The sequence below is a fragment of the Notolabrus celidotus genome, unplaced genomic scaffold (assembly GCF_009762535.1).
Source record: "Notolabrus celidotus isolate fNotCel1 unplaced genomic scaffold, fNotCel1.pri scaffold_252_arrow_ctg1, whole genome shotgun sequence".
Taxonomy (NCBI): Eukaryota; Metazoa; Chordata; class Actinopteri; order Labriformes; family Labridae; genus Notolabrus; species Notolabrus celidotus.
The window spans coordinates 2,456-63,874 of NW_023260096.1; the positions used below are offsets into that span (position 1 = coordinate 2,456).

The 61,419-nt window shown below is 39.3% G+C and overlaps 2 protein-coding genes and 1 long non-coding RNA gene across 10 annotated transcripts; 1 reads left to right on the forward strand and 2 right to left on the reverse strand.

The window, feature by feature from the left end:
* Positions 1-3,046: 3,046 nt before the first annotated feature.
* LOC117809316 lies at positions 3,047-8,396 on the reverse strand. Of its 8 annotated transcripts, none has more exons than XM_034678897.1 (5): positions 7,653-8,396; positions 5,743-5,874; positions 4,691-5,569; positions 3,348-3,480; positions 3,047-3,247 (listed from the first exon to the last, which is right to left on the reverse strand). In XM_034678897.1, the coding sequence occupies exons 1-3, from the start codon at positions 7,702-7,704 to the stop codon at positions 4,803-4,805; spliced, it is 951 nt and encodes a 316-aa protein (XP_034534788.1). In that variant the 5' UTR covers positions 7,705-8,396; the 3' UTR covers positions 3,047-3,247; positions 3,348-3,480; positions 4,691-4,802. The 8 variants fall into 8 exon arrangements, with proteins under 8 accessions (XP_034534788.1, XP_034534787.1, XP_034534786.1 ...); XM_034678896.1 differs by having other exon boundaries at positions 4,108-5,569; XM_034678895.1 differs by having other exon boundaries at positions 4,048-5,569.
* An 11,484-nt stretch (positions 8,397-19,880) lies between these two features.
* Positions 19,881-40,511, reverse strand: vstm4b (V-set and transmembrane domain containing 4b). Its single transcript, XM_034678888.1, has 8 exons — positions 40,428-40,511; positions 37,012-37,419; positions 25,673-25,726; positions 25,337-25,444; positions 25,080-25,113; positions 24,849-24,973; positions 23,571-23,635; positions 19,881-22,885 (listed from the first exon to the last, which is right to left on the reverse strand). Exons 1-8 carry the CDS (start codon positions 40,477-40,479, stop codon positions 22,760-22,762), a joined length of 972 nt encoding a protein of 323 aa, XP_034534779.1. The 5' UTR covers positions 40,480-40,511; the 3' UTR covers positions 19,881-22,759.
* Positions 21,477-39,979, forward strand: LOC117809315. Its single transcript, XR_004630448.1, has 3 exons — positions 21,477-21,566; positions 22,766-22,915; positions 39,721-39,979. It is a non-coding gene; the product is annotated as an uncharacterized LOC117809315 (long non-coding RNA).
* Positions 40,512-61,419: the final 20,908 nt, after the last annotated feature.

Below are 61,419 nucleotides of genomic sequence, written 5' to 3' on the forward strand. Positions count from 1 at the left end.
AGTTTTTGCAAAATTAAGGTAAAACATACGGCTACAAAAGATCCTAAATTAAGAGCCGTTCGGGAGTCGAAAGAGCCGGCTCTTCTTTGGGGACCGAGTCAAAAGAGCCGGCTCTCTGAAAAGAGCCCAACTTCCCATCACTAAAGCACATGCTTACTACCATTTGCACTCTTAGTTTCCCTTGGAACTATTTGTATTGTAAAACGTATCAATGTAAATACTTCAGACCTGTACCATAGTGATAAACAGATAACACTTCAATTTGAATTAAGTAAATACCACTTGTATACTTTAAAACAGAGGGTCATTTCATTCCTTGTGGACTCAACATGACAGCATTTATACTTGTCAAGTAATTGATCTTAAACACTTTCAGAAAATTAACAGTAGTAAGACTCACATATCCCTTCGAGCCACCAAAGGGTATCATAACAACGGTGTATGCTGTTTTGTAATGACACAGCACAATTTTATGATTTACTAAATGTATTCAAATTATTTCACGGACCCCCATGCTATGGTTCGCAGACCCCCAACTGAGCTAGAGTACGGTAATTGAGCCATGATCATGACAGTATTTGCTGATAGAGAGGGATTTTATTGCTCTTTGTGGTGACAGACAAATAATACTCTGATTTGGCTTACTTGACAAGAGAGGAACACTTGTTTCTTAGTTGTCTAAAAGTTGTCCAGTCATTTGCAGAACCTGTTGTCCTGGCCTTGGCCCAGGCCCGGTTTTGTGCACAAATAGTTTCTGCTAATTCAAGGGGGGACCAAGGATTATCACGTCCCTTGATTCTGTATCTTTTAAAAGGTGCATGTCTATTTCAAATCTGCATAAAACTATCATTAAGAAAAGTCCAAGCTCAGGGATATGCTCTATTCTGACAAGTCATGATAAAATGCCTGTTCATTAAAATGTTTAAGGTCCCTCCTAATAATTACCCGTGGTTTTAATTTAGGGATTTTAGTGTTCCTGTTTACAGCAATAGCACAATGGTCACTTATGTCATTGCATAAAACACCAACTGCCGGAAATTTATGAGGCACATTTGTCGGGATCAAATCAATTAGGGTGGATTTCTCAGGGTGTGTTTGATTTGGACGAGTTGGTGAATGTATTAACTGAGTGAAATTGACAGAGTCACAAAAAGACTTAAAATCACCAGATACTGACTTTAGCCAAACCCAGTTAAGATCATCAGCTAGTACAATTTCACTGTAATTCTGTTTGGATAGAAGTTCTATCAAATACTGCAGTGCTTCTTTCAAGGCAGATGGAGGCCTATAACACTCAACTAAAGTTATACAGAAGTCCTTAGACACTTCTAAGTTTAGTACCAGAAATTCCAGCTGTTTGGAGATTGATTGGAATTATCTTAACTTGAAACTTTAATTTTACAAAAATGGCAACACCACCACCTATTTTTAAAGTCTGTCTGCACGGTGAGCATTATACCCATCAGTGTTGATGACATTATATGTAACAGATTTTGTCAGCCGTGTTTCAGATAAGACAAAAAATACAGCATCTGTTGATTTAACCCATATTCTAAGCACATCCATCCATTTTTATATTCATTAAACCAACATGTTCATATTTAACCAAAGAGCGACCCCTTGTTTGATACTTTGCACAACATTATATTAAGCTTTTTAAATGGTGAATCAAGTAGTTTTAACTCAAACCAACATATTTATATCATATTTTATGTATTTATTTCATGTCCTCTTGATGCTTTTCCAGTAAATAAAATGTTCCTCCTAAGACGCCCCTCCAGTGAATACAATGTTTTTTTGAAAATCCCTCTCAGCTCGCCTTTCAATTGATAAAATGTGATGAAGAGCATTATTTGAACTTTGACTTGATTTTATGTGTTTGGTTATTATGCAAGGTAATTGATGTACTTAAAAGTGGGAGTTCTCCTTTAACAAAATTACATTTTCACCTCAAATTGATCCACAAATGTTCAATGAAATGTAGAGAATGAAGCTTTAGCAGCTCAAACTTTCCTGGAGTACAAACCACAGACCTGTCTCTTATTATTTGTGCCTCAGTATGTTAAAAAGAACCCTAAACTGTGGTTATCAGAGCTTTGAAAAACTGTTCTAGTTCTGTAATCTCCAGGCTACCTTACTGCCCAGGTTTTCCATCTACAGATTTTACTAGCTCACCCTTTAGCAGTCTAGTGGCTATTTTACTTTACAAAAACAAAACTCAAATCAAATCCGTCCACGCGGCACGGGGAGGGTGGATCGTACATGGGGTCCAAAGATTGCCAATGTCCAGCCAAGTATGCTGTTTCTTTGGTGGTTTATTGAACAACAAAAAAGGGCTTCTTTCAAACAACAGGTAGCGTCTTTGTGCTCTCACATATCCCGGTAAAAAAACATTCACATCCTATCTTACCTGCCCATCTATATACATGTCACCCTGTGCAAAACTATCAACTTACAAAAGTGAGTAACAAAATATATTTACCCCAAGAGCCACTGCTTCTATTGTACTACTAATACTAATAGGTGATGCTGCCACAGGGTCAAATCCATATCTCAGACAGTTTGTAATTGTCCTGATAGTTTCAGTATTTCAAGTTTAAATTGATTTCCTGAAATTTGAAAAACTGAGCAGAGCGGACGAGTCAAAGTTGGATTAAATTGCCTAAAAGCTGTCTGGCTGCTTGTTTAATCCATAAAGGAGATTTACCATTTAATCTCAGTGATAACATACATAACCCTTCTTCTGGAGCCACTCTCAGGCTAAGCTCCACGTTTTTTCTACTCTCCTGTCTGACCTGTATCTGTGTGCTGGTTAAAATTCTGCTGTTTTTACACCTTTTAATGATAATAAACTTCAGTTTGTTCTCTTCTGAAGAGCTTATTATCTGCTCCATGTGACACCTGCCTGTTCAAACAGGCCCTGTGACTCTGCTGTTCATGAACCTGTTCAGATGCATTAGATTTAGTGAACCTGATGATTTATTACTTCAGAAGCTTCATGTTAACCCAACATCAGTGAGGCTGAAGGATCTCACAGAACACCAGATAATTTCTCATGTTTGACTTTTGTTTTATTTTATTGAACTGAACATCACAATGAAGTGAAGTGGAGAAAGTCTGGAGCTGAAGCAGGTGCAGAGTGTTTAGTGGACTGCTTCATCATCAAACTGGTTGTGTGATGTCGCCTTTGTGTAGTTTGACTGACATCATCTCTGAGTAGAACCAGAGACCCAGGAAGAGTCCTTCACTTTGAAATCAAAAACACGTCATGAGCACGTCAGTGTCTCCAGACCTCATGGTGTCACAGAAAAGCACAAACATTTTACTTCAAAGAAGAATAAATATACATTTTAAATTCTGCTCACTGGAAGCCTCTGCTCTCCATCTCGTGGTCGGTCATCTCTCTCATCTCATCAGGAGGAAACTTTTCTTCTTCTCTCGTCAAGGAAACATCTGGATCAACATCAGGAGCAAAAGTCTCTGAAATTAAAAAAATACACATAAAACATATTTGGATGAAAAACATGATCATATTCATCAATGAAAATGCAGCATTGTTAGTCTAACTTTCCTTTTTCACATCATGTGAACGGCAGCAGCTCTGGTGGTGGAGGAAGAGTGAATGAACAGTTAACACTAACAGTTGTGTTTCTTTGTCCGATTATAGTCATCACTAGAGTTAGTCAGAAGATAGAAATTTAAAGTGCTTTCAAAGTGCCAACGGATAAGATGACTACATCAGCTGCCTAACTCCCTGAATGCTCAGCCTTTAAATGTGGGAATGCTCCTTTAAATCTTATTATTATTCCTCTGTACTTAAACAACCTTCAACATAATGCATAAATAACCACAGCCATAAATAATTAAAGGTCTTAACAGCACTAATAATTATAGACTTCTCTTAAAATATCAAATGGCACCCAGAGTTACATCTGCTCAGATTAATGGGCTGACTTTTGAATAAGTTCATTCTTACCTTTTCTCAGTCTCATCTTGTCAGATATACTTACCTTTCTCATCCATATAAAAGGATTGTTTGTAGTTTACCTCTGCAAGTTGTTGATCTGATCTGCAGGTTCTTCTGTTCCATATAAAAATGACTCTCACCTCCAGTCTGCTGATGTAAAGCAGACCAGGTGGTTCTGGTTCCTGTGTTCTGAGGAGAGGATGTTTGGTTTCTTCTCGTTTCTGCAGATTTTCTTTTCTTCTACTCTCTCCCTGTGTGGTCCAGTCACGGCTCCGTCAGTAAGAGTCTCATACACTGTGACCAAGGAGATTGAGTCCATCCGAAGACATAACCAGGGCCACTTCTGTCCTCTCCAGCCCCGCCAGACGCAAAGGCTACATGCACGGTGGAGGTCGACAACCCTGCCAGACGCAAAGGCTACCTGAGATCTAAGAGGCCCTGCCAGACACAGAGACCTGCCCCCAGGATCAAAGAAAGAAAAGTCCATCCAGCCGCCATGCAAAAGAAAGTGGAGATGGAATAAATGGGCCCCCGGTGCAAGACGCTACCTCGGGGTCTTCAGCCCTGCCAGACGCAAGGGCTGTCCCTGGAATCACTGGTCCTGCCAGACGCAGAGGCCAGGCGTCAGTGGACTAAGAAAGGGTCACTGCAGCATCTTTCAGAGAGAAACCTACAAGTGGTGAGGAGGAGAGACAGCATGATTCGCAGTCACTGTCATCTGACCTCCTAGCAGCAGGCCCCTCGTCCTCCTCATCTTCTTGGAGGAGCTGAGACAAGAAGTGGAGGGAGATGCAGGGTCTTCTTCCACAGGGCCATCACTGCAGAAGAGCTCTGCTCACTCTTCATGAGCCCAGGGCCAGAGGGTCTCTGGCTCCACCTGAGGGATCTGAAACTCAGAGGCTTCGTCAGCTTCGTAAGAAGGAAGAAGAGGGTAAGCAAAAAAAAGAAGATTGAGGAAACCAAAAGTAAGAATATAGTCAGCAATGTAGAGGTTAGCATAATGAGCAGCATAGAGGTTAGCGTAACGAGCAGCAGAGTGGTCAGCAGAAGCAGCAGTGTAGAGGTTAGCATAAGCAGCAGTGTAGAGGTTAGCATATTGAGCGGCGTACAGGTTAGCATAATAATCAGCATAGAGGTTAGCATAATCAGCGGCATAGAGGTTAGCATAATGAGCAGCGTAGTGGTTAGAATATTGAGCATCGTAGAGGTTATCATAAACAGTAGCATAGTGGTTAGCATAGGCAGCGGCATAGAGGTTAGCATAAACAGCAGCATAGTGATTAGCATAAGCAGCAGCATAGAGGTTAGCATAAACAGCAGCGTTAGGGTTAGCATAAGCAGCAGTATAGGGGTTAGCATGAGCAGCAGCATAGGGGTTAGCAGGAACAGGAACAGGATAAGCAAGAGGAGCAGCAGAAGCAGGACCCTCAGGCAGCAGAGGAGGAGAGTGAGGTCTGGCATCCTCCTCTCTCTCCTCCTCTCCTCGGCTGTCAGGTCGCTCAAACCTGTCAGGAGCGTCGGCACCTCCATCGTCTCCGCGAGGCCCGGCCACCTGCAGCTCCTCCTCATCGTCCAGACCGACAACGTCAATCTCCTCTTCATCTGTGAGAAACAAAGCAGGACGTGTTCAGAGACAAATACAGTGACTCCACCTTGAATCAGGAGATCGCATGACACAAAGAAACACTCTGTGTGCAGAACAAACACAACATCGTGTGATTCAGTCTTTGTCTGCTCCTCTCCAGTAAACCTGGGAGCACCATCATCCTATTCACCTCCTCCATCAGGTCTGTGAGGCTCCTCCTCATCGTCCAGACCCACGACGTCGATCTCCTCCTCCTCCTCTTCCTCAGCAGGGGGCGGTGGAGGATCCTCGGAGAAGTTGCTCCTGGGCCAGTAGAGTCCCTCTGAGGGTGAAAGGTTCACATATTGCACACTTAGACTCATGCATTTATTTATATATTATAGATTAATATGGTGTAAGGCTGTAATGTATTGTTGTTGCTGTTACACAGCAAAGCAGTCGAGACTTTTTAGAGTTCATTTCTTAACAACACCCCATCTCACTTTAAAATGAGAAACCTTTTTGTTGCTCCATTAAAAACAACTCCACCAATGCTTCAGTGAGGTTGAACCAGTGGTGGACAGTAACAAAGTAAATGTACTAACTTGTGTACATGTTTTGAGTATCTGTACTTTACTTGAGTATTATTTTTTGGGGGCAAACTTATTTCTTTCACTACATTTAAAGACAAATATCATACTTTTACTCCACAGTATTTCTTTCAATGCTCTAGTTACTCACTACTTTTGCTTTGAAATCAGCTGATGAGTTTTATTTTCTGAAATCAGATCCCAAAGACCGTAAACTGTTCCTGTACTTGTGTTTGGTTTGTCTCAGTGGTGTAGCCGTACCTCGGTTGAGCGTAGATCAGATCTAACGTTATTCAGATCAGTCCGTTCATTTAGTCGTTTTAACGATGGCTATGACTGAGAAGGATGATGATTCTCTACCTGAGCACTAGGCTATATTTTAAACCCTCGTTTGAGGAATTTAAATAAATAATGATTGTTTGTATTGTTGTAAATCTCTGATCTGTTTACCACACAAACTTCATCACAGCCTACAAAACATCAGCATCTAACCTGAGAAAGCATGTGGAGGTCTGTAGCTAACACACATGTTTAATTCCAGATGAACATTTGAAACTTTTCTGTGCTTGGAGTAACTTAGTTTATATTTCATGGTTTACTTTTTAGATATGAAATCATGTTTCTAGATAAACAGAACATAGCAGAATGTACACCCATGCATTCTTGACTGCACTCATGCTTTGTGCAAATAATAATAATAATAATAATAATAATAATAATAATAATAATAAAATTTGACTGAACAACTTTCACTTGTATTGGAGTAATGTTTGACCAGGAGGATCTATACTTTGACTCAAATAATGAACCTGTGTACTTTGTCAACCACAGGGTTGAACACACATGTAGGAACTATTAAACTGTGAAACACCTTTCAGTATGAACACAACATGTCTGGTAGATGTCTGAACCCATCAGATCTGGTTTTAAATACAGTAACAGTTTATTTCACTTCATCTCCTTCACTCAGACCACACTGAGCTGATGCTGTTTTGACTCTTTAATTCTGCTTCATTTATCTTCTAATATTTGTACTGACAGACTGAGAAAGCTCTCATTAAATCAAACTCAGACACAGGAGTGAGTTTGATAACATCTGCACATTCTGACTTCACCTCCCTGAAGGTTCTATCATCTCCATGGTGACACAGAAACACTGATTTTAAGCATTATTTAAAAAACACCTCAGTCGCCATCTTTGATTTACTGAAATTAAACGATAAACGTTGAATATTTATTGTATTAAAGGACAATAACAACAATTCAAAGCACCACAGCAGTGTTCACGTGTATCCATTTCCCGGGAAAACCGTAGAGTCCTAAAATATTAGTATGAAGCTATTTTACACCAACAAAGATCGTCTGTGTGGACCTCTGTCAAATCACTTATTTCCTAAACACTTCGATTAAATGTCACATTTTTAGCATCAAACAGACTTAAACTCAGCATTTATTTTATAACAGAGCATGTTCTAACTATCTAATACATCATTTTCACGAATAAAACCTGAAATATTTGAAGATATCTTACCAGCGAAGTAGTGAAACCACCATGTGTCTCTGGCCCGCAGATACCCCTCCATGAAGAGTCCGTAGAACAACTGAAGGTTATTAAAAGTTTTCTCCTCGAGGTTTCCTCCGGTCAAGATCTCCAAAAAAAGCTTTTCAGTAGATCACTTTTCCAAAAGGTTCAGTTTCCAGCAGACAGATTTTGCACGGGGTTACCTCCGGTCAAGTCCAGGTGCAAAAGAGGATTCTCTAAAGGCCCGACGCTCTGAGGTCACCTCGGGTCACGTCACCGTTTGGTTCCCATGGCAGCCACTGACAGAATATGGGTGGCATTAATTATTGCTCCTCTGTGTTATTAGTAATGATGTGAGTGATCTCACATTGTCTCTTTAGAGTGAGGGACACACTGCAGAACCTGAATTTGAACACTTATTACATTAAACTGCAGAGACAAACTCGCTCTCCTTATTCTCCACTTTACTTTTATTAATAGTAGTACAATAACTACCTCCACTCTCTGTGCAATATTCGTTATTCGTTTTTTATTATTTATTAATTTCAACCCTGCACTGATATCTTGTCTTACCCTTTTTGTCTTATCTTTGTTTTCTTGTTTTCTTTGTGCAACATCTACCTCTTGTGTTGTTATATATTGCGTGTGCACTTTAAAGGAGCTGCTCTCCCAAATCTCATTCGTACTATATGTACAATGACAAAGGCTTTCAATTCAATTCAATTCAATTCAATTCAATTCAATTCAATTAAATATGGCTTTTGTAACCGAGCCACACACTTAAGACAGAAAAATTAAGTGTTTTGTAAACAGTAAAAATTGTAAATCAGTGCTTGAAAACCGGAAACTTCATAATGCGCGTTATTATCTTATTATTTTGGCTGAGGCGCGCGCCTCAGACCTCTCCATATTCACAAAAGAAACTCCACAATATACTCTATTAAGCCATTAGCTGCAGGGGCTTGCTCCAATAATTTTATTTATTTTTTAATGCTAAGCGCGCAATTTTACGCACGGCCTGCACAATATTTGAACCGCTCCATCATAATCTAAATCAAAAGGATGTAGAGTTCTTAATATGACTGAAATGTCAAATACTTCAATGTTATCCAAGAGGAATTTAGATCTGCAGCAGCCATCCGGGCTCAAAAAAAGAACATTAAGTCCATCAGAAACAGAAACATAAATTCCACAGCTGAAGTGAAAACAAAGATCCTCCTGCAAAGCAACACAGCAAAGACTGAAAGCAACACAGCAAAGGCAGTTGAAAGCGCTGTGCTGTGGCAGCGGGTAAAATAAAGTGATTACTATCAGTTATCATTTATCAAGGTGTGGTGAGATGTCTCTCCCTCCCTGCCACTGCACGGCACTGTGCCAGCTCACAGTCGCGTTGATGACTGGACGCACTGATGTACAGGCGTGTGGCCGGGCCTCACTCTCGCTCACCTTCCAGGTGGCTACAGCCTGACGTGGCAAAGCAATCGTTTGGCGTGTTTGCTGTTGTGGCTCACGCTACCTTCATACAGGTAATGCGCGCTCCTCTTTCACTGTGAAGCGCGTAATGTGCCGTTGGTGACGCGCTCATTCATTGGTGCTCAGCTGGAGCCGTAAGGAGCAGTTCGCTCGGCTGGAGGCTTGTTTGGGTTCGGTCACGTGTTCGCTGGGTTAGTCTGCGTTTTCTACCTTTTTATCAAGTTTATATCTCGCTCCACTTCTAGCTGGTTAATTGGGTTTTAACGCTGCATTGCTTGAGCCTCTGCGGCCCTCCTCCCTCTGGTGGTCCGAGGCTGTGCTGCACGTTGACGGTGGTATCCGAAGTCTTTTTAGATTGTCACACATCCTCAGTATTTAATGTTTATTAAATAATCTGTTATACATTGTCCCTTAGAGGCCCTGGTTATGTCGTGGCCTGCTATTACTCCCTGACTACTGTTGTGTCTCTTTAGAAGAATAAATAAGTCACCATCTGATACAGCAGCAGCCATAGTGAAGCAGTTATAAGTTGTTCATGTCAAAGATACTGCATTCAAACATGTCCCCTAAAGTTTATTGTCTTCATCCCCATCCAGACAGACGTTTCTATGGAGAGCCAGTAGACCTTTAGAGTTTGCAGAGAACAGACACCTCCCACCGAGCAGCTTTTCTCCCTTGTCCAATGCGATCCTGGAAAACGTGTGGTAAACACATCCACTGTGCAGTGAAGCAACACCAGAGAACAAGTCACTGTAGTCATGCCACTCTGCATGCAGGCTGATATGATGAACATTCAGGTCCAAGTCTTGAGTCCTAGTCCAGGTAAACAGACTTGAACCTGCACCCCTGTGGTCCTCTTTGTTTGGAGTCATGGAGGATGACACAGCGTTGCATTAAGCACTAAGCTTTCCTCAAGTATGTAGATATTATTTTGTTTATTATGTGTAAAGCATTCCTCTCAGATCATCAGATGACTTTGTTAATTCTATATTTGTTGTTCTATAATGATGAAAGATGTTGCTATACTTCATGACATAATATGAGCTGCATCAGTTGTTTGACAGCATTAAAGATCAAACATCATTCAGAGTCAACTATCAACAGAGGATTTCTCTTCCTGAAGTGAACAGCTGTTCATCAGACTACCTCACCATAAACAGCTGCTACACACACAAGATGTTGATACATGTGATTGGGGATCAATACATTCATTTCTTCACTCTTCTATTTATTGTAACATGAAACAAGTCTGAGTGAAGAGGCCTCTGGCCTCTGAACTCTGCGGAACAAATGTAATATCATGTAGTGTATATGATATAATGACACACAGTGTTGATGTGATATATTCTCCGTAGTGGATTCTGGTAGAAACACTGCTGGATCCTCCTACAAACACCTTCACAGAGAAAACCCTAACCACAGTTAGAAATGTTTCACACACAACAACAGGAAGTTCACTTTGAGAGTCTTACCTTTCATCAGCACTCATCTCTCCAGCTTTAAACTCAATGAATCAACCCAGAGACACGTCACTCTTTAAGGACACACAGCTGGGTCCAGGTCCAGGAGAGTCTGGTCTCTCATGTTGGACTCTGACAGAATCACAAACACTGATGAACAAACATGAACTCTGAGAAACTTCCAGGTTTCAGTGCTGCTGAAATTTACTACAAACTTTTATAATGTTTGATTCTGATAAAAACGCTGTGACCGATTACTTTTGATGATCAGACTGACGTCCATCTTTGAATTCAATAGAAAGACCCTTAGACCAATCACTCTTTAAGGACACACAGCTGGGTCCAGGTCCAGGTGCAGGAGAGTCTGGTACATGCTGCTGCTCTGGTCTTCAACAGACACACATAGACACACACACACACACACACACACACACACACACACACACACACACACACACACACACACACACACACACACACACACACACGAGCGCATGCACACACAAATTGCATGCATATATTCAGACTTCTGTCATCGGTATAATGTATCGTTACTGTAGTTACACCTCACACCTTAGTTGGCTGTGGTTACATGTGGTTCACTTTCTCTTGATGTGAAGACCTTGCAGTACCTCATGCCTGCCAGTGGGTGGTGCTCTCTCTGTACAAACCACAGTGCCATGACTTTCTTGAAATCAATACAGATCATAAACAGAGTTAAATAGATAAGCTATGATGTTTACTATGTTAAACTGTGCCAGAAGCAACCAGACACTTGTGATGGACTAACAAGGTCATAAGTTATTCTGCTCTTCTGATCACTGTGTGATAAAACTGACACCTTTGAGTTTTTCCATGGTTAACAGCACCAGTTGGCAGGTCTATGTATTTAAGGTAAACAGACTCAGACACTGTAAATAGAACCCTTTTTTTTTTACTGTGATAGTAGGTGCAGGTACGCTCACATAGTATGTACTTTGCATACTATACACAATTTTTGAACATGCTATTTTTTGACTTCTGGCTCACTTCGCTTCATAGTTCTAAAATCTAAATAACGTTTAACAATTGTTTTTGTTTTTGTTTTTGCCCAACACTATTCGCCTCCTACATGCTGGTGGTTACTGTGATGTTCGTTCAATGAGTGGCATTTTAGAGAACTGCGGTAAGAAGAACAATGGAGGAAGTGCAAAAACAGTTGACTTCAATATTTTAAAATACAACCAGTCGGAAAATGTAATATTTTAAAATACTTCTTTTGACACAGAAAACAGGTCATATTTTATATTTATTGGCATATACTTAAGAGTGTGGGATTATGAGTTTTGGTCCAACACTGGTTATTATATGTAATTCTGCATACTTCAACCTAAACTAAGGTCACTTATAATACCACATGAAAGAGGTACTATTTTGTGCATGTTGACTAAGAACCAAAACCAGGGCGATAAATAAAACTCCCACAGAAAGAGTGAATTCTGCTTGGGTAAGAGGTTAGATTCCACTGTATTCAGAACAGAAGCAGATATAGTATTAGACTGTGTAGAATACCTTGTTTATTTTCAATCATTTAAAAAAATTATAGACAAAAACCAAGACCGTGCACTTCCTCCTCTCTGACCAGACCTGCCAATTTAATGCTGATGGATTTCATCCTTTACTCATGTTTAATTCTTCTGAAACGACAGGGGACAGGATAATATAGTCCATAAGCCTGAGTCATTTCCCCCAGCAGAGTGAAATACAGGTCAGGAGATACACTAGCTCACACTGGAGGAAATGGTGCTGACCTAATTGAGTGAGGTAGTGCTTGCAGCAGGTCAGATTACTTGGAACGATTACAAATGTGTGTATGGCGTGCTTGTGTGTGTACAATAGAAAGTTTCATACTGAAAAATTAGGAACAAGGTCTACATGTTCTTAAACTGTTGACTGTTTGCCTTTTCCATCCTTTTTTAAAAAATTGTCTATATATTTAAATATTCTATATTTGATTAAGCAAATGCTTTCAACCACATTAATTAGGATTAAGGTTAGCAAACCACTTGAAGCAATGTTAGCTATGGCAAACTTATTTAGCTACAACAAGGTCGAGGAGACTGATACAAAGTTAGCTTTGAGCCATTTTTACAAGGAAAACTTGGTCTTGCTACAGCTAATGAATCTAAACAACAAGAGCTAAGGTGGATGGGGTTAGCCTAAGTGGCTAAGAAGCTATGAATTTGAGCTGTCACTTTTTAATTTTCATCACCCAGCTGTCTTACTAATTACCCAGCTGTGTTAAATATTTGATTCTGATAGGATAAAACCCCATAACAACGGTATTTAATTTTCAATAACAAAAGCAACACGATGGGAAATCCTAATCCCTCACCTCACATCAAATCCGGGAATGAGTTCGGCACATTTCACCTCTGCCTGTTGACACTGTGGAAAATACCTTTGTTTTACATTTTCATTAGCATTCTATTTTGGTAAAAATGTTAGTTTAGAGTTACTTGGCAACAATGCAAGAGAAGTCTGGGTAAATACTGACAGGGAAAAGTGGCACAGAACCCTGTCCTGCAAATGTAGATGGACTGTTTATTTAAGGATTTTTCTCGTCTTCTGACCACTAAGTGCTTTTACATAACATATTCACCCATTCACACAGCATTCATACATTTGGCTGCTTTATAGAGCAGTATTCACAATGCTAAAAGAAAAAAGAGAGCTGAACGAGGACAGAAATATCAACATAAATATTCCTACAGAGGTCCCGTCCACCTTGCCTAATGTTACCTTCAATGGGAAAGCTCACTTTAGTGTGAATTATAATACATTAGCAGGCTGTTTTAACTTGAAAAGTTAAGTTAATTTGTCCTGGAAAGGGGACGATAAGAATCTGATGAGAAACATCATTGTCTATGGAAACAGTGACTATATGTTTAGCTCAAATAATACATAATACTAAAATCAACAAAGTTATCTTTGAACAAATATTTTGTGTTAATTTGTTTATATCTAAAGTTGGTAGCCGGGTTAAGTGGGACAATGTATAGTGAATTGGTGGTTGTGCAAATTGGAATCCAGGATTGTGATATAAAGCCAGTCCACTATACATTATATTTTACACAGCAGCATGTTTACAGACACACAACTTCAGAACTTGGCATACAGGGAGCATTTGTTGAAGAAACCCTTATTCTGTTATTGGAAAGATTTTGACAGATTTTTTTGAGGCAGCTTTTTCACCACTAAGGTTTGATTTGTTTGAAAGAGTAAACTGGACTTTTATTTGTTAGAGAGGCTTAAAAACTATGAGATAGTACACATAGTCTTGATACAATCTGTTATTTCTGGTCTGGCTATAATATAATCATAACTTGTTTCTCTTAAAGACATTAAGTGAAAAATATGTTTAATATAGTATCGGTTATATGATTAACATCTGTTACTGATTTAATACTGACAGGTCAAATAGTAAATACTGATTGATTTGTGCTTTAACTGATGTAGTCTGAGGGGGACAGGTCCTACAGTCAGGTCTTAAGTAGGTAAAAACAGAAGCCAATATTCAAAGAAAAACACAGATAAAGATAAAGACCCAGCACTGACGTCATACATGTCATCATTCTTGTGTTTTATTTACAAACTCCCTGCAAGGATTTCCTTTCTTTCTCTCCCTCATATCCTTCTTTCCTGTCTTCTCTCACAGCTGCCTGACAGCATTCAGAGGCACCTTCCTGCTGGTCCCCTCTGTCGATTTGTCCAACAACACTGCTTCTAATTTGTCACATTTATAATGAATGATTCCAAAGTTACCTTCACAGAAGCTTAATCTGTTGACTTCACTTTGTGGAATGAGTAAGTTAAAAACACTTTGTTAAACCCAAAGTGTAGGTTTAACCTTCTGCATATTTATGTTCACTTCCCTTTTTGGATGAAATATATATTCCCTGCTCTGACCTGACACAACTTTTAATCTGTCACAGAGACTTTATGACTTTATTTCTCCCAGCTGAATACTCCTATATATTCTGTCATCTTTACAAGCTATTGTTTAGGTGTTATGATTCAAAACAAGAGTAAAGCTGCTTTTGAGCAGAGATGAGTGATGGCTTGTTGGACATGTTTGGGAAAGCTGGCACCACAGGGACAGACTCAATAACGTGTTTATCTAAGCTCTGAATGGATGTGGCTTTCCTTCCCTCTTACTATGTGAATTTGCTGCCTTTGCTTCAGGACCATGACTTCAAAGAGCTCCTTTCCTCTTCGTAATGTTTGTACACATTTCATTCAGGAGAGGTTTACACGGACTTGACATAATACTCACTGTAGGCATTTGGGAAAGTGTTTTAGGGTGGGAAAGTCAATTAATCATGTAGTAGCTGTTTATACATGATGGATATAATGACTGGGCTTGGATTAGTTTGTTGGCACCGTATACAGTAATGTCTGCGTCAAAATTATAGGACTTAAAGACATCAATCACCCTGCTCCTAATTCATTTTCACCAACTTGCCTGAGGTGTGAGCATTGAGCTGCAAACATATCTTTGTAAATGTCAAAATGAACAAACATTTGAATAAACTTTACTCCTTTTTTATAGTATTGTTTGCAGACTTCTGTTTATGTACTATTTTTCTTCAGTTTTCTGTCGTTTTTATTACCAGTTTTCACAGCATCATAAATCTCTTAGTATTGTAAAACAGCATTATCAATTTAATCCCAGGCTCACAGGAAGAGCTCCTCTGCCCAATCAAAGATCTTCTATTTTGCTGTAATTAACTCATGTGAAGTTCTTTGAGTGATTGTCAGTGCTCTCTGGTACAGCTAAAACAGCATGATGTGGCTTTATGGTTTACAATCTACATGATGGGAAAGCGGTAGTTTAGTAAATCAAAAGGTTGCTGGCCCATTGAATAACAGCTTTTGTGTGTCGATTGCCTTTAATCCTGTGTTAGATGGATCTCATGATATCTTTGTTTCATGCCTTGCATTGTCAATTTGGGGGTGTGTGACCTGATTCGGGACTAGTCGCAGTGCGTGTTGTCAATATGACTATTTTGCTGCTCCCATCCACATTGGAGCCTCTCGATCTTGAATCGTAAATATCAAACATGTTTAATTTTTCAACTGCAGGTTGGACTGCCTCCGACGGAATACCTGCAGTAACCAATGAGAGGAGCAGATAGGGAAGCGTCACCAACCGGATGTTATGTTTTTTTACAGCTCACAAGTACGGGGGAAATGTAAACACAAATGTTTCCAGAGCCAATTGAAATATTGAAATCAAAGACCAGATTGTAGCATTATTTTCACATATTCTTTTCCTCATTTTTTTGTTGCTGCATAGAACACATGACATGACAGCTGCCCTCCATGTTTGTTTTTCTTCTGAAGTCACGTTTGATCACGCAAGCTTCTTTGAGATCACATTACTATGGAATCAATGCCACAAGCGTTAAGTGTGTGGTCTAGTGGTCTTGAAGAATCATCTAGTGTGTGTGTTCAGAGGAATGTGATGCTTAAAATTGGATAGAACTGTTCCTATGTGTGTGGTCTCCTGTGATTTTTAAATTAATGTTAAGATTGTTAAGACAGAATGTTATCTAAAAGTTGTGTGGCTAGCCTAATGCTAATGAAACGTTTTTCCTTTTATGGTTATAAGCAACATTGTCAACATTGTGCTTATTAATTTGAGCCATTCATATAAAAGTCAGGCTGTTATTGTTACTGCGATAACTGGGATGCAATTAAGGTCCAAAATGTTTGCGCTTAATTTTTTCAATAACATTTTACTTTGTCCCTTTTAGCATACCCAAGTTAAGCTCCTGCAGTGTCTTTCCTATGCTGCTGTGATTCTGAATGGCAGATCTCTCTTAAACAACTCCCAATTTGTAATATACACTTTAGTTTTCAAATGGAATTAGAAGATCCCAAAGTACTTTGAGTTTAAGCTACCTCCTTTGAGTTAAGCATACAGGTGCAGCTAATCAGGCTGATGTTAGCGGGCAGCTGAATCACTAAGGGCTGGCAGAGCACTGGTTTAGGTTGTGTGAATAATCACAGACCACATTGTAGCACTTTGAAGCTGTCTCCAACCTGTAATGGTCTCGGACCACACTGGTGTAGCACTGCATCATCTATTTGGGTATTTTATATTGCATCGCATTCCCTTGATTCCAAAACCAAGGCACTGGTAATAATTGCTTTACATTATTAATACTGACTTAAAGACTGTTTTGAAGTGCAAATAATGCTTCAAAATCAAAAATGTGATCAATCACAATTATCTATTGAAATTCAGGGATCAATCAGGATTTAAATAAATCTACTGCCTCATTATCAAAATATTTATACTTACACCTCTATGAAAATTGTATGACACAATCTGACTTCCTGACCAAGAAAAATATTGGAGCAAACAGGTAATAGTTTTGAAACACAAAAACAAGTGATTAATTTCAGTTCTGTTGCTATACTCGTAAAACGTATGTCTGACTTCTTCGGCGTCACCATTTACAAATTTCCTTGCTGTTAAGAATCTTGAAAGCCATGCTTAGAATGATGTCATCATTTTGGTAACCTAAAGCCTGAGGAAAGCTGTTTCTCATTAGCTCTGCTTGGCCTGCTGGTCTTTACAACAGCAGAGTGTCTCTCAGTGTTGAGAGATGACAGTCGCCTGTGCTGCAGACTAATAAATCTGGTAGAGAAATATGTTACCATGTCTGTCAAATAGATTCAAGTATGACACAAACAAGACGCTCATAGGTACAAAACAAAAAGCAGATTTAGTCATCCAACTCTATTTTGATGAAGATGACATTTCATATCAGAGAACACTTCTTCTTCATAAATCAGAAAAGTGCATCTTTGTCTACAGGTGGTGCCAACATCCATAGAAACGGAAAGTTTGATGACAGGAGCTTTAATAATGGGCAATACCTTTTTCTTCTGTTATTCAGCATACATCCAGCAGCAGAGTAAGATGTCTTGTGTTTAAGCCTACTTGCCAAGGCAACTTGAACACTTCCTTGTCTTCCAGCTGGAGCACTTCACTCTGCCTGTTTTCCATTGTGTTTTTACAAAGACTAAAGAGTGTGCTTGGCTGAAGACCTGTACTATATGTTTGTGTGGACATGACTGTAGTGCAGTGCTGTGCACTTACAGACAGGATCAAGTCGGAAGTGGTCAGTCCGCCAACGTACACTGACCATTCAACTCTGCGGATTGGATCCCAGTTTCTTGCAGGACATCAAGTTCAGAGCCATCATGTGATTTCCACTCTCTGAAGTCTTTCATTATACTCTTTTTTTTTGCCTTAAGGTCAATGTAGCTATGCATTACTGCAACCACACAGGATGCACTTGTTGTAGGTTGTGTTTACTATGCATTGTATCTGGACAGAGATGGTTGCATGTATGGGACAGAACAAGCACAGACGCACACCAGGAATTCAGTTCTAACAATAGTTTTTGTTCTGGTGGTTTACGGGTGACATCAGTTCTTTCTTTTTAAGGGAGCGTCTGTAAAGCCTGCTGTTTTGAGCATAGACAGGAAATGAGCACCAGTTTCTATACCTACAAGTCAGTCTGCCCTCTTCTTTGAGTTCTTTCTCTCTCCTTCTTGACTCCCCATTTAACCTCTTACAATTTATTTTAAGTAATGGCCCCTTTTAAATAAATTGAACTTTATTTACCTTACTGCTCATATTTTATTACTAATGAACCACTTCCCCACAAACCAAGTCATCTACAGACCTGTGCCTTTATGTTGAAGTTTTCTTTGTGGGTAAGACATTTTCATAAGACCTCTGGAGCTTCTTTTGTGTCATGCACACAGTGAGCTCCTACTCTCTTTTCCTTTCAAAAATAATTTGGAGGTTGGAAGTAACCTAAACATAACATCTGGATCTCCCCTCTCTCATTACAGCGCCTCCACCACCTCAGGAGTAGCTGACAGCCAAACAGACCTATAACAGCTGCACCCTTTTTATGTCTCCACTGTAAGTCAAAATGGAGGTGAAGAATAATCCATGCTGGGGGATCTGAGCTTAGATGAAAGTAAAGATATTATCTCATGTGATTATTAAAAGTGAGTGTTCATTGACAGCATGTGAAAGCTTGGAGAAAAGTATTGTTCTGACTTTTTCTTAGAGTTCAGAGCTGCGAGAGCAAATGTTCTTTAATCCAATCCATCAGAAGAATCAAAATATTTTTCTAAAGGTTGAACTGGGACCACATGTCTGTCATGAAGTTAATGGGGCCATGATGCATACTGTGGCCAAGCCATAAGACTTTAAAAAACAAGCATAGTATATAAGCTTTCTTTGACAGTGAGAGCGAGGCTACCACTGAAAACTCATTCTAAATCAGTTGAATCAGCTTTATGACAAATCCTATTTTTGAAGAACTATGAAACAGATTATGTGTATTTAGCAAACAATATCACACATTTAAATTTTGAAATCTCAACATTAAATAATGATTTTTCGTATTGTTAAATATTCCGCATCTAACATGCCCATTTTAAAACCTTGTTGGAAAATAGTGGCAATTAAGTTTAATCAGCATGAAACATTGCAATATGAGAATGCTATTATTAGCAGATATTATATTCACCACAATCAGTCATAAATGACTATTAGTTTTGGCATGATACATTTGACAAATGATTGTGCAAAAAAATATATATATAACAGAAAAAAGTAAAGAAAAACACTTAAAGCTCCTGTAAGGATCTTTCAGCTCGTGTTGATTTTGGCGCCCCCTGTGGAAAAAAACAGTCTTTGCTGACTTTGTCTTGCATGAATGTACGAAGAAACCTCATCCTCCTGTGTTTCAATGGTCGAATGTCTCACTAATCAACAATCTTAGTCTTGGAACATGTGAAGAAAGGCTGAATAAGCACTATCTCTTGATCTGACGTCTAACCCCTACAAGTGGTTTGTTTGCTTTCCTAGTAGAGAGATCAATATTGGATTCAGTCTGTTTCGTAAACAGTTAAAAACTCCTCACAGGAGATTTAAGTTTCCAGAATCAATCTGAACCATTAACAGGGTAAAAAAAAGAAGACAAACAAACATAAAATGAAGACGCCATCCCGCTGCTACTCGGTTATTCCACAGAATGTGACAATTCAACTGATTACCTAGAAGGGGTTCATCCTATGAGGGCCATGACTTCCTTCATAAATGTTATGCAGGCCTATCCTTCTGTTGTGGTGATGTTTCATTTCTGATCAAACCTTTGGACTGAGAGATCAGCATCGTGGTCTGACCAGCAACATCTTAGTGCAGCATGAAATAAAACGACTCACATCCAGTTTTATATTTATTTCAATTACTGATACACACTGTACAAAACAACCAAATGAACAACAAATGCTGGAATGTTGCTGAATGCAGAGGTCAGAGGTGGGCAGAGAGAGAGAGAGAGAGAGAGAGAGAGAGAGAGAGAGAGAGAGAGAGAGAGAGAGAGTGAGAGAGTGAGAGAGTGAGAGAGTGAGAGAGTGAGAGAGTGAGAGAGAGAGAGAGAGAGAGAGAGAGAGAGAGAGAGAGAGAGAGAGAGAGAGAGAGAGAGAGAGAGAGAGAGAGAGAGAGGGAGAGGGAAAAGAGGGTTGCAGAGAGCGGCCAGGCACAATTCAAACACATGGTTCTAGTTAGCAGACTCCCATTAAGGACAATGCGGTCTGGAAAAAACTTTACATTTCACAGTTTGAGGGCATTTTAAATACACTTCTGCCTGCCACTGAAAGGTCACTGTCAGGCTTTTCATACATACATAATACACACTGTGCAACTGAAACATGCAGAGAACAACAATGGAACATTGGAACGCTGACAAACAGAGGTCAATAAAACCGAAATGTAAAATAGAGCCACGGGTGCAGAGAGTGTGAAAGGAGTGATGGAGTTTGACAATTTTAAAGAGACATGAGTTATAAAATCAGTATCTAAATGGAAGATACATTTTTCATTACAATCAACTTACTAATCCAGTACATTTCATTAGTTGCTAGCAAGCTAACTGTAGTTGCTATATAGTTTTTCTTTAAAGTCCTTACATAACTCCAAAGCAAATATGGCTACCAATTATTAGTTAATTGTTAAATGGTTTTCAAAGGAATGACATTGTTTTACTCAATTTAGTCCACACTTTCTCCAGTTAGCGGGTTGGAAGCTATTTTCGCTAACATTTGAGGCAACACTTCATCCGGTGAGCCTTGGAAAACGATACTTACATTTTGAATGGCAGACATGTGGGATGCTAAAAAAAAAAAACTAGGTATACTGTTCATCTTTAATTTAGTTTTTTTTTTTTCTTCAATACAACTTTTTAACATTTGAAAAAGGTCAGGAGTAAGGTTACAGATAAAGATGACTTGGACGCCTACGGGTTGTTTGCAGGTAATACTATTTAATTAGTTGTTGATAATTGTCCAATAAAAGAAGCAGTGGTTTCTGAATAAGGGCTTTAATTTCCTTTTTACTTAACCCAGTAATCAGCTGAGGACGAGAGGGAGACTGACTTTATACCACATCACATCAAAACAGAGAATGACGTGCTTTTCATGAACTGATGCATACGTAAAAGAAATAAAAATACTACAATTGATATAGAAAAATAAATGCTCACAGGATTGATTTTCTTGCAGAATAAGGATTTTCAACACCACTCAGTTTACGCTGAAATTGCCGAATTATGAGTTTACTTACACTGTTGTTTAGGTTTAGTGTTGTATAGGTATTTAAGTAAAATGTCTGGATACTTCTTCCAGGGCTGCTCCAACCTCATGGATAAGTCCACATGAGATATTGGAAGTGTGGGGAGGGGAGGGGGAATCCGGTGCCTTTTTGTCTGGGTTTCAAGTTCACTGTTTAAAAAACCCTCCTTTGCTTTTCCATGCCTGAATCCAGGGAATCATTGAATGGAAAAATGAAGCCTAAGCACTTTCACACTCAGATTCATGGAAAATGAAAAAAGGAAGGAGATCTTTTTCAAAGGTATGTGGAATTATAGCTGAGCTTATCTTATCTGACAAGACAAAAACACATAAAAATTGAAACTATGGTTTTAGTGGAGTCAAAAAGTAGCACAGATCTTAGTTTGTCCCCATTTGTAGATCAGCTGTGACAACAGTTTGCAGTCTTTTGGATTTTTAGAATGCGCCTTTACATGTTTGACTTTAGGAGGTTGTTTAGCTTAGATGTAACTCCACCCTTGAGTGTATGTTTATGTGCATGTGTGTGTGGTGCTAACAGCCTGTTAAGTTGATGTTGGCACCAGATGAAAGGTCTCACATACTTGCCTTTGGGGGAAGGTTGAGGGGCTAATCGCTACTTTAATATCAACTCTGTGGAGTTGTGGTCATTATGAAGAGTCACATAACAACAGAATGGGCACAGATGTTGTCAGGCAGAACAACCCAGATCTCAATCGACGTTGAAAAATGCAATAATTCACACCCATATACGGAAGTCCTTAATCTAGTTTGCCTGGCCTTCGTAGATTTACTCTGAAAGGGATTTTCCACAGTTCACTTGTCTCAAAGATCTCAAAGCAACTAAATATCACATTATATGTATTTTGTTCTAAAAAATAAAGCCTTCTTATCTTCACTTTATCAAAACGTTATTATCTGGAATCACATGTTTTTATAAATTGAAAGCAAAGTTTGATATTTTTGGGGAAAGAGAAAATCAATACCACTATCATAAATGTTCTTTATACTCTCTACTTGCCTTTTGTACAACTATTAAGCACCACAGAACTTTCACCTGTCGATATAGGTTTAAAAATAAGAAATAAAACCGGTTTGGGATCAGAGAGGAAGTCAAAGAATAATCTGAGATTATGAATCCCAAATCTCAATTGCCATCAGGGACAAATTTAGTGAAAATCAACACCATGGCCCTCCATTGTGTTCTAAGTGTGAACTACACAGGATTCCAACATGATTTCAAAAGAAAATACTCCAGTATACAAAACATCTCATTTGCACCTTGGTCTCATTAAAATAAGTAATATAAAAACATATAAAATCATATGTACAATTGTGTCATACGTGTAATATAATACACGTTTTGCTCTTCACAAATGTTTGAGTACAAAATAATACAGAATATAAATAGACATTGCTTTTTACACAAGGCACAGTAAGTAGTGGTGTGAATGTGTCTGTGTGTGTGTTTCTGCTTCACAGCTGCTGCTCCTCGAAGAGTATCTGAGCATACACAGTGCCGCTACATGATGCCTTGGCTTCTGGGATGGGCCTCACCAGATCGAGCTCTGCATATGTCAGATTCTCCTCCACTATCTTCGGCTGAGGACGGGAAGATGGAGGAAGACAAAGGTAGAGGAAAAATAATGATGGGGGGAGGAAGAAGAAGGGAAGTGGTACCAGTGGTTAAAAAGGATTTCTGCCGCATAAGCCTAACCTATTTTTTTTTAACAGTGAGTACAATTAAAACATATTTTCGACTGAGTTAAAAACTGAATCCTTTACATTTTGAAGTGTCTGCTAAGTACAGAAAAATATACTTTTCAAAAGAGTATGATTTTCCTTATTTCCTTCGTCCCAGTTTCCCTCTGCTTTAAAGCATTGGTTTGGTAGAGTTCACCTTAAAGGAGTCTTTGGCAGGACTGTGTGCCGTTACTATACCAAGGTGCGTCAAAGCCACTTAATTCCAGTGACAATTACAAAATAAAATCTGGGTTATGTGGCACATTTTATGAGTTTTCTGGTACTTTTACTCACAGCCATTCCTCACGATATAAAAAAAGTGGTCTGGCTGCATAAGTGCCTTGGTGGTAGGTTAGGTTTATGGCAAGTTGGAGCAATGCATATGTGCCATTGAAAGGGTTCTCTCTGTGTGATGTTGGTACATGCAGACGAATGTACATTTGGGTAAGAACTGTCGGAAATTATGAAAAAATAGATTCCTTCTTACTTGGCAACAATAATGATTTCATGAAAGAGCTTGCAAAAAGGCATGCCTGGTACTCACCAACACTACTTTCCTCGGCTGTGGTTTTAAAAGTTTAGGTTTCCGTGTTTTGTCTCCAATGGGAGCTGCAGGAACAGAAGAAGAAATGTTAATGATTATGCAGTGATCATTAACTACAATCCTTCATGTATGCTCCCTATTTCAAAGTACTGGCCAGTGAAGAGGGGATTTGAATAATATAGAAGAACAATTAACCTCTGTGGCATGTGGTGTAGACCTACTGAACGTAGCATGGCACAGTTAAAAAAATCTCTCCCATTCATTGTATATTGCACCCTTCTGCTTTCCTGAACAAAGCCCTCTCGGATACTTAGTGACAAAATCCAAGCTGGTGGCCCCACTTTTCTACATTTCTCCCTCACCACATGAAAATTATCCATACAAAGAAAACAATGATATACTGTTTAAAATAAATAAATCACATGGGGAACCAGTATTATAAAAAACCTCAGAAATCCATCACAAGTAAGGCAGCGGAGGTAGGCAGCGTGTCTTTTAGCAAATTGGTCTCTTGTCAATAATGTCCACTATTTAAAGCTTCAGCAGTCCGTAACTCTTTATTAATAACAATGGATTAAAGAAAAATGTATAATGTAAAAGGTGTTACATCATGCAAAGCTATCACCTAACCCAGTAGTCCACTCCTTTTCAAGCAATGGCAATGTTTCATAGTCAACTGATTCTGCAGTTCCTGGTGACCCTGATGAAGGCCACAGGCCAAAACATGTTGGTCTAAGAAGAACGTTGTTATCTATACTACAAGTGTTGGTGGAGTTTTGACCCTTTTAGACTTCCTTTCCCTCTCCATGCACCTTGGAAGTAGATAAAGTTGTGCCAGAACCTGCCACTCTGCTTCTGCAGCTTCTGGTGTCTCGTTTAGCTGCCTTGTAATTGTCAGATTATTCAAGAACATAACCTTCTGAAATAACTGCTATTATCACTGATTAAAACATGCTAATGGTGCTATTTGTATTGTATAAATACTCTATAATGGTTGAACAAAGCAGCCATACACAATGAAAACAATGAGATGGCAATACAGCCAGTCCCCCTCTAACAATAAGTTGGGAATAAATGTGTGCAACAAGGTTACATGATAAAGTGCTGGATCTTGACCTACAATACTAGTGTATGTTTTAAAGCCAAGCAGAAACCCAATAAGGAAAACCAGTAACTGATGAGTTGTGTGCCTCTTTAAGTACTCAGTTAACACAAATCAAAATCCTAAATATGTAAAGTAAAGTTTTAACAGAGCTAAAGGTGAGAATTCTTGTTTACCTTTTGCTGGTATCTCTGGTGGTATCTCCTCTTGGTAGTCTCTGCTCCGCTTCTTCCTGTACCTCCTTTCCTTCTTTGGCAGGGCAGGAGATACATTGACTAAACTGGTAACTGTCTCTCCTGAGCTGGATTCAAACCAAATTATCAGAAGTTCAGTGCACTGAAAATAACGTTTATGTGTGCTGGCTTTTTTTTTTTTTTTAATGAGACTGTGCCATACTGAAATCTTACCTGTTCTGAGGGCTTTTGACCAAGTTGTAATTATCTACACAGACAAAGAGAAACAAAACAGCAATATTACAATAAAAAAAGTTATATTTTAGTTAAGTGCAAACTGTGTCTAGTTTTACAGAGGATGGGAAGCTGTGTCTAGTTTTACAGAGGATGGATTCAATTACAGATGAAGATGACAGCAAAAATGCGGACAAAAGTATCAGATTAGTAAAGGTCAAAGGTCAGTGGAAAGTCATCTTGACATTGCTGCTAACCTTTTAACCTCTGCTTCCTCTGTATGTACTGGCAGGTTACTGTCACAGTGAACATGCACATACACAGCAGACCCACTGAGCAGATCAGCACTGCACACAGGTACACATCTGAAACACAAACATATGTACACACACTTTGATCAAACAGTACATCAACCTCGTGCCTGAGGCTTCACTGAATACAAATTTAAAGGAAAAAAGAAGAACATGTTTTACTATTCCAGGCACTGTGCTTTATCCTTTGGGTTAGGCTATTTTTGCCCTCCGAGGAGGATTCATTCACAATCTACCACAAAAACTAACACACTCTAGCATTCTAAAAATAGACAGACTTACCTTCAAACAAGCTCCACAAGCTTTCTTTGGCTTTGGTGGATGGTAGGACATGCACTACATGAAGAAAGAGAAAAAAACAGAAAGAGAGAGGGAAGATAAGTTTGTAAAGTTCGGAGTCATCATTGTGGCTTTCTTGCCGCGTGATTACATGCTAGCTAAAGTTTAAATAAAGCTAATTGTAGGAAGACAACTAGCTGAGGTTAGCCTCCTCCCTGCCTGATCCTGTTTCTGAATCCCTGCTCAGAGGGCTCAACCTTAACCTTTACCAAAACACTAATGCAGCTGTTGGGTTAGAGTTATGCATCATCTTGAACTTTCAACACATATCCAGCTGTGACCTGTACATTAACCTTTCTTTATACCATAACACAACTTCTGATGTAAAACGAGACAACCGAAGCTCAGTCTGACAGTTTTCTTTCTGTGTCTGTGAGTTATAGTGACAGAAACTCAGATACATTACAAGTAAGCTACATGCTTTCAAATTCAAAAGTACTTTCCCTGACAGCAAGGAAAATGAATTCAACAGAGCTCCTTTGTCAAGAGTCATCATGAGGAATGAGATTCTAGAAACAGTTGTGGCAGTAAGACAGGACGCCTCACTTTTGTAGCTCAGTTGGTTGCTGATACAGCAGTTCAGCTGTTCACTGGATTGCACTGTACATAGTAGTCTAGGAACATCCATGCATATTTTTCATGTGATCTGGTAGCCTATACTTTTCAAACAGGCTTCCAGTCAGCCAGTCATAACTTTTCTATATATCATAGGGCTACATTGACTGGATGACTTTACCAATGAAAGCCATTCGGACAGTTTTGTTAACAAGATAGTTACTGATGCATTACATTCAGAATTTTCTACAACATCAATAAAGGTTGGCATAAAAATCATATCCAAACAACCATTTTGATGTATGATGTTGTAAAAGAATCCATACAAATTGGACACTTAAAGTACATGTCAAACACAGTAGCTTGATATGTTTGGTACTTTGTCACACATATTGTTTGCAACAGCAGGTTGAAGCATTCATTTTAGTTAGTGCATTTATACAATGTAGTACAGCGACATGTTTTTCATTATATAAACTTAAACTGAACTGAGAGCGTCCACACTAACTAACTCTTCTTATTTATTTTTTACATTCAAAGGAGGGAATTCAGCAAGAATGGATTGCAGACATAGCACAACGTATTGCACATCAATTGCTCCCACTATTTGCTCAGTCCCAAGGTCCCAATCACAAAGCTTATGACACTGACAATTCAAATGACATTCATGCACAACAAGGCTTTTTTCAAATTTGCTCCTGTTTTGCATCTGATTGTGGAGATGAGCTGTCAGCATCAACACTTTCTGTCATGCAGAGCTGTGCTGTGAGCTCTCATACTCAGTACTCAACATACTCTGTTTGCAGATGATGATGAGCTGAATAGACTTTATTTTGAAGTCATATCATGACAGATGACACAAATTTCTTGTCCAGGGTTACTACCTGAGTGAGCTAGCGGCTAGAGGAGCAGCTTGTTTAGATTAACTCTGCTTATGACAAATATTAACAGACTGATGTTGTCCCGATCATTGCAAATGTTTAGCTTGACATTGTTATGAATATTGTGGTGGAGTTACTATCAACTCTCAGCAGACAGTAAAAAATTGAACCTAAGTGCGTGTGGCAGTTAGCTCCAGTGTTAGTGGAGTATTGTTCTTATGCAATGATGTCTATTTGCATGGAAAGAGGCCTAATGTATCCTGAATTATGCATAATGGATAATTTAAATAAATGCAAATAACAACAATGGTGCACAGAGATGTATTTGCTCTGCAGTGCAGTTTGTAGTGCATTTAACCCTGTGTGCATGCTTCGGGAATCAGAAAGCATTGCTCATGCACAGGTTTAGGGGGCACAAAAGCTGCACAATATTTTTTCTGAATAACTCATCAATGTTAGCTCTACAATTTGACTGGAAAGTTATTCTCTAGTGGATTGAAATTGTCATAGCTGGCTTGGATAAGGTTATAAACCTACAATAAGTCTTTAATATGCTCTTCCCGGTTATACAAATAATATTTGATAACCCAGTTGTCATGGTACAGAACATATGCGAGCCAGAGTTGCAGCAAACAAAGTAAGAATACCTGTGAATCCAGCATACACATGAAAATGAGCAAATAGACTTGCTCTTGTATTTGTAACTCATCTTAAAATGTACAATCAGAGCACAAACATGGAGTCAAAATCTAGTCCATGCAGACTTAATCTGGATGATGAGAATCCCAGCTCTGTGCTGCTCGTGTCCTAAATGGCTGAGAAAATAAGTTTCCCGTACTTAACCTGAAATCTCGTCCCACACACTCAATCATTTCTCCACCCCATCTGACCACAGTAGTCTTAACACTGCTGTTCTCTTGCTGAGCTGGTGGTAGGAAGCTTGTGAAGTGACACCCACCAAGGCGTCTTGAAATACCCCAAACCACTAGCAGCTGACGACAGGCAGGCTGGCCATGCCGGCTTGAGACTTTCCCAGAGGCAGACTGTCTGTCCATCTCGCTGACTGACTGTGTGACAAACTTTCTCTTAAAATGTTTTCTGATTATTTCAAAACATATCTGCACAATTAGAGTTATTATGTCGACTCTTCTGCAATAACATGGATCTTCACTGCATGCATAAATACTTTAGACAATGCTCTGTGCACTGAGCACAGTAAAAACTAAGAAGTCTACACAAACTATATCTACAATATCAGCCAATTTGAAATCACAAACTTCTTCTTATCACTGGTCAAGGCATTACAATATAAAATCAGCTCCTTTACAGATTCTTGTGGCAACATTTAAACAAGAGAGCACTAAAACTTGCAAGACACACACCTTCCACAGGTGACTGCATTTTAAGCTGGTAAGGGGGTAATTAACAAAAATATAATTGGATGCACACTGAAAAAAAAACACTCCCAAAGCACAACTGTCAACAAAGAAAAACAAATCAAGTCGATTTACAGCCAGTGCCATAAACCTGTATGGAACAGATTAAGCATGAATTAAATGGTATGTTTTCTGCAAAGCCTGCAGTTCATTCTCGGGGGGTTTGTAGACATGCCAGGGATATATTTCAGGTATAGAACCATTAAAAAGTCGATTTTGCATGATATGTCAACTTTAATGTTAAAATAGCAACAGCACACGTGTCATCAATCCACAGAGGCTGCTCTTACCTATCAGGTTTAGAAAATGAAATGTGCCAGGCAATGATGTTAGCCCTTTGCCCAAACCTGCTGTTAATTCTGTAGTTAAAGTGAGTTTAACCTTAGCTTGTAAATCTCTAGGAGAAAGGCTTTTCATCTAGAGAGTCCTCAGACTGTGCTCTGCTGCGAACACACCTTTGGATTCGGCCCCCATCTGTGAAACCACTAACCCTTCCCCGACCATATGTGACCTACATTCTGCTGGCCTTAATCACTTTGCAGGAAAGATAGATGGAAAGGTATTTGGCAGTGGATTACACATATTTTAATGTCCGATATTTATCTTGTAAATATGAGCAGGTTAAATGGTTTGGGACTGTGTTAAATCAAAGCATGGTGCTTAATCTAAGTTGAAGACTTGAGTAAACTTGATGCTGTTGCTTTTATGACTCCCAATACATTCCACCGATCAAAGTAACACCGAGAGGATATGATGAGGTTTTAATGAGCACAAAAGACACAAAGGCTAGCAGGGCTAATTCTGTAAAATAGCTCTACCTTCTACTTTGTCATATAGCCTAGCTCTGTCTGCTGTTCAAGTAGTTGGCATCAAATGTAAGTTAGTAATTGGGGAAAAAAATGTAAGAAAACTCAATAAAGTCTGAGCAACAGCATAAAACTTTTAGGCTTGTTGACTTTGTTGCTATCAAACTAAGCTAGCAAGACTGAACGTTAGCATGATGAAGTTTCTTTTGAGTTTAAATACAAACCAACCTGAAAAGCTCCTTAGTGTAGGGAAAGTTTTTTCTTAACAAATCAGATACTTGAAGATATTAAAAGGGAAACTGAATGAGTTAACTCTTGGAGTAAAGTTTCTATAACATACTTGGATAATGGCACAAGACTCCGGCACAGTGTCCACAGTGTTGGTACTTTATTTCACATAATCACCAAGTCACTATACATTTTCCTGTTTATTACCTGACTACCAATTAAAGATACAAACATCAAACAAGACACTAAGTAGTGATTTAACAATGATTTTATTCATTAAGTAATGTTTATTTATTAAGCTAAATTAAATAGTCCCTCAGAATAGACTGTATCGATGGCATTGGTATTGTTATCAGTCTTCTGAGGGGTAATTAACATTAAACTAATCATTTAATTCACGTTAATATAATTTATAAGAGACTCTCTCACTTGTTTAAAATGGCAGATGATTTAATTTAGAGACCCGCCCTTCCTTCACATTAATTTATTCACAGTGTAAATCTTGATAACATATCTGACATTTATGTGGTGTGTTTGCCTGAAGTTCTGTGTAGCTCTGTCAGTGCAGCAGCTGTGCATGTTGGAATGATCAGAAACTGGATAAATCTGGTGTTCTGTGTGCCATAAAACTAGCTTTTATCCTCCTCTAAAAAATGTCTTCTTTTGACAGCAGGGCCTGAATGACTGAAGAATAGTCTCACTGCAGCGGAAACATTCAAACAAACTACTTTTTGTTCATCTGAGCCACAGAGTTGCATTCATTTGCTGACTGTATTTCAGATTTGTGGCACTTTTTTGTGCTCCAACAAACCCAACGCTGTAAACATCAATACAAAGACAGAGAATAGGGTGTATAATGACCTTCTGTATCTTCACCGTCATCTGAACTAGTCACTGTATTAATTAACTGTATCATAAAAGACTGCAGACAAATGTAAGTACAGAGCATCATTGAACGCCTTGACAAAGTTTTGAATCATCCTTTCACTTCCTGTTGTCATTTGCAGCAGTAATTAGCATGTCTCTGTACACTGGCATCCTGTGTCCCTATTATAGCCTCAAACATGGCCTGGATTTACACTTTCTTATCCTTATTTCAGTCTTTGTTCAAAAGCAACCCAGAGAAGTGTGTGACCCCAGAATAGTGATTTTTCTTATTTTCACAATTCCATATGAAGCTGCCAGAAAAATACCCAGCGATCTGTTCTCTTTCTATTCTTAAACCCATACCACATCCGTGTCACATGTTTCTCTCTGAAACACCCTTGTTAACTCGCAGTTGCCCACATTATAGAAATACCTTAAAGCTCAGTTTGTTTATGCCAAGCTGGTGCTCTGTCCACACCGTGCTCTTCCCTCAGTTTCTCTACCAAACCTTCTGACCTCTCTGGCTGTGTTTGTTATAGCAGTAGTAGGTAATGGGAGCTCTGTGTGTTGGGCAGATTGTGGAAACACCTGGTCCCCTAATGTTATCCGACCACAGGAATTCCACCAGTGCAACGTCAGAAACACACACGTTTATTCACATAAAGTCTCAGTCATCTGCTGGTTCTCATCTGGAGTGGGGACCAGGAGCAACAGTTCCACAGGGGGTTTCACCTCTCAGATGTGAAGCTGATGTTTATCAAAGCTGTCAACAGGGCAGTGAATACTGGGAATAATTACCCTGCCTGTTGGTCCACTAGGCACAACCAGTAAAGTTTTCAAAGACATGGGGGAACTTTGGCCTGTCCATTACAAATACAAAAACATACAAATGTTTACATACTGGACAGTGTTGTTCAAATTGTTTGAAATCACACCTTATAATTTAAATATTGAGAGAATTAATAGTTCAACCATCATTCAGTTTTGTTTGGCTGAAGTTTGAAGCTTTAGGAGGAGTATGTGTGTGGCCAAACAGGACTAGAAGTTTCAGTGATGTGGGCATCTGGTTGCATTATGGGGAATGTAGTATGAAGCACTATTGGTGTTTGATATAAGTTATTGAAAGTTTAAATATCCTGTGCATTACTGCTTTAATTTTGACCTCCATGTCTGTCTCTCACAAGAGTCTCATCTTACTTACCTAATCTCCTATACTTACATCTGGATTTTATGCTCCTGACATAATTTCACTATCTAAGTCATTCAAGGATTATTTTTATACAGTTGAGGTAAACAGCCATTTGAATAGGTAGTATAAAGGATGTGTAACCCAGATTTCAAAATGTGAGATGCTGTGTAAAATGTAGATATAACAAAAGTTGATGGTTTGCATTTCATTCAAATATATTGAATCAAAATCAGTGTTAAGAAAACATAAAAAAAGGTTAAAACTAAAAAATGTTACCAAATTATAGAAATTATATGCTCATTTTAAAGTTCATTCTAGCAGCCTGTTTCAAAAACAGTTAGCGCCAGGGGCATGTTCACCATTTTGTAGCATCACAATTATGTTAGCAACACTGTAGACGTTTGGAGACCAAGGAGATCAGTTTTAAAAGTGAATTGTTGTCCCATTCTTGTCTGATAGAGGATTTCAGCAGCTCAACAGCTTTGAGTCAATTAATGATGCACCAAATGTTTTCAGTGTTGGGACTGCAGGCAGGCCAGTTTAGCACCTGCACTCTTCTACTACTGAGCCATGCTGTTATAATATGTGCAGAGTGTGGTTTAGCATTGTCTTGTTGAAATATGTATGGTCTTCCTTAAAAGGGCATCGTCTTGATGGCAACATATAATGTTCCAAAACCTGAATTCTTCAGCATTAACGGTGCCTTCCCAGATGTGTAAGCTACCCATGCCATTGATCATTCTGCTCATACCATTACAGATGTTGGTTTTTGATCTGTGCACTGTTAATTAATAAGACTGGCGGTCCCTCTCCTCTTTAAAGTTGATAATGTAGTGCCCATTATTTACAAAAATAATGTCAAATTCTGATTTGTCACACCACAGTTTTCATCTTCACCTCAGTCCATTATTTATGGGCTGAGGCGCAGGGAGGTCGCCAGTGTTTCTAGATCTTGTTTATATGTGGCTTCATCTTTGCATGGCACAGTTTTATCCTGCTGTCACATGCAGCTCGGGTCACTCTAAGCCTTTAAGGCTGATTTATACTTCTGCGTCTCCCCTACGCAGCAGGGGCTGACGCGGACATGAGCCCCACATACTTGTGCGTCGGTGTGTCTGTGTCACGCACATAGACTGTAAAAAATATGGACGGAGTATCCGTGACGTCACCCATCTGTTCCTGAGAGCTGTTTTGAAGCAAATCGACGGCAGCAGCCATATTGGTAATGCGGAACTCAACTAGGCAGAGTGTGATGTAGTGTGAGTCTCTTAGCCAATGGCTGTGTGTTCCCGACCGGGAGTCACGTCAGTCATGTCCTTATTTGGGCAAAACTCATAATCTTAATATCTTCCTAACCGTCATGTTAGAAAAAAATTCACCCCCCGTACAGTGTGTGCCATTGGAGAGATTAGCGTTGTAGGGCCAAGCCGTTTTTTGAACCAGGCTGTAAACATGTTTATTAATGCTGCAAAGATCGTCTTTTTCCCATTCATATCTATGTGGTTTCCGGTGTTTCTGCAGCCAGCCTCAAGCGGATTTTCGATGTATTGCAGTTTATATCACTTCTGCATTGGCTTCATCGTTTGAGACCGGAGTTTGCCGCTTGGTCACGCAGCAATTCTACGCCGAAACGCCTGAGGGCAGTGCGGTCTCTCTGATAGCCGGCCGCCTGCTTCCGGTCCCGCTACGATCTCTGTTTACTTTTCCACAGAGTTTCAGAGCATGTTATCTACAGCTGATACATGTTGCTGTTTATCATACAGACATGATTACATGAAGAATAGAGAGGAGGAGATGAAATACACGGCCGATGTGTGGCCGATGTCTGGGATCCCGGAAGTGTTGTAAATGCGGGAAAGACAAAGCCGCCGAGGGGACCAATCACAGAGCTTGCGGTCCGCGTCGGCTCTACGGGGAGTTACATTTTGGAGGAGGTGCACGTCAGCTACGTGCGTAGGCCTCGGCGTAGGTACGGGAGCTACGCGGACCCCCGGCGTAGGGTACGCCGTTGATTCAACGCAGAAGTATAAATCAGCCTTAACTGCTTCCCCTGTCTCTCTGGTCTTCCTCCTCCCTCTGCCTGCAACACACCTCAGTGCTATTAGAACTCAGGTTGGAGGATTGGATCTCTTCTTTTACCCAAGCAGGTTTTGTTTTCCCCAACATGTTTTTAGATTGTTGGGTTTCGTTAAGTCTGTTGTGTAAGTTTGGCCATGTGACTACTGGTATCAGTTTAGACTTGCAATGTATAAAAGATGTGTTCAAACAGGGGAAATATAGTCTCAAATGTGAAAGAAGCAAAAAAGGCAAAACATCCAAACTGCTGGGCTTCCAATCACTATTGTAGTGCAATGAAAAGTAAATGTCCCAGCTTTATTGAGGGCTAGTAGAGCCATGCATGTCATAAATGCAGTTTCCATCCAAAATGCCACCGTAGTACTTTATATTAATATCTCTGAAACCACAATGGACTGGTGCTTCCTTGGATTGAAATAGCTCTCCACATCCTTGACCACGAAAGGATGGGAGCCAGACACGAGCCAGCTATCCACTCGGCTGTCACTGCAGACAAACATTAGAACTTCACCTTCCTCAGAACAAATATCTCTTGTTCCATTTCTGCTGAGCCTCAGCGGACTCTGTCTGTTCTACTTCTGGGAGGGAAACTCCTTGTCAGGGCCAATGTCAACAGCTCCCAGTAGGGACTGCGTGTCTGCTCAGGCCCAGACTTGGCTGTGGACACCCTGAAAGTCACAGCCTGTAGGAACGCTTCCATGGAAAATGTGGTGAGCAACGTCTTGTGTTGTTGAGCTCTGACGGTATGAATTGTGTTGAGGTTGTTGCATGAAGAAATTCTTGTGATGCACGTATTCATAGGATTAACCTCCATCAGGGCAAGCAATGTTATATGAATGCCTCTGTAACCCCTCCACACCTTAAATAAAAAAATAATAGACTTAACCTTTCATTGCATCTGTTTCTGAGGATGAAAGTTTGGTGTTTTTCTGCTTTTTTTCTGTATAAAGAAGAATACGAATGAGAACTTGGATGGATGCAAATCACCTTCAACACAAATGTGAACTTTATCAGTATGATAAAGACATTTTCTATGGAAAGACACATTTTAAGTTCAAAGAGTTTGGGGTGCTCGCAAACTAAAAACGAAGAGCTGAATGTGTTTAAGATTCAAGCTGCAAATATTTGTAATCAAGTATAAACCAACCAAGTACAGGCAATCACTGTCTTATTATAAAGAGGTGTGGAGTTACAGCTTTTGTCAAAAAAAAAAAAAAGAAGAAAGAAAGGCCAGACATAAGGAGAATCCATCATGCATCTTATTTGCACTGTGATATCTGTCCTGGATGTTCACATTGTCAAGGCTACACTTGTTTTTTATGATTTACTTGATTTTTGGAAAATTTCACTTCCCCAATCTCAATCTTTGTTCGCATATAATCTTCTCTAATAAAACTCAACAGTCCTTAATCTTACAGCTTTTCTGAAAGCTGTTTTAAAATTATAATAACGGTGTGACTATTGTCTCACAGCAGGGAGGATTTGGATTCAAACCCACAGCTCAGGTGGGGCATTTGTCTGTAGAGCCTTGAAGTCCTCTCTGCGTGGGTTTTTTCCAGGTGCTCTTGCCTCCTCCCATAATCAAACATGCTCGTAGGTTGACTTTTGATTTAAATTGCCTTGGGTGTGAATTTAAGCATGAATGTACATGTGTTAGCTTTGTGATTGACTTGCTTACACTCAGCGTGTATCCAACCTCTCCCTTTAAGGGAGAGGACCAACTATAGCCACCCATGACTCCCTGATGTGAGGATGGCTGATAAGAAAAAAAATTAAATCAGTGCTAACAGTTGTATGATGTACTCCTCAAAGTTTAGCCTTGTTGCCATCCGACTAACTAGCTCTGAAATGCAATATGTAGCTCAGCATCGTCATTATCAACAGATCAACAGCTAGCCATTTTGCTACATTAGTTCAAATTATAAAAGCTTCATATCACCTTTTAAGCATGATATACACAGAGCCAGAAACTCTTGAAGAAAAAAACCTTATTTGTAAACATAAAGTCAGTTGGAAAAAAACAAATGTTAGCAAGAGAAAACCTTCAATCTACCTCAGGGAGCAATTTGCTAGCCACGATTGTCAATCCACCTAGCTTACTGACCCATAAATGAGAAGCTCTTGTTAACTCATGTCAGTGGTAAAGAAACCATAGTTTTACAAAGCAGTTGTAGAATTGAGTTGTAAATTGACATTGTAAACAGATATTTTGTAAGTATAGGGAGCTTGTTAAACGCATATACAGTAACTTAGGGCAGGCCGAGAATAATATTTAGTGTACCAGAACCCAAATTTGAAAACAACAAACAAAATCCCAACGGTATACAAAAGTCTGACACAAAGGAAAAGCTGGGTGGAAAAATGAAGCTCTCAAAGTGTGCTTGTGGTTTGAAGAAACTGAAGGGATTTCTGGGCAGTGTCTGGTACCAGTGGATTTGTCATCCATACCGTTGTGTGAACATGCCCTGTGCCAGCGGTGGTATTGAAACCTCACACTCTGTCTGCTCTTTGTCCAAGATCATCTACTCACTCAAAGCCACAACTTATTGCCGTGGTGGATCCTTTTATCTCCAGACTTTTTTTTTTCCAACCAATGATGTTTCCCCTTCTCAAATTAAAAGCAGGACAGTGCTTCAATCCGCTTCACCGCACCATCAGCAAGATGAATTACATCACCCAGTTGTGGCTAGGGAAATGCTACTATTTTAACCTTATCAAAATTTGAGCTAACATGGAGGTTCTCTCTAAGACTCTGAGGCTATCAATTCTTACATTTTCTATTTTCCATATGCATATAAGGTGGACCATCTACTTCATACTCTCTCCTTCAGATACATTTACATTTAGAGTTCTAAATCAATAAAGAGAAAGAGCAACAAGCGTTCAAACTCTTGTTGAGAAATGTGCAACCAAGCCTCAAACTGTTATGTGTGTTCTCGGCTGGGAGAAGTTCCTTCAGTCCCATTTCTCTGCTGCGGGCCAAAGAGGTCATGGTAGACTTCTGCAGAGAAACCTGCAAACTCTGCAAAAACTCTTTGTGGTATTACTATTATCAAAACGGCATTTGTCACTGCTTCTGTTGTGGCTGCAGAAATAGCTATGAAGTCTCCGCCCTGCGCCATTAAAAGCAGTGATGTCATTCTGTGAGAAACTGGGAGCAAGTCACTGGGTTGTGCTGGTTCTGCATCCTTTTTATCGCTGAGAAATAGACATGATAACAAGAAGCATTTAGTCTGAACCTTACCTCTGAGCTCAGTAGCAGCCGTGCAGTTTGAAGCAGCCTTCCAGCGGTCCTGATGCTTTTTAAACTCCTGCACCCGGCACATGTAAAGCCCCCGATCCCCCTCAGACACATTCAAGATAAGCAGGTCAAAGATTTTTCCCTGCTTCACCACTGTCAGTTTCATTTTGGGCCATGAGAAACTCTTTGTGTAGTTGCCATAAAAACGGGCCTTCCTCATGTTTACACGGGCGATGAGGAGTTCGTCCTCCGGCCGGTCTGTGCCTGCAGGTAGGAAAGTCCATTTCACCACAGGTAGGGCAGCGTTTCGGCGCCTCTGAGACACAACACAGGAGAGAGTGATGTTTTGACCCTCCTGGGCCACAGTGAAGGGGGAAGGGGTGATGGTGACGTTGATGGCAAAACACAAATCTGAAAAAGAAAGAAAAAGTTAATGAAGTATCAGTGTTTGGATCAGTTTCAAATATCTAGATGTCTGGATGTTGGATTTACTGATGATCTCTATTCTATTCCTGAGTGTATTCAACTTCTCACTAAATACAATCATATGAGCCAAGAAGAAGTCAGAGAAATGCCGGTTCTGTCTTAATAAAACACATGTGGCTCTGGAGACATGCTCCCCTCTTGTTTTGACTGCGTGTTAGCTTCTGAACCCCTTTGATTTTTCACAGAGTTAAGGAGTCCCTTTAAACATACACAGCTGTTTCTCTGTCTTTCCATTGTTTGGTCCATGCCACACAGATGGTTGGCTGCACTGTGCGAAAGTGCACAAGTGCGAAATGTTAACAATTTTACCAATACTATTTAATTATTTATAAAGGTTAAAGAAATGTTTAATCACCATTGGACTACGTATTCAAATTCTGAAGACGTAAGGAAGTTATACAGTCAGCTCTTCATGTGACACATGCAGCCGAAGCTGCATGGTAAAATTGTGGGGGACCATACTGTGTAATTTGGGCAACTTTTTTTGGACTCCCATTTAGCTGTTTTAAGGTTAAACTCACAAAGTTCACTGAGGAAAGTTAAGTCACCTAAGACTAAGTCTTCTGAGCTGTAAATCACATTTTCTTTGTAGACACATTCTTAAGAAGTAAGGGAGTCGTGTCAAGTTTTTCATGTGACACATTGCTTCATCAATGCTGTCCATAGTGACCGAAGCCACTGTGAGCCCTACATACTTCTTTGTTGGAGTGTCTGCGTCGCTCTATAATACTTTGCCAAATCTCGAGTCAGCAGTGCAATTTCTATGCTAGTTTCTACATTTCTCTGCTGGTTTGTGCACAGGAAAGTATGGCCACTGAGCATACTTTCTGTATGTATTATATTGAAGTTGGAGCTGATGAATGTTGATCACACTACAATTGTTGCAAAGAAGAAAAGAAAGTAGACGGAGGAGATATAATGTACATCTGATGTATGGCGATTCCACAAATACAATGCTACCCGACAGACCAATCACAGGGCTGCACGGACCAATGATGTAGGCTACAGCGTAGAGTTGAGGCAGAAGTATAAACCAGGCTTTAAGAAGGTATGAACATACAAGTTCAATGTGTTTTCTTAAGGTTGAATTGATAAAACCTTAAATCTGGTTTGCTTGATCTGAATGAATATAAGGTATTTTAAAGCCTTGCTGATTTTTTAATCTTTCATTGTAAGTCACTGAGTTTGAAAGATGAAAATAGCCGTCTTAGGCAGCAACTTTGAAACTTTGAACTTTCATAACTATGCTTGAATCACACACTTTTAATGATCTAAGGCTCATGAAGTAATACTTTATGGTGCAGTACAGTATATGATACTAGGTACATCACCCTCAGTTATTATAATATCACAATATAATTGATATATTACAAGACAATCATGTAATAATGACACATCATGATATTTAATGAACTGAAGAACAGAAAATGCCCCAGAAAGGTAAAGTGCAGCATTAATGTATCTAGTGCCAGCACAAGGAGCTATTAAGAAGTGATACAGAGAACCAAATTGGACATAAAATATGTTCATAGTAAAGCCTGGTTTATACTTCTGCGTATGATCATCAATGTAGCCTACATGCGTAGGCCTCTGTGTAGCCCCATTACCAACGTGTACCTCTTCCGAAATGTAACTATGCGCCGAAGCTACATGCAGACTGCAAGCCCTGTGATTGGTTTGATCGATGGCACCGTATTTCCTGCACAAACAGCACTTCTGGAATTGCCTTCCATCGGCCGTACATCGACCGTGCATTTCATCTCTCTGACATCTCCTCTCTATTCTTCCCTGTTATCATTGCTGTATGATAAACAGTCAGTTCACACTTGACTTTTTTCAGGGTTAAGAGTGTTTGTTTAACTCTAACTTTATTGAACTCTTTAGCCAACATACTGTAGATCGGACGACTTCAGAGATGAACCAATTTCAAATATGGTTGTTTTCCACCTTTTTGTTTATACAGTTTGGAAATGTATCACAGTTAAAACTTGACAAGAATGAAAAAAAAACTTTCCTCTAAAATGTCCCATAGAAAGAATAGGTTCTCAGTTATTTAAAGTCATTTATAGTCAACTTCCAAGATCAAGGTTAACACATATACCTGCCTAAGTAGCTGACTTGACTGATTCCTTTAAACCCACAGCAGTTGAAATAATAACAATTAGCATATAGAGTGAAAACTAAATGTCATATCTGAAATCTCAACACATTTTGTTTATGTTGCAGCCCAACAGTAAGCCTCCCTGCAATGATGACAGTGCTGTTTTCTTGACGTGATGACAGATGAATATTGAGGAACCAACTTCTCTATTTTTCTGCTGCTTGACACATCTGTGATTTTTAACATTGAGCAATTTTGTAATCCACACTTTTCATGACATGCAAGCTTTTTTTCTGCCACACATTTCAAAAGCCTCTGAAGCTTGACCACACGATTAAATCACAGCCACTTACACCGTTTCGTCTTTCATTGAGTTTGGGTGACAGAACCAAATAAAATATAATTGAGAGGCTAAAAGTGTAGTTTTGTGTCGTATGTTTATTCTGAGCTCTCAAACTTCTGACATTCTGACAGAGGATGACAGAAATCATCTCAAATGTATGTGAAAGCAAATGTGCAAACTCTGATTCACAACAGCCACAGGAAAACCATCAATTTGCACGCCAGATTTCCCTGTCATCTCTGCAAGCACATACAACTTTGATAAAACTTTGGATTTTCTTGACAACACCCTGCAATCTTCACTAGAGCTTATTTTATTTGAGCAAAAACTGGACGGTGTATCAAAACAATTTAGCCAACACTCCTTCACATATCACCCCAACATCTCTCATCCTCAGATGCTTTCTACAAAGTCTGACAGACAATACAGTTGGAAACAATTTGTCAGCACACATCCACTTCACCGTGAAGTAAAGTACACTTTTCCTACCTTCAAGCAGTGCTCGAGTCAGAAGAGCGAAGGCCACAGAGGAGATCTTCATTTTCCACTGCTGCAGCCTCCATAAACTCCCAGTTAAATGCTGGAGAAGAAAAGAAGCCAAAGGTTCCCCTCCCACTCTTCTTCTTCTTCTCTTTTTTTCCCCAAGCCAAGGAGTGTAATATGAAACATTGGCTGCTCTGTTTCTGCTCAGAACCTCCCTCTGCCCCTCCCCCCTCCCGTCACACACAGTAAAAACACATTTGGCAGACTCCCATGCACACACACAAACATATGCACATTCATGCTGAGCAGACAGAAACAGACAGGTGAGCATGTGCAATGACACACGCGTGCACACACTTCTGCCTTTGGAGAGTGAGTGGGAAGTGTAATTTCCTGTGCAGGATGGAGGGGATGGAGGGGATGGAGGGTTGTGTTGTTGAGATTGACGCCGAGGCAAATCACACTTCCAGCTGTGGAGGACAGCAGGAGCAGACCAAAGTGAGGGCTTTTTTTTGGAACACACACAGGCTGACACGGAGGGACAAGAGGATATGGGTTGCAGTCTGGTTTTGTGTGTGCATTTCTGTGGCCAATGGCATGAAGGAGAAAAAACACTTTGTACACTTTTTCTGCATTTCAAGTTAATTAACTTCTCTTGTTTTGGATGAATCATATGTCTGGTAGGCCTTTGTGTGTGACCATGTCTTTCTCCCCTCATCTCTCTTCTCATGTAACTGGATCCCACAGTAAATCTTTGTACAGCAGGGTTCTAGAGACAATTAACAGGCTTTTATCAAACCTCAGAGAGGACTTCTATGAAGATCTGGGACACTTTTGATTTACAGATATAATGGAGACAGCTTGTATGGCCTCATAAGTGTCTCTAGTCTGGCGACAGTTTCACAAACATGTCTGTTCCCTTGACAAAGAAGCCCAACAGGCTTTATAACAATAAGCATTCAGTGTCGGAAAACTACAAACTAAAACTGTGTGGTCATTGAAGGAATCCTTGCTCATACATATCTCCTGCTTATTATCAGGTCTGCTGACAGGATGCGTTTTACTGTTGGATATCAGAAAAAACAACAAACTGATGTTTTCTTAACCAGGTGGTGAACAAGGTTAAGAACAGTAAAAGAGTGCTAAGCGCCCACTTGAAGCCAGCGCCAAAAGACAAATGAACCCTGTATTAAAATGTGTCTTTGTCAATATATCTCTTTCTGCTTTTCATAACAAATGAATGGGAGCAACCATTTTCATTTCTATAACTCATCTGTTTTTATATTATATTTAGGATAAGAGTTATGCCTAATTAGGCATGATGTGGCTGATTTGACTGACAGTTGGTGGCACTGTAGTTGTTTGCCAGGCCGCAATGACCTCGACTTCACCTCTCTGCTGGTAACTAGATTAACCTAGAGTTAGTTGGAGTCAGCATTTCTGATATGAGGACAGCATCTTTGCCTCTCTGGAAACTGATGGTTGACATCACTGAGACTATGTTTACCTTTTATACAGTCTATTGTATCTGGTGACCCTAATGAACACAAATCAATGTACTGTTTTTGTTATACGATGTCCACATTAAAAGTATTCAGCTGGCTTGAAAGAGGTTGAAAACCTTCAACAGCCACTGTATATTTGCTGCTCTTGTATGGTACTTATACTTTTTAATTTGTGGGCTGCAAAAACAAAAACAAAAACTGAAAGGGTTTGGATGTTTTGGAATGGTGTGCTGAAAGGGACAAAACGGCACACAATCAAAAAATTTAGCACGTTACTTTCAGAACTTAATTGCATCAAAATAATGCTCACAGCCCTTGTAACAATAACATCTACACAGGACTAGATATACAGTAATGTAGGTCATCTTGTAAAGTATTAGATGTGTTTCCCAAGTGCTAATTATTTTCATCCAGCAGAAACAGCTGATGTTCAATCTATTTTAGCTCTGCTATGGTCTTGACAAACTCTCATTGAAAATATTTGACTTTTTCAAATATGAAAACCTATTTTACCAGCTAGATGCAAACTCTCAGCTGGTTCCTACAAAGCTTTTCTGCTGCAGCTGATGAGAACTATGACACTGATGCAAGGCAGGCAAGTTCGGGGTCTTTATAACCAAAATAGTAAAATACAGCAATCAATAAATAGGTTTCAACTGAGTTGGTCCTATTCTCTTAACAAAATGTTCTGTCCAGTGACTTGTAGCTAAGAGTAGATGTTTAGATTATTTTCATCAGGTGAAAAGTGCAGCAGGCGTTCAAAGGCTGTGCAGTGAACAGTAAGACTTCAGCAGAGACTCCATCTGTTAGTTATTATTGTGTTTGCATATAGGGTTACAGGGATATTGGAGAACCTTTTTATTGGTTCTTCTTCATCCTTCCCTGAGCTGGAGGAGGTAGTCTCACAAACTTGGCTGCAGAATCAGACATTGTATTAGTCTGATATGGATCATGTGAGACTAAACTGAAACAGTGCCAAAACACTGTAGGCATATATGTAGCCTGGACACACATACGTTTGCACTAAGTTCAATAGTAAGATTGTACGTTTTTTGATGACTATTATAAAATCAAACTTGGATCTTAAGATGGCATTCACAGTTTGTGTTATGTTTATTATGTGTATATATTTTTAAACTGGAGGTAGTTTTTTAGGCTAGCATAAGATTTTATCTGCACAGATACAACTAAGTTACACTGACATCGAGACTAACTCCAACTCATCAAAATAATGCTATGGAATTGATACCTACTTAATGATCTTGTTGTTATGTTCTCTTCGAAATTAGTTGTTTTGGGTCCAAGTTTTGTTTTAGCTTCATTTGCTAAGTTAGCATGTTAGCGATACAGCTAAAATAATAACAGCTGCTTTAGAGGTAACCTGGAACTTAGTTGGAAAAAAACACTCTGAATATTAATGTGGAAGAAAAGATTTTACTACATTAAAAATATGTAATGTAAGCATACTTCAGGTTTACACAGTCCTATCTTGCATCATTTCTACCATACAGGGGTATGACTCTGTGCCCCGGCTCGGACCCTGTGGTCTCTCTCTCTCTCTCTCTCTCTCTCTCTCTCTCTCTCCCTCTATATATATATTCCCCGTTGTGGAACAAATAAAGGAGTATCTTATCTTATCTTATCTTATCATTAACTCACACACTGCTCTGTGGGTCACATGCTGCTCTGTCTCAACATGTTGCTTTTTTTAACACGCTGCTCTGTTTAATATAGATTTTATAAAGTTATTATTCATAAAGTATAATTATTTCATTAATTTATTTAATGTATTATAGGATGTATTGCCTGTGTAAGCTGCTGGTCCTTAGGACACATTTATTTTTCATGTGGAAACAATGATAAAGAAGCTTGAACTTTGAATGATGAGAAAGAGTAAAGCTGTGTTTCTATCATTTGTTGTGCTTGTCTGGTTGGAAGATGACAACACTGCCTGACACCTACAGACCTTCACCACCAGAGGTACAAGCACTTACATGAATACAATAAGGTTTTAGAAGTTTGGACAAGGCTACAGAAAATTAACACATACAAGAATAGTGGGAGAAAAAAGAAAATTGCTCAATACACAGATGCTTGAAAATGTTCACATGCATGAACAAATAAACTGGGTGCATTGTCACTTTACAGATGGGATAAGATTTCCTTTATTGGCTGTTTATTTGGTGTTTTGATGCCCCTACCTGTGATGCAAAGTACATGTTTTCATTAATACAGCTCCTCTGATGTTAAATGAACCTGCAGTTGTTGTTTTATTTCCAGTAAATACCTCCCCCCTGTGGATAATGTAAGAACTGCTTATAGTGCAGCACTTTCCTGCTGAGTGGAGGGGAAAAAAGCTGTGCAGTATGTGTGTCAGTGGAGCAGCTGGAATTTTCTGAAGAGAAGTGAAACAAAACAAATGTACCCACATATTCTCAGGCTTTTAAATGATCAGTGCTTTATTTAATCTTTGAAACAACACAGCTCTCTACGGGCTAATGAAAATGGCTTTAACAGATTATTGTAGCACGCTTAGTTTGAAAACCACAACTACCCATATTTCTGATGAACAATTAGAAGAGGTAAAACAGATGTTTGTATATGTTTGTGCTTGAAAACGTGGAGGGGGAAACTGTCCGCCTGGTTGACCTCCTATACACATGCCTCTTCTGCAGGGTTCACATCGTCCTGCAAATCACTCTGTCTGACCTTTAACACTCCATGTTGGACACCCCCAGCACGGTATCTTCTGATTGGCTGAGATGGCTAAAAGTGGTCCTGCGGGGTTGCTGTTGACAAGAAAAAAAAAGACTATAAAACCAGTAGCATTTGATGCGTACATGTTTCTTCCAATTGACCAAATATATGGTTAGAAATGATATTGTTTGTGTTTTTGCCATCCCTATATAATCCATTATTGTCATTTTTAACAAACAAAAAACAATTGGACTACTATTATTTTAAGTGTAACTGTCATATAACAATCTCATCAGTATTGTTATAACCGACCAGTCTTAAACAACAACTCCCTACCTCCGATGGTCTTTTTAGTCCCTCATCTGTAGAAAATAATAGCTTAGCATAAGGAAAACAAAATCTTCATATTTTACTGAAAGCATATTGTGATATTTTCCCCAACTTCTAGCATACTAACAAAATTAAATATGAAGAGGAAATAAGAAATAAATGTTATTGAAATATGATCTTGATCCTTCACCTCACCTGCACAGCTGTGATTAACTTGCCTCCTGATGATGCAGATTTTGATCATCATAAATACAGCAGCAAAGAACAGGCCGATCCCAGCTCCAATCACAGCGTACTTAATATCTGGAAGGAAAACAACCAGCAGGCAAAACAAGTAAGAAACACGATGCAATATCAAATTTGAGACAGGACACAACATCAGTTTCGGGTATGCTAATTCATGTCAACCCCCTGTCATGCTAATATGTGTGTTTATAAGAGAGGGGAGGGGGAGAGAAGATGTGTGATTTCACAACTTGTTTGCTCTCTGTTAGATAAAAGGACTCAGTCATGGTATCATGCGCCTTTCCACAAAATGAGTCACGTCACAAGTGTTTGCAATTTGAATCCTGAACATCGAGAAACCAGTGACAGGGTTACTGCTGGTCAATGTCGGTCAACAACATTTCTGTTCATGAAACTAATGTTGCTAGAATGACTCTCTGAAACAGCACACTGCAAACACTCAAAATCTTACCAAGTGAAATTGTGTCATTTTTAGTCCAAATGTCTTATCCCACTTGATTTAAGATAAATTTACTTAACAAGTAACCTTTGAGCAAGATAGAGGGACTTGTTTTAAGACAATGCATCTTAAATATCTTGTTAAGTTAAACAATCTTGAAATTACCTTGTTCTGAGTTGTAATTTAGGAGAAACAAGGTTTATTTTACATTTCATACATTTTTCAAGCTGAGATATTATTTGCAGAGGATGGATAATCTTGATTTAAGACAAACCCTTTACTTGATTTAAGTATGTGCATTTTATTGGAGAATCTATCAGAAAACAGCTCCATTGATAAAAGAAAGAAAGAAAGAAAAGTTATTGTTTATTTTTATTAAGGGTGAGTTACAGTTTTCCTACACTGTTTCTTCTAAATCATATCAAAGTACACATCCTCAAACTACATGCACAAAATGAAACATCTACTTTTAAGCATAGCTGGCTTATCCTAAAAAACAACATGACTGAATATTAGTATATCCAGCTAACTATGAGAAGACATTATATCTCAAAATGCTCAAATTAAACTTTGTAATCTTATTTCAAGAACAAGATGGTCTTAAACAAAGAGAAGTGCTGCTATAATACAACTCAAATTAAGGGGAATATGTCTCAAATGAAGAAGTTGAAATTTGTTAATGCAAAAATCTTTTTTTGAGTGAAAAAATACTAATTGTTAGCATTCCTGGCTTATTCTAAGCTTTAAGACACTAAGCTTTAAAATACTGGTAAAATATTGCTTCAAAAAAGTTGTCCCTGCTAATTTTAAGATCACAGTTTTCTAAATATTACATCTTATTTCAAGAAATCTTACCAAGAAATTTTCACTTGTTCTATTGGCAGATTTTTTTGCTTATTTCAAGGTAAGAGTACCGTGAAATACATTTTTTTTTCTTGTTTTTGGAGGGGCATTTTTTCCAGTGCACTACCTCTGAGTCATTTTTTACCTTTAGTTTTATTATTAAAAATGCAAATCTGGAAACCATAATCCTTCTAGTAAACTTCAGTCTACAGGAGTGAGAGGGGTGCAGGTATTTCTTCAAAGTAGCCATGTGAGCAAAGTAACACCTGGTCGTATTTTCAAACTAGAGTTCGCTAATGACACTTGACACATAGGACATGTGGATATGCAACAATTATAAACTTAAAAGTGTTCATTTTTGGGCACCAAAACAACTCTACAACCTGGTAAGTTTTAATAAAAAGATTGGGGTTTTACCTTACAAGGACATCAAACCTCTAGTCACCCGAATAAAAGTCTAGGGTTTGAACCTCCACCGCAAGCACTCATTCAACTCTCTATAGTAGTTCCTGACTTTAGTTGCTCATTGAAACACTAAGCTTGATGGCTTACTTCAAGAAATGATGCTAGAATGTTACCCAGAGTGTCATGTTTTGATACTTTAGTCAACAGACCAGTTTTAATGAGTTGGGAGTGACATTCATTTTCTGTCTGAACAAGAAATACAGCAGGAATTTCAATATTTCATAGTTGTCATGTGTTCAATGTTTTAACATTGCATTAACTCATGGACTAATTGAAAATTTAAAGAGCATGTGTAAGCTGTTTACCCACCTAGTTGTTCTCTAGAATCCACTTCGTCTGCTCTGACACACTTCAGCAGACACTCTGAAACAGATTATTTGCAGGTCATTATTTTATAGGTCACAAAAACAGGCTGTTCGAAGAAGTACAGGAAGGAGGTTACACCACAGGTTTTTGTGTTGTTGAATCAGATAAAACTGAGCTCAATGGCAGCAATCTTCAGAGTTCAGTAAAAAAAACAGACATTGCTGATCATGAAGTTCTTTCTTGCACCTGCAGCGATCTGTGGTTCTATGATAACATTTGTGAAACAGGACACAGAAGATGGAGATGGAGATGTAGTACTGTAGATATTTGAATCAGGTTCAGGCATATACCAATAACATGAGCCTTTGTACAGCCATAGCTGAGAGTGGTTTATACATGTATGCAAAATAAAAACAAATCACATGCACACATAAATTGTTCTAAATAGAAAGTAATTAAATTGCAAGTGTGGACAATTGAAAGTCCATCACAAAGACAGAAAAAAAAGAATAAACCACAGACCAGGAACTTCACAATTACACACAAACTCACACTATTGTTTGCACACACATACAGTTAACATACTTTATTCAGACCTTACTTTACATGTATGTGCTGCTTTGGAACTTTTTTGACATGCCTTACCCTCACAACAAAACACAAACATTTGAAATTGAAGTTAATTAATTTAATCTCTATTTTCCTCGCTGGGTAAATTTGACCTAAAATAGATTATGGAAATTGACAAAATAACAGCTTAAAGACAAATCATGGATAATAGGAAAGAAAGACTTATTTTTAAACAAAAAAACATTAAGCGCCATGTTTATTGAGGGTTTAGAAAGAATCACACATATAATAAAACCACAATTACACACAATTTTCAGCTGAACAAAAATGGTATGGATTTCAGATTATCCCACATAATACTATGCGTAAAGTTAATGTTACCATTGAGATAACAGGCTTATCTGTCCAGTGATAAAACTGTGGCAGTTATGTTTTATCATTCAATAACAAAAGGGACTACAGTTAAAAACTTGCATGAAGAGTATTTGTAGTTGATTCATGATTTCTCCCGTTGAGGAATTTAATCATTACTAGTTCTAAAAACGTATTTGGCGTAACTTTTTTCATCCAATATTATAGTAGATCAAAATAACCATAATAAGGCAGGGATCACAGCTGATACTTTTAATTACGAAACTGTGCATTTAGATAGCTGCAGTAGATGTTTGAATTCAGTTTGACTTACGGCACTGGCATGAGTTGTGAAAAAAGAATCGTACATCATGTGTGCTCTTATATCACAGTCCAGGACTTTCAATGGAAACATTTCATTTCAAGAGTTATCTCAAGGACACTGAGCTGGCTCTGTTGCTCCAAGGCCAGAGGACAGTCGGGTGGTAACATGGGTGTCAAGGTATTAGGCTGTGACTAAGACTGGAGCAGGGTGCTGCTAAAACAGACCATACATGCTCAGTAGCTCAGAGGCTATTTTACATATTACAGCCACTGTTAACATATCTCTTGTAGCTCTGAAACCTGGTCTGTTGTCACTGTGCCTGAAAATGCCTGAAAGTGCCTGAAATCTTAAATAAGAACAATAAAATGCAGCTACAGCAGAAATCAGCCTACAAACATACAAGAGATAACTTATGGTAATTTGTCAATCAGCATAATGTACAATTTAACTTAGTAACTTGTACTTCCAGGGGCAGAAACACCAACATTTCTCTTCATGCATTAGCTTGTGTGCTTCTCTCAATGTCACAAGCTGCAGTTGTAAGTGTTGCAGAGATTAAACCGTTGAGTAGTCACAGAACAATCTATGTGTTATGTACCAGCCTTTGGTTATTTCAGCTAAACGCATCCAGAGTGTTGGGAGAGATAAAGTTTCCAGTGACCACAGTGCGACCTCTTACATAATGTGTCAGGTCCAGCTAGCAGAGCATGGACAGTTTTACAGCTCACTGTGGCTGTAACTCACAGCCAGGCCAAGTCAGGGTGTAATTACAAATGCTGAAGAAACTAATGCAGCAGCTTTAAGTACAAACTGTAACAAAACAACAGTGCACTGTACCATGATCACTGCCTCCATGTAATTATCTGACTGATAATCTTACCCCTGACAAGTTGTCGTACAATATGTTTGTCCAAAAAGCTTTGAGTTAAATCTCAGTTTCTAACAATTTTCTTAGATATTCCTGTTGAGAGCCTAAAGATCATCATTATTTTCCTGTGTCCCTGTCTTCATTACATTGATAAATTACAACATAAATTATTGAACCAATTGAACAGCATTTAATTAATTTTAATATAGCTTAACAAAAGGAAATAGGATTTCCATGAAAAAAGCCAAGATGGTTACCCTTCAGTTCTCCTAAGTTCTAATCTAGTTAGCTTTAGCACAAGTTTAGCTTGAATTTACCATCATAATTTGTCTAAGCTAATGCATCTTATAGTTTTTTGAAGATATATTTATTTGAGTATCAAGATCTCACTTCACAATGTTCTTTAGGTATTCTTAACACACTGCCATTTTATGTTTGGCTATGGCTAAATACCCTTGGCTGTTTTACACGGTCAACATTTTAGCTAGCTTCTTGAGTCTGACAGAAAGTTCAACAAGTTCAAGGAGGACTCCATAACCCAGACTGAAATCACTCCATAATGTATTATTTTTTTTATCATCTATGTTTTTATTAAGTTTGTTGGAAATGTAATAAGCTTGTTTACTTGTTTTGTTTATCAGGAGCAGCTGGTAGTCATATTCGGTAGGTGGGCTAAAAAATGCATTACACCTATTAATAGTTAACTGCAGCTGCAAAAGCAGCATTACATATGAGACACCAAGTAACAGCATGAAACTACAACACTACTGAGAAGTGTTTGATGCCAGACTACTGTCTTCACCTGTCTTTCTCTCTCTTCCTTGACAGTGAATGCCTGTTCTTCTTTACCAGCTCATTGCATGCGATGAGGTGGCCTTCATCAAGATGACAGTCAATGCTAACAAACCTAGATAGCATAGATAGAATAGAAAGCAAAAATAGCATCACACTGTGTCTGATGTGAGTTGTGCTGTATTCATGCTGTCTAATCATCAGATACATTTTTTTAAATCCACAAAACCTTGAGGCATGCAAAAGCAGTGTTTCCTCCAAAAAGTAAGAGTGTGAAATTGAATGGTTAATCTTAGCTACACTTGCCATTAGCCAGTCCTTTTGTTGAAACCAAAAAACACGAAGCATACAATTGTCATGTGTTATTTTGTGTTATTTGAACATTGTTTGGACGATGAATCCCCAGTCTATTAACTTACAGTTTTTCCTCTGGACATGTAAGAAAAAGGATGAGAAAGTAAATTATCCATCACGCTAATGCCAGTGATTTCCAACACTGCTCACTTCTCTGCTTACTTTTTCACAAGTAGCATCTTTAGAGTCTGTAGCGCTACAGTCTTGCCATTGGTAAAAAGTCGACGGCCTCTTGGCTGAATGAATTCAGATTAAATGATCAAATCAAGGCAACGTGCCATTACACCTATCACTCCTTTTCAATATGGAACTGAATGAAAGAGGATGCTACAGTGCTTGGGCTGTGAAAAATAAGTCCAGAGATTTCATGTTTTTCTAGTAAAAAGTGGTTCATTTCATAATTATTGTTTACGAGAGAGAGAGCCCAGTCCTTCTAGCCCATGTTTACCAGCTGTTCCTGAATGTTAACATGTAAAAAGCTAAAAATCACTCTTAATATGAAGTAGCAAACCGTTAAATTAGCATTAACAGTTTACTTATAGACTTTTTAGAGTCTATCCAAATTACAGTGCACACGTGTCATAATCTCATCTGAAAAGGCTTAAGGATAACTTTTACGATTTCCTCAAACATGCAGATAAAATGACTCACCAGTGATGAGGACAGCCCTGATAACAGCGGACAAACACCCACACTTCTGAAAAGCTCTCATCTCTACTGTGTCTGGACAGTGTCTGACTTCCTATAGTGCAGTGAGTGTTGATGCTCACAGAGAACAACCCACTTTCCTGAGCTTGAAAGCTTTGCTGATCAGAGATTATACATCTTGAAAGCGAATGAATAATGACAGAGTGCATCTCGAATTTCCTATGAACTGCTCTCATTCAAAAGCCCTCATACTTCTTACACTGAACATTTGGCAAAGTTTAAAAGTAACCAACCTTTATTGAGACAAAATGAATAATATGTGATGTCTTTCTGCAAAATACATGTTGGCTTTGAATGAATTGAAACCATAATTTGCCTCATATCCTCTTCATGCTTTGCTTGCCACATTGTTGATTTTTCTTGGTAAGCAGGAAAGTGGTGTTCTGTCATGGTTCTTGAACTCATTTAAACTGTTCATGGGGAGTTTTTAACCAGTTATGGTACAACCTGAGATTTAAAATGATGCCTCTTCATGACCCACAAAAGCAAACAAGACCATCAAGGATAACACTGACCATTCCCATACCCTTATTATTAATGTCTGTCACTTCTATTAGGTTGTTATTTGAAGCAATATGCTGCCTAAGCATGTGCAGGGCAAGAGCAGCCAAGGAGATACTGCAGGGGTTGCCATAAATGACAAGTGACTCAGTAGTTTTCAACTTCATTAAAAGTGAAAATACATAATATGAATATGCAATGACTTTCCAGTCTTTCCATTAAGTAAGTTTTTGTTTTTATTTCTTACATATATGTATTTTATCAAAGGACTTAAATTTACAAAAACACTCATTTCATTAGACTTCAATGTCTTTATCAACTCACACCTCTTTACTAACTAGCAGCATGAATTGCAGGCGCACACTCATTGACAGATTTTTCAGCAGGTGGCTGTTTTAAAGAATTTAAAGATTTGTGAGCCACATGTTGCCACAACAAACACCAAGCTCCTCAGATTTATTACAACCAATAAAATACAGTCAGTCCAGGTTGTGGCTCGTAACAAGCTGGATCTAACCGGGTCAGTTTGAACTAAGTGGGCATTCCATTGGCTTGATAGTGTGTTTGAAATTAGGCTTTCCACCATGTTTAACATCTTGACTTCCTCATGTGATGATGATGTATCTGCATTTGCAGTTTGTTTATGCTCTCCTCTGATTGGTCAGGTGCCTCATGTATCAACCCTCGAGGGTGTCAGTTATTGCTGTCCTGTCAGCACTCCTTTAACACAATGCAAATCGGCTGACTCTGTGATAAGTTCAGTTATTTTGAAGCTACAGGCCGCAGCCTGAGCTGACTTTGATCTTTTGTTTAATATATCATCAAAACAGCAAAATACAGTTCTTCAAAATTGATCAAAATACAATTACTACATTGTACAGCGTGCAAAACAATTAAAATAAAATCTGTGGGGAATCATCCTCGTCATCTTTAAAACTGCTGCCGTTTCCAGTAATCTCTGTAATAAATCATTGTTAAAATTCATACTGTATGTTAGCACTTCCCCATATGTCCATTCATTTCACCATGCACAGGACATAACATGTATTTCAAAGTCTTTGCCTCCATTTTAAAAAGTAATTGTGCCTTATACACAGGAGAGATTGTATAAAACAATGTACATAGACTTAAGAGCTTTTTGCCTGCTACTGTATCTGACCTTGGCACCTCAGCTGTCTCAGGCTCACCATACCTGGATTTACTAGCCTGTCATTCCTGAAGGCCAGTTACCCCCCCGACCGTCTGTCCTACTATTCAGCGGGCATGAAAGGGCTTGAGTCTGGCTGCTTGCTTGCTCCCTGCGGTTTCAGTGCCAACCAGAACATGTGTGGGTGTCAGTCAGAAGGGCACAAACAAAGAATCCTGTTCCTGCATTCAAGGGTTTAAGTGTCTGTTGTCCAACTCACCATTTCGGCTGCTGTCTTTAGTCTCTTTCAACCACTGAAAACATCCAAATTAGTCTTATATCTCCCTTTGGTGGATATGTACTTGTACATAACAGTAATAAATTAATAAGCATGCAGAATAAGCTATAATTCAAATGGATCACTTTAACTTCCATGTCTCTTTACATCACTGGTACTACTAAATTTAAGGTTGGTAAATTTTGGACACCAGTGAAAATAAGCTGGAACAAACATGAAACAGATAGACTTTTGATCTGAATTTAAGCTCAACTCCCATTTTAGCACTGGTATTTCTTTTGGCCTGGGCATGCAGAGCTACTGAGTTGCTAGAAGAAGCACTGAGTCTGATCTGCTGTTGGAATCTTGGAGGCAAACAGAGAAAGGTGAGCAAAAGTCTAGAGGAGGGAATTACTTGGAGAGGAGGAGGAGGAGGAGGGAGAGGCCCATGTGAAACTTTATTCTGGGCAAGACATGAGTGCAGACAGTAAAAGGAAAATGCTCTCACATACAGTATCTCTACTTACAAAAAATCTTCCCACACTGCTTGGTGATTACTTGCATTTCCCCTGAAGATGGAGGGACTTTTCTCCCAACTAAAAATAAACACACCACATTATTTGCAAATGCAAAATCTGTATGCTTTTATATAAACAATTACATTTAAAACACGTTCTACTGAAATGTTTATATTAGAGATAGACAAATTAATTGGTCAGCGGATTAAAGGCATTTTGAAATAATGCCTGCTCATTAGGGTGAATAAAAACATAAACAAATAATGTCTGCAGGCAGCCTCGTCAGTGTGGCTGCTGTCCAGCACTGTTAACACTTCCCCTTATGTCCATTTTGCATGCTACATTATGCAATACATTTCCTCAGTCAGTGTTGTCTTTTCTAAATGATAATGTTAATGTATTTCTTGAGCATTTTGGCACAAAATAGCTCAAGTTACTGACTTCAACCAGTCAACCAACATGTGCAAGGGTAGCACGGGTTATTAGCTGAAGTGCGGAAGGTGCAGTCGGCAGACTGGCAGGCTGTTACCTTATGAAATACAGCATGACTAAAATAGGCTGGCTTAAAAACGGCACCTTATTGGAGTGCAGCCCGGTGGATGCTGGAGAAGTGGAGTTATGGAGTTGTTGAGGCCAAGGATGGCACAACAGAAACTGTGATTTCATGATTTCAAACCTTTTCCTTCGGCTCATACTGTTGATGATTTTTCAACATGCAAGCAGAACATAGCACATAGCAGAACAACTAATATTGAAGTACCATAAATATAAATGTACTCTGCATGCTGTTATCTCACAACATATAAACCAAGTTTGGCCACTCAGTCATTATCTTTTTATTTCTGTTGCATTACACTTTCCCCATCTAGGGAATGCTCAGGGTCAGTCTTCACATGTGACCTCATCCATTGGCCTCCTCTGACTCATGGTGGATAACAGGTAGAAATGTGTCCCCTCCTTTTCAGCTTCATCTCACAGCAACAACAGCTGCATTGATCCTAAAACTGGACCACACAGTCACACAACTTCATTTTCACAACACAGCCTTGTAAACAGTGTTTGCACAACGGGAATTAGCCTAGCCCAACCCAACCAAAGTCATGTCAGTCATCAGACACCAGCCATCTCAATCTCCACCACAGGGACTGTCCTGCTAATTTAGTTGTTGTGTGATGCAACAGACTAAATCAGAGAGCTTGTTTCCCTAGGTGACAGAGGAAAAATGAGCCACAAGCTAAATGTTCACCATTGTTGTTGGCAACCAAGTTAAGTACACCCTGTGTTGTCTCCATAAAGACTTAAATGACTAATACCTCTTCTTCACTGACTTACAGGCCCTGTATCTTTTCAAAGGTACCCAACAGTAAAGTGGGGGTTGAGGAGGAGGCCTATCAGCCCTCCCTGCTTAGCTACAAAAATAACCAATGACAGTGTCCATTTCATTCTGCTGGCCTGCCTTGCCCTGCTACTCGACACCCACTGGTTATTCCAAAGTGAGCTAGCTAGCTGCGCCCTGTGTTGCTGCTCAGTTTGGCCACACAGTCTTGTGCATCTATTTTGGTATCTTCTGAGCTTGCTATCAGGACCCTGGTCACAACAGTGGATTTGAACATGGATCTGAGGGCTTGACTCACTTTGGTGAGTTTTCTTTTTTTCTTCAATCTCAAGAGATTTGGTCTGTTGAACATACATGACAACCTCTAACTACAATTTATTCCCAGCAGATGGTCCTGGACTAGATTCTTGGATTATACTTTGAGGATTTGTGTTTGACACCATCATCTAGACCGGACCCTTACAGTCAACATGAAAGACCCATCAACAAGGTGAGAGAGAGCTGTGTGATTTTGTGGATGTTTAACAAGACATTGAGATATTTAGGACTAGAACATCAAGTAAGAGTTTGAGTTTTACATTTGGATTAAATTTTGATATCAAAATTCACCCATAACACAAGTTCCTCAGCATGTCTGCCCTTTGCTGCTTTAAAATCTCTGCATGGTATTTCTATTCATCATTAAGACCGTTAAGAAATCAGATTTATATTGCTGTGCCTTTGTACAGTAAAGTTAACCTGGCTGTCTCACTGCTTGGGTATAAATACACTCACAGATGCTGGGAAAGTACCGCGGTTGCTAACTGATCTCTGGTTATAAGAACTGGAGGACTGTTGGCGACCAAATTCTCCTGGAAAGCCATAACATGTACTGAGTCAGACTCAATATACAGTAAAGTCAGTCAGTTCTGACAAATCTTTAACTATAAACAATCTGCAGATGTAAACTAACTTTATTTCTTTTTGGCCATATTTGATTTTGAAAAGAAATGACTCTTGGTAAGTGAGATTTCTTTAAAACACAGACACAATTTAAAGTCACACTCAAGCCCATGATTACATCACTGATTGTGTATTTTATATTTTTGACAACCAACCTTGTCTGCTTAAGTCCTGGATTTGCATATAGTCAAAAAAAATATGTATATACCAGTGGCTAAATTCCTAGGTCAGGACTTATAAATGGGTTAAAGAGCTATTCTAAGACCTCACCCAGTTTGCTAAAGTAAGCTACAGTAGAGCAGCTGCTGCTGGAACCTATGTGATCATTTACGTGCATTTCCTGAGCTTTGTAGTGACCTGCTGGCACGAATACAGTCCAAGAGTTTTGCAGAGGAATGTCCATTTGTTAATGCAACACATTGATTTAGTGTAACAAAGAGATGCTGCATCTGAAAAGGGTTAATGCTGACTGTTTTGGGACAATAGATATAATCATCTTCACTAATACCATTCTATAAATGGATAGGGAACTTTTCTCTTTGCGACCAACAGTATGCCTCGAGCTCACAGCTTAGGGAACCATTTAGCTCTTAAAATAGCCAAGCGCATGGTGTAAGTGTTTGTCTGCTGCCTGCATAGTGACAGCATGGCTGAAGCTGGCCCATGTCATGTACATAAAGGTCAACAGATCAACTGAAGAGGTCACAACCTTGTATTGTATATGTAATAAAAAGTTTGCTGAATTGTATTATTTTGATTTAAAACCATAACTCTGAAACACTGACACTAATTTATCTCTCTCTCTCTCTTTTTTTTTAGGAAGTTCACATTTTTCACCCCACAAATATCAACCTGAGCTGGAAGACATCCAAGAATCTATAAAGCCGGAGCAGCTGTGGAGGACTTAAGACGGTTGATGCACAAGACAGAAAGAAACCTGTTGACATCATGAGCTGTGTGGAAAAGCGGCACATGAGCCACAGGGGAGGGAGCATGCTCCACCATCGCTTCCCCAATGGCTTCACTGACTTGTTCATGGATGACACTGATCGCGAGGTCAGCACTCTCACTGACCGAGCCTTCCGAAGTCTCTGCATTGGAGATGATGCAGTTTACAACGATGAGTTCTTATATGGATACTCACCATTCAGCTGCCACAAACCTTTAGTGGGGGATCCCGTTAAAAAGACTCATCACAAGGAATCTAAAAAGCAGGGACAAAGTAAAGCTGATAAAAGTTATACCCAGCCATGGAAGCAGCAACAACAGAAGAACATGTCCAACATGTCGTCTTTCCTCAAAGCATTCAGTGCCACAGAGGAAAGCTGTGAAGGGATGCTGATCAAAAATGGATGTATGACAGACATTAAAGGGGAATCTTGGGATAAGTCAGCCCTTCGCAGCATCCAGAGAGAGCTATCTGAGTTCTCTTCAGATTATCCTACAAATCTCAGTGAAGGACATTACGGGACCTGTTCATCAAACAAAACAAGCAAAGACTTTTCCCTTCCTTCAGGGAAATCCACCAAGATCAAAAATGGGAAATCCACTGTCAAACTACGAAAGCTTAACATCAAAAACTTTTTCCTCCACAGTGAGTTAAGCCCTTTTCAAGCATGGAGAGATTTTAACCGCTTCCCCTTCGGCCAGGAGGATACAGTTATCCCTGCAGACAGTATCCCTAAATGGTATGACTTGCCTTTTTATAAGGAGCTGACAGAGGCACACAGACAAGAGACTCAGCATACAGAGGAGGTGCAACCATGCCAAAAAGCAGCACTTGAGCCCCCTCCTTCCACTGCTCCAAAACCCATTCCTCCCCCTCCTCCGCCAAAGGTCCTGCCAAAGCCCTCAGCTGCTCCAGCTGAGAAGAGGTGCTCCTCGGACGTTGGGGATGGTGGTGCTGCCCCCTGGAGGCGCAACAGGTCCAGGGCTAAAAGTGTGATCCCAGTCAATCAGTCTGGGATACCGCCTCAGGAAGGTAGTTCAAAAACAGTGGATGAAAGTATGTTTCTGTTCAAGAAGGAAGCTAGATCTGTGGAGGTGAAAGCAGTTGAGGAGGTCAGCTCTTTGGCATCAACGCCGTTCAGCATCTGCCAGCTGATGACCCCTCTCATTCCCTCCAGACAACCCACAGAGACATCAGAAATCCTCCAATCCATCCTCTCACCCTCCGCTTTTGACCTTCCGCTACGGCCACACTCTGAGGCCAAACTGACCCCTGAACCCCCAGTCAAGCGGGAGAGCTACAAATCACTTGCTTCTAGCATCCTCTTCAACCTCAAAGACAACAGGAAAAGGGTAAAAAGCCGCTACAGCCCACCTAAATTCAAAACATTGGAAATTCCTGAGGGTGGCACCCAATCCCCACAATCAGATATCACAAAACATTCACAGGCTGGCTCTGAGGGCAATGCATCTGGTTTTAGCACTCCTGCCATTTTAAAAGAAGGACTGACAATTTGCAGTCCTGTTTTAGAATCAAATAGCAGCCCAACCATTGGCCTTACTAAGCATGATACTGAGACACCTCTGTCAGATGATTACTTGTTATCAAATCTATTACAAACCAAGGCAGCAGGTAACCTAAGTCTTGGTGAGGAGAATCCAATGTCTCCTTTGATACACTCTAAAAAGACCAAGAGCCCCAAGGCTAAAAAGCAAAACTACCCTTCTCTGAATTTGTACAAGAAAGCCAGCCCTCTTGACAGTGATTCGAAGTATCTTCAAGTCCCTTTGAACGCTGGTGCTTCCATACACATAGACCAACCAACAGAGAGAATTGAACTTTCAACACTCACACGTAATAAAGAACTCTCACCAAAAGCACCGCCAACCAACACAGGGCTTTCACCGAATGTTTTAAATGTTAACAAAGATCGTTCCCCCTTAATTTCACCCAGTGTACTCGCGAGAGAGGGCTTGTCATCAAATATATTAGCAAGTAAAATATCACCAAATGTGCCAGACAAAGCGAAACAAGCCACGAAGGACTTAAAAGAAACAGACTTTGGGTTGCAGCCTGTTATATTAAAGGAAAAAGATACTAGCGTCCAACCCTTAAGCACAAAGGATGTGATCAGAGCAGCGAGGGAAGCAATTACAGCAGCCAAGAATAGGGCTCTGATGGCAGCTCAGGCAGATAGCATTGATAAGACCATTTTAAACAAAGATGAATTGAGGGAGAGAGAAATAGACAATAAGGTTGACCTTTCAAAAGAATTATTTAGCAGCGAGAGCTTAGAATCAGAGAACAATTACAATTCATCTCCAAGTAGAAATGAAGCAAGTGCTGATACACAGTTTGGAAAGCAGAGTAATGTCAAGAAAGAGCCGCCGCCAGTTCCAAGAAGAAACTTTAATAAATCTGATATTCAGCTCTCTCTGGATAAACAGCAAACTGATAATGTTGACAAGCTAACTAATGGGGATTCAGAGGATACAAAAGAAAATGAATCTGCCAGGAAACAAGCCAAAGCTAAACATATCTTCTCAGCCCGACAGAACAATTACATTAAATATCAAAGATATGCCGAGACTGATGGCGAACAAGGAGAGGAGTCTGAGGAAGGTGATCCGAAAGTGAAAACAAGAACGGACGCTGATGATGAGACGATGTCGCTCAGAGAAATTAGAGATAGTGAGCATATCATTAATGACTTGCAAGCTTTGAAAGAACTGGAGAGGGCAAGACTTGGCGATCGTACTCAAGATAACACAAAGAACAAACTAGGTGTTATGAATATTGATGAGGAAGCGAGAGCTAAGAATGATTTGATCTCGAGGGAGCTAAGGAATATTAAGAAGGGTATGCTGTCTATGAGAGGGAACACAACAACTAAGAAGGAACTATTTGCAAAGAAAGAGAAAGAGCAGGGCAAGCCTGAGGCTTTCACGAAGATAGACAGCAATGTCATAGTAAACAAAGCACTTATAAATGACAACTATGATAGAGCCAAGATGGCGCTTGAAGAGATCATTTCAGAGAGGCAAAAGAGAAATAACTCAACAGAGCAGGAGGAAAATCCAGTGTTAGGTGAGAATGCTGGTGATGAAAGTTACGTCACAAGGGTAAAGCATCGTAAAAAAGCTATGAAAGATACTGATGCGGAGGTCAAGGAAAAACAGATTGGTTTCAGTCATTCGCTTAAAGACGCAGATTTAAAAGAAAGATTGGGCGATCTGAGAGATCACAGTCACATGAGACACATCCTTTCACAAACTGAGCCTAGAAGTGGAGAGAGTTACAAAACAGCTGATAAGACAGCTCTACTTGGTATGAGCAATATTAGCAATGAGCCAAACTCACCTGCAACAACTAATGGTAAAAATGGAGATTATAAACTAACCTATGATCCCAGCTACGGATCAGAAAAGTGGGATCTGAAAAGTCTAGGAAGACAGCTATCTGAAGATAGCGTTGAAAATCCGATGGACCAAAATGGTAGCAAAAGATGGGATGCTCCTCTTGTTCCTCCTAGAATCAAAAAGGGAGAGACTAAAGGAGATGGAAGCGTCACTAAGGAGAGGGACAATCTGAGAGATTTAGCAGACATGGATGTGTTTAAAACCGAAGGAAAATACGCAAATGGTGTGGGACACTTAAAAGAAATGAGTGCAGGAGGGAGAAAACAAGAAGGAGATAGTGACCTGGTCACAAAAGAAGCTGTGTCTTATCAAAGAGAAACCTGTTCAGATAAAAAGCCACGGGATGTGGTACAAAATGTGACTTCTAATTTGATTACTGACTCAGCTTTACCTGAGAATTACCCTCAATTTGAAAATGAATTAGGTTTATCAGGAAATGAAAGTAAGGCAAAGAACTTACTAGCTGATATGAGCTTGGTTGAGAGCAGCATTGACAGGACACATGAATTATACAAGGTAAAGCGTAAAGCTCCTTTAAGACCAGAGTACTTAAATAAACCAGATAATTATACAAGTAACCGTTCAGTGGACGTAGAACCTGACAAAATAAGTAGAGCAAGTGAGGAAATACATGCAGATTCAGAAGTCCTACATGAAACCCCTGGGAAAATAATATCACCCCTTCTACTGGTCAATGGCATTAGCATTGATCAAAGCCCTCCTGATCATGCCAGCCTGTCCTCTAAATCATCCTACTTCTCTGTGGAGAGTGCACTACAGAGGAACGCTGACACAGAGTCTAATGTTTACCACTCTCTGGAGAACTTGATTGGAGAGGTGGAGGAGTTTGAAGAGGTGAAGCAGAGTATTTCACAGAACTCAAAACAGGATTCTGACAGGACTGAGGCGGAGTACTACTCTTTGAGCGATCATGAAAGTGAGGTAGAGTGTGTGAAGCAACCTCCTAAAAAAGAGACAGAAGAGCCGTACGAATCCAGCAAAGAGGGAGAAAACATCTCAACAGATCAATGCGCAACTCAAGATGAACAAAATCAAACACCAATGTCACCCTCAAACATTTTCTCACCAACTTTGGGGATCCCTGCCTTATTCAAAGTCAAAGACAACACT

What these genes read in the sequence shown, in the direction of transcription:
- LOC117809316 (XM_034678897.1), bottom strand. Translation starts at nt 7,704, where the DNA reads ATGGAGGGGTATCTGCGGGCCAGAGACACATGGTGGTTTCACTACTTC. An exon ending in GTGGTTTCACTACTTCGCTG is followed by an intron (nt 5,875 to 7,652) that starts GTAAGATATCTT and finishes TTTCACCCTCAG; the next exon opens with AGGGACTCTACTGGCCCAGG. An exon ending in TCACAGACCTGATGGAGGAG is followed by an intron (nt 5,570 to 5,742) that starts GTGAATAGGATG and finishes TGTTTCTCACAG; the next exon opens with ATGAAGAGGAGATTGACGTT.
- vstm4b (XM_034678888.1), bottom strand. Translation starts at nt 40,479, where the DNA reads ATGAAGATCTCCTCTGTGGCCTTCGCTCTTCTGACTCGAGCACTGCTT. An exon ending in ACCAGAGATACCAGCAAAAG is followed by an intron (nt 23,636 to 24,848) that starts GTAAACAAGAAT and finishes CTGTTCCTGCAG; the next exon opens with CTCCCATTGGAGACAAAACA. An exon ending in AGCCGAGGAAAGTAGTGTTG is followed by an intron (nt 22,886 to 23,570) that starts GTGAGTACCAGG and finishes TCCCGTCCTCAG; the next exon opens with CCGAAGATAGTGGAGGAGAA.